Below are 59,947 nucleotides of genomic sequence, written 5' to 3' on the forward strand. Positions count from 1 at the left end.
CAAAAACACACAAAAAGTCGAGAATAAATACTGACCAAGTCGATCGAACTTAAACTCAACATTTAACACCCACATTGGTCGTACGCATTCAAATAAAGGTTGTTGAGACAAAGTTGAGAGTATTGCATCACAAACGTCCTAACTTCTGTAAAGTTACTCCCCATCGAGAAAAGAGACCTCAAACCCCAGCGGGGCCGGTCCACGCTTGTGATATAGCTTGCACAATCAAGGTCAGCCGCCGTTAGCACAGTGGCTTGCCCCTATGGGGTGTGTGCAACTCAGGTCTAAACTGTGTTTTCGCTTTCCTGAACTCTGTAGTCGTACTGACTTGCACATGTGATGCTCATTAAAATTTGCAGTTTTTCTCCAATCAAAGCAAAAGTGCTGCTCTGCTGTGGCATAGCAGAAACAGCAAGCCTTTGTAGCAATGTGTTACATGTTTTTTTTTTTTTTTTTTTTTTTGGGGCTGAGACTCTGAAGATGTTGAATAACAAGCAGTGGAGTCGCAAGCTCCAGCCAGTCTATGTGAGAGCTAGCCAGCGGGACAGCTTCTGGCTGCAGGTGCCGTTGACAGTCCGGTCCATCATAGTCGCCTTGCCACCCTGACAGAGATGCATTTATTGACACTCACTTTGGATGACAGTAATGACAGTGACACAGATTTCTGCTGTAAGGGTATGGATGTTCCTGCATGTGCAGCGGATTCACGTCGTGGTTATTTTCACCTCGTGGCAGTGGTGCAAACTCAGCTGCAAAAGTCATCATGGATGATAACGTTAATTTAGTTCTGTTCCATTGAAAAGAAGGTTCACCTCACTATATTTACGATATCATCTCAATAAGAATGAAAGCATGAATGGGATGACTTGGCATTAATGCATGAAAAAAATGATGTTGAGGTTATCAATCTAAGATACAGGAATGCACACCATTTTTCTATAGGATAAGCTTTGCTTCCATGATGTGGTGCAATTTAGTTCAACTGTACAGCAGAATTTTTGTCTTTGCTTGCCAGACAAGATATATTTATATATATTATTTTATGCAATTTCATTTCCACATTTATGGAAGTGAAGCAGAACACCCTTTGGGAAAGCCTATAAATTTCCCCCCAAAATGCAACTTAGACTCCTTAGCGACTTATATGATTTTTTGTTGTTGTAATTTTTCGCAACACAACCGGCTGGGGAGGATGGACACCGCTAACTGAGTCTCAGGTCTTCCTCAAGTTATTATCATTTATCTATTTAGAGGAAGTTTTTTCTTCACTCTGCCGGAGAAGTGTTTGTTCATGTAGGGTTCGGTTAGGTGTTTTTGTGTGAGGAGTGTGGATTTGGACCTACTACATCGGGGAAGGGCAATGAGATAATGTTTATATTGTTAATGGGCAGGTAATTTCAAAGCAGATTCTCTAGGTTGGTATCGTACAACTTTTGAAAGTGAACCTCGGGGAGACAACATTCATTGCATTGCACTTAATCAACTTTCTCAGTGCCTAGCAGAAGAACAATTAACTGCCCCCTCTTTTCACTGCACATTAAATGACATATTTATCTGATGTGTTTAAAGTCTACTTCTACAGGGGAAAAGAGAAATCCATTAGAGTGGGTTTAAAATAACATCTGATAACTTGTTTCAAAAAAGCAACAAACATCTGCCCATTTTCAAGCACTTATCCTGTTCAAGGTTGTGAGGGACAATGCTGCACATTTGGTAAGAGGCAGGCTACACCCTGGAATACTCACTAGTCGGTTTGAAACTCAAAGATAAGAGACAACAACAACAACAACAACAGACTACAGTGTTTCCTTTCATCTGTCTGAAGCAAGATATCTCTGTGAACCAAAGCTAATTTGGTTAGCTTGACAGTTTAGCTCACCAATTGCTAGTCAAATACTTCATGTTGTTTCTGCATTTCATCGAGAAGCCAATAAAGAGATAGATTAGAAACTATGAAGACTATAACCTTGAAACGAACTGACATTTAAAACAGCGATCGCTATTTAAGCATAGACGTCGATACATTGTGAAAAAGAAAAAGAAGAGTCAATTTGTGGCATTTAGTGAAGTACTTTTATGGTCGTGAGCGTGTCCGACATATTTGAAGAGGCAGCTAAACTAATTCACGCCAACCACACTCAACTTCTAAAAGTGACAATTTACAGAGTGCATAAAGTTAATGCCTTTCATTCACTCATTTACACACACTAATTAGACTTGATAACAGATTGGCACCAGAAACAACATATGTTGTTTTTAAATCTAGTGATCATGCATATTTAGTCCCACATTCGGTATATTTCAGTATTTATCACAACATTAATAATGTGCCACTCATTTAAAACTTGGTATGAAAAATAGCATGCATTCTTCCACATCATTTACGAGTAGACATTCATTCTGTTAGTAAAGTTGTTTTTGATTGCATTTTTTAAAGATGTAAATGTTCATTACATTTTTAGACACTGTATAATGTCCTTTTTGTAGTATGATCAGTGAAGACAAATGTTATGGGTCCATTTTGTGACTGAGCAAGATTTTATGATTTGACTTGCTTGAACCGAGTAATGACTTGACTTGCTTAAAATTTGATGGTGACTCGAGTTGACTTTCTTGATTCCCCCCCCCCCCCCCCCCCCCCCACAGTGACTTGGGACTTGCTTGAGACTTAAAGGTCGCGACTTGAGACTTGTTTATGACTTGCACATACTCACACCTCTGCAGTGCACCCTTAAAATCCTGCAACTTTTCCTCGCCGATTGCTAAATAGGATCTTTTATCTGTGCCCGTTTGTGCCCATTGTTTTAACTCTATCTACAAAGTACCACGCAGGTGATTAAAATGCTGATTATCTACTATACGTCTCAGAAGAGTTGAATAAACTATTAAACGGGCCCTGACTGTTGTTGCTGAAATCGGCTTACGCATTAAGATGTGCCAGGCCTGTTGCCCGGTCATTTGGGACTACTGAGTGGCCTCAGAGCGGTGGGAGTGTCCCAGCCCAGATGGCCTTCCAATACAGTCAAGATACTCAATGCTTGTCTATTCACTCTCACGAACCAGATGGAGAGTATTGTAGATCTAAGAAAGAGGTGGCTACGGGGATGTCTCAAATTTCCAAAATGTCTAATTACTACAATTCTTTGTTGTAATTTTTTCAGCTTTCCTTTTCACGTTTTTCTGATACGAAAAAGAACCCACCTAGCATGTACTGCAAGACCCCTTGAGAAATGCTACAAAATCAGGCGGTTTCTCAAAAGATAGAAAAAGAAGAGAAAGGAGAGGGGGAAAAAACATGAAAGCGATGCAAATGAAACTGTCTGGGTGCGGAGCATTAACCAGCGTTTGTCGGAGAGCTGCCTCTATTTTTAGTGTTTGCATGCGTGCGCATGAGAGTGTCAGTCTTTTCCCTCGTGAGGTGTGTGATGACTTCCTTAAGTCCAGGCTTTCATGTTCAAGTGAGACAGTCTGAGTGTCGAGATATGTCGGCAGAAATATTGTGTCTAATTGAAACGCTTCACAAATGAAGCTGTCATACAGAAACTTCAAACAGAATACACAACAGCAGTTGAAAGACAAATTCTAGGACAGCGGTGTAGAGGACATTTTTTTTTAACAGTATAAGTGATTACAGTTTGGTTTCACAGTTGTACGGGCAAAAATAGCAGCAATACAATTGCCGATCCGATTACCATTGCCAATCTTGTTCAGTCAAGGCTTTCTACTGGACGTTCTCAGTATTTTGAGATTAACCACGAAACCGAGGCCAATGCCATAGTAATCTGATGGGCCTTGAGAAGACCTGATTTGTTTTCTGACAGCAATGTTTCATTTTCTCCTGGCGCTAGCAGCATGCAAAATGTAGCCATTGCGACATTCAGAGCAGAGAGGGTGGAAAACTGTTCCTTGTTTTGTGTGCAATAAGCGGACACTAGTCTTGAATGAAAGCGGTATTGCTGACGTTTTTAAAGAATTACGGTACAGAATTAATGCAATGAAAACAAATTTTATTACTACACATTATTTGTATGCTACAGGCATGAACACCAGTTTGTACAATTCAACCATGCTATTAACAAACAAACAAATATTCATATGCTACTCCTCGTAACATGCGGTTATCTATTTCAATGTGATATAAATACACAGACCAGCAACAAAATATGGGGAACATGCGCAATACAATTATGCGCAAAAGCTGTATTAAATATTGGGCCTTGACAAAGATAATATTGATCACATTTGACTGAGTTACTACATTGTATGAACTATACTGTATATTCTACATATATGTTGCAGCAAGAAACCATAGTTTCTTCAATTGCATTTTATACAGTACATGTTACACTGAACGCTCGACCCAATGCCTTCAAATAAATATTAGTTCCATGTATAATTCCTCCCACTAAATACAGTAGCTGCCAACACATAATTGGAAAAAAGCCGTGCATACCCATGTTTTTGAAAACGGCAGTGGCATTGGGATGGAAAAAAAATGTGAGCGTGTGTGTGTGTGTGTCTTCCTGAAAACCTTGATCATGAAGTCTAATCTTTTGTGGGTGTGCTTGTGTGTTTGCGCGCACGCCTGCACGCTGGTCAGGACAGCTTTTGTTTGGACAAGGAGAGATGAGCCCTGAGAACAGCGGGCCACTGAGTGCCTGCCAGAGCGAGATATGCTTTGGATAACATATGGCAGTGGGAACTGTGATACAACACAAACATATCACACAGTGATGGCATTACATGGAATGAAATAACTGCGTGTGTTTGTATATTCTATTTTGTGTACTGTACAGTGGGTGCTGCGGGCACTAAATAGATATTCCATTGTGTAGAAAACTACTGAGTTCCGCATGATACGCAGCGCTATGATTTTTAGCTTTACAAATTGAGGCTTGATTACAGTTATGCCCACTGGTTATACATGAATGTATGGATAATACGAGAAAAAACGGATGCTTTATACAACTAAATCAGATAATCCATAATTGTAACACGTTATTGTTCATTCATGAGCTGTATAGTGCTTCAAATCAAACAGGATGACATTTGCCTTTGGAAAGTATTCGCATTCAGTCATGAGTTTTAAAATGCACATTTTGATGCTCAGCAACAACTCAACAAGTGGTAATTGATTCATCACGTTGTAGTCACATCAAAATGTTGCCTTCACGGCAATACAAGTTTAAGCAAGCGAGGGTTTAGCATTAGCCGCAACATACTCTCATACTCACCCGCAGGCCAGCGATTTGACACTGAACTGTTATTCCTTCACTATGTGTTTTGGTTGGCTAAGCATTGAAATTTGAACGGAAAACAGTGGGGTTTTTTTTGGTTTTGGGTCAGTATGATGGGAGAGGACTTGAAAAGCTTCCAGCTTTTTCCTACCCCTTTTGAACATACAGTATTATTTTGGCTGACGATCGGTTAATTTAGCTTTTGTTTGCACATACCATTTACAAGTCAACTTTCAATTTGTTTTTCTTTTTTTTTGTCCATGTCTGTTTTTAACATGTTCAATAAAGTATGGGTAATAAACGTGTCTCCAATACAATTATTTAAATGAAAAAATAAATAAATAAAGGAATTAAAATTTATTGAGCTAGTGAACTGATCAAAGAGGCTACTAGCTGGAGTGTTTTAGTCGTGATATTTATCGGTGAAAAATATCGGCACAGCAGACTTTTTTTCACCCCTGCGAGGAGCTTTTCCGCTTTAAACATGTCGTTGACAGCTTGGATTTATTTTATTTTTTTCAAGCGCGAGCTTCCACTATTACAGTAACTTCAGTCATCGTGATTGGTGCCTTGGTGAGTGACATATATTGCCACCCTCTTAAAAATAATGGCCTAAGTCATTTTTTAGTTTTTCAGAAAACACGAAAAAACTGAACCACATTTTGTTATTTTATATTAGTAATTTAATTTCAGGCATAGAATTTATTCATCTGTTTAACTAACAGACAATTTTAGCAGAGGTGATGTTCAAGCCACAAAAAATACTTTTTGTCAAAAGATGACTTACTGTAGGTCATTATTTTAAGAGGCTGGTAATATTTAATTGATTATTTGTTGTTCATTTGCTTGTACGCCAGTCGTCAAAATACAAGTATGTCTACGTTACAGGGACTCGCCCTCGTCTGTGGCTCAAGTGATTTTGGGCTCCGCTGATCTGCAGAACTGAACACCCTTTTTATTGATGGACCTCCAAATATGCATTCATAAGCACAGTATTCTGATTAAATTACTTTTATATGAATTATTTCGCACATAATGAAATACTGGATACACGCTCTCCTTCAAAGTGTAGGATGTTAAGTGGTGCACACTTCTCACTGGCGATGCTGGCCAACGGGAATTCCGGGAGTTTCCCAACTGGCCGGTCCATCACCTATCTGCCTCATCGAATTATTTTTTGCTTCAGTGGATATTTTACCATCCTTCCTCTGCATTCAGACTTGAGTGGTGTTCTGGCAAACACACTGACATGGAGAGCCCCACTCACCTTAACTAGCAACAGAGGAGAATACCTCCAGTGCGCAGCCTGGATCACTCGGAGTTCACTGCTGCAAGTGCAATTTTTAATTGACACTTTCGGCTTCAGAGCAGTTTGTATTTTGACACTTTGCTAGCTGCAGGAGCCTAGATTGCATGAAAATAGTGTATTCCAGGATCGCTCATAAACGAAAAGCGGACAGTGAAAATGGGCTAAAGCACCTTCAAAGAGCCCTACTTTCGTAGACCGGTGCCCGTGCGCTCGGCGTAAAAACAGGCACATCTTCATTTTCGTGTCGGGGCAAATCTAGTTACCATGTTTGGGGATTTGGCAGACGACGTTGCACCTCTGACCGCCCCCAACCATGCGGCACAACTATGGTGTGGTAGTGGTGGTGGATTTGGCTGTCACACACGGACACATGATTGGGGGAGGAAGGTGGTCTCCAAGTGGTCATCCACAGCAGCCAACTTTAAATCATCTGAAAGTGGCAATTTTCTTGCAGCTCTTTTTACTGTAAATTGACTTTGCGTTGCGCGCAACGATCTCCTGAATGGACTCCAGCGAATCCTTCTGCTGTGTAAACCACGTGGCTTTCCCTGCACTGAATTTAAAGGGAATGAGCTGGGAGCCACTTCCATTGGCCAGGAGTCGGCTGCATTCCCTCCCACAATGGTGCAAACGCCCTTTACTGTCGGCGCTAGTCTAACAAAATACCAAAACAAAGACATTCCACCCATGCGCACAGTTGGACTGTACTTTGAGCTAGACCTGCGCTTGGCACTTGTGAAGCCTCTGAATAATAAAAGGTTCCCTCTTTCTTGTGGTTCTTTTTGTTTATATTCCAAATGCAAAATGCTCTTAACCCCCTTTTCATATAATGTTGGATTCATGTCAGGGGTCATGTTTTGTTTAATTCAACTACTCATTTTTATATATGTCAAAATGGAAATTACTTTTTATTTTAATTTGCACTGTTGTGTTTTTGAGAGAAAAGGATATTTTGTTTGGAATATTACAATATTAATGCATGTGGCCTGACCAACCTCAATAAACGGACTTTTGAGTCATTGTAAAAAATATTTATGGCCCTAACCCTAACCCATTTTTTATTTGAACAACACTGCTGTAGGTCCACGGCATCATAGCCAGTGGAGACGCGAGGGAGGTCTGACAAAGCGCAAGACTAATGCTGCATTTGACGAAGATGGGAAGTAAGACTTAACCAACTTCCAACCAGGAAAAGCGCACTATAATGCCCCTTTGAACTGGGAGGTCAAAGTTGTGAAGTCTGAAAAAAAAAAGACCCCCGACTTCACCAACCGGCTTCCATCTGACGTCACTCGACAATGGCAACCTCCATGGAGACAGATTGTGAATGACAAAACCTAATTTACAAGATTATAAACATATATTTATCTTTCTTTCTTTATTATTACAATATATGAGTTATTTGAAATAACTTCAAGTAACACAACGTGAATTGTACTGACTAGGGCTTAACGATTAATTGTTTTTGCAATATAATGCCAATTTCAGAACATGTGGTTTTGTAATCACAAAGGCTGCGGTTTAAATGGTCGTTACTTTATTGACAGCGGAGGGGAGAGGGTGATTCACAGAACGCAAAGCTAATGCTGCCGCGTTAGCTTTCAGCTTTCTAACATGCTTGATCCTTTTCAACTGCTTCCGACCAAGACCCATTCTGTCCAGCCAGCAACGCTTTTGCATTTAACAATAAAGAACTCGTCATCATAACTGTGTTTCCACTCTGCATTTGGGCCATCCTCACAACCCGCAACCTAACATAAACATTGGCACTTACTTTATAGGTCTGTATGTAAAAATTATGTCAGCACTAAAAGTCAGCCCCAGCAAAAAAATCTGTAGTAATTTAGTTTTTTTTGGAATGACTACACAACTAATTGGAACACCTGTTTTGGGGATGTGTTTTTTAAATTTATTTATTTATTTATTTATTTTTATCTATGCCTGTCAACGTCATAGAGGGAAGGAGGCAAGCATTGTAATATTGTCTCCCAGCTTGGTTGGTCACATTCCGTTGTCACCTAGTGTCTGGAACTGTGATCTATCGACACCAAAATTCACATGCATATTCCTACTCTTGTCCACATCAACCTGTAAAAATATTAAAGTAATCTGCACAATATTTTATATTTTATGACGTTAAATGTGAGCTCGTATGAGTAAAAAAGACTAGCACTGCCACAAAATCGAAAATATTGAGTTGATCGTTAGCTCCCGCTAGCGCCCGTGGCTAACACAGATTTTTAAGGGATGTTTGAGAGTCATTAGTTATTTACTGATTCCTCTAAAACAAATTTATTATAAAACTGAAAATGCACGCTAATATAATTTTCCTGATTAAAAAAAGAAATACGTAAATTTATCTTGTTGGGGTAAAATGGACCGATCAGGCCGGATGATCCATTTAAAAGGCATGTCTCCTCAGTTGGGAAAAAAAACACAGGCAGTGCTAGTTCAAGGCAAACAACCAACTAAAATGTTCGAACTTACAAAGCTAAAGTCTAGCACACCTAACAATGTCACTCAGTAAAATGCAGAGGAGCCTTGGTGGAAGAAAGACAGACAGTTTGCATTTGTGTTTGATTGGAATATGTGATACACATCCGTTAAGTTTGGGTATTATTAGCTATGTCCACGTGCATAATCATGCTACTTTGTAACGACCAGAGGTGGACATTCTTTCAGTATTAGCGGAAGGTGTCAGTCCATCATTGACAGACGCCCATTTTGATGACGAATGACAAATGATGGAAAACTTTTTTAAAAAATGATGGACTAAGCTGTGACGGAAGTAGGATTTCATCCGTCTGTGAAATCGTCACTAACTGGGTGAAGTATCGACAAACCTCTTAGTCCATCAGTGACGGACACCGCTTTTGCTGACAATTGACAGAAACAGGCCCCGCCTGTCTCGTGTGGTTGTTTGTGGGGCTGAATACAACAGGGTTGCTTCAACTGACCATATATGGAAACGCTTTGCACTTGCTGTACAGTAGGTGGCGGTATGCACCAAAGACTTGACCTTGTAAATAAACTTAAAATATCAGCGCACAAGTATATACCGTACAAGCATATGACAGCGACCCAATTGGGGGAGTATTTGCATAGCAACTGTACCTAACAGTAGATATTCAGCTACGACAAGAAACTAACATTGTTTTCATTTTCATTTCATGAGTGCACTTTGCACTCGCAATCTTGATTGCGCAAGCCAACAGCTGTGGAAAATTATCTACTGACTGGGTGCAGACTTGCGTCTGACATTCGGGAAAAATAGGCGCGTAATTAATTTTGTGTAATTCTACGAGGACAAACGTGCAGAATATTGGGAGGAGTAGATGCAGCTAGATTAATTTAACATGCGCCAGGTGATTTAGCAAACCTGAGATGAATTCCAGTGTGTCTTTAGATATTTTCTTTTTAATTCAGAGCCACATTTATCAACATTATCGTGTAGTTTAATACATTTATTTTGATTCCAAGTTACCATCAACTCAAACAATTTACTTTGCATGGTAAATATTTTTATGTAATTATATTTTCAGAAATGGAGACAGTCATGTCCAGCATGATCTCTTTGGTGATGGTCGCAACTCTGACTCTGCATGCTGAGATGGAGTGTAACTGCAAGTGACTGGTGATGTTCTTGAGGGATGGCACGAGCCATCTTGTAGCGACTACTACTATATTACTATAAAAGAAAAAAATGTTGTCATTTCTGTCAACTGAAAATGACATCACAGTTGCTCATGGCTCAGGTAACGACCATCACTTTAGTGCCTTTTGATCACCCATTAACACACCAATTAGATTTGGATAACAGACGGTCACCTGAAACAAAGTATGTAATTTTTAAATCTGATGATTATACGCATTTACACCCTCATTCACCATATTTCAGTATTTATTACCACATTAATAGTGTGCCACTCATATAAACGTTAGTGTGAAAAAAAAATAACATGCATTCTTCTAAATAATTTAAGTGTAGGTATTCATTTTAGTTCATTGTTTTTCATTTCATTTTGAGAGATATAAATGTTCATTACTTTTTAGACATAATGTACTTTTTTGTAGTAGGATCAGTGATTTTTTTTTTGTAAACACTCCAACATATGTTTTACTGAGCAAGATTTTATGACTTGACTTGTGACTTGCTTGAACCAAGTAATGATTTGACTTGACTTGCTTGAAATTTGGTGGCGACTTGATTTGACTTTTTTGTCACAGTAACTTGGGACTTGCTTGAGACTTGATGGTTACGACTTGAGACTTACTTGTGACTTACTCCCACCTCTGCTGACAGGCATATAGCTTTTCTACTACTATGGCTTTGCTCTTCTACTCATGCTCTCTATTAGTTGCAATTTTATATCACATTTATATATTCACATGATTTTTTTATGTCTAAGTCTGTGACGTTTTCCAAAATGTAATTTAAAACATCAGACAACCAGAAACATTACTGTAGTTTTCCTGATGTGTAGCCTACTTTGTAAATTGTTAAAAAATAACAACAACTAAATACTATAAATGTCTTCCTCATGCTTGTCTTTTCTCCAGAGTTCTACATGCAAAGTGAGTTTCTTTATTTGTCCTGTTATTAGGTTTTACTGCCTCATATGTCATCTTGACAGCTTCATTACTGAATCTGGGGAAAATCTGAGGATTTGTGCTAGTTATACATCAGTTTGAATACTTCTCAGAATGCGTGTCCCTTTTACTCTCTTTTCAGTTTTTTTTCCCTTTAAGCGTTTTTGTTTTTGGCTCTTCCTTTTCAATGTCTCCCTTCTTTGCTGCTATTGTCACTTGCACCTCGGTCATATAGGTACGGGCTTCATTATTCTTCACTCTCTCTTTTCTTTCTCCCTCGTTTTCTCCACATTTTTCGACCACCAACTTTCAGCCTCGCCGCCTCCATCTTACTTTCGTCTCCATAGAGGGGGGGGAAAAAAAACAACAACACTTTTCTGTCTACTGGTTTGTCTCCAGCCTCTCCAAACCTTCCTGATTTGGTATTGGCTGAATGGAGTGTCTGGTATATTGGTATTGGCTGGCCTCAGCAGGTGAGGTAGAGCTTTTTGACTGAATCAATGCCCTATAGTGATGGGGGTGTTGGCGTTTGGAGGAGGGTAGGAGGTGCGCCAGACACACAGCATAGCAGCCGTCAGCATTGGCAGCCTTCCATGAAGCAGAGCATAGGGATGGCATGACCTTCAGACACTCGGGACTAGACACACACATGCACACACACGCACACACTTGCAAATCATATGAAATGAAATGTCTGCAGGCCACGCCCAAACTTCACCCCACCGCCACTGCAGAGGTAGACTCAGAGCATGGCAAAAAGACATGGCATCACCTTGAGAAGGGCATGAAAAAACTGCAGCTATGCAAACACTGACAAGACTACAAAGGCGGCCATTTGCTCTGAATGAATTCTGAAGTTACATGAACAGAATGACAGTACGCAGTCTTTAAGAATATGATTTCTATACTTAACTGAATAAAAAAAAAAAATCTCTATTTTGTGCATTTCGTAAACATTATAAAAAAAATGTTTTTCATGGATGCATATATAACACAGTGGTTTTCTTTAGATCATGTTTATGGGTTGATGGAATCTGACAGGTTTTAACTAACTTTAAATGTTGTTATTCACAAAAATCATATTGCTGTAGTGTAGCCCAACAATGCTTCAGTCCAAGGCAAGATTCTTATATGGCGCCCCTGACACGGCCTCCCCACCCCCGGTCTGCGATTGGGCTTTGCTTTGCATTTGAATCAATATGTCAACTCTCTTTTGCATTTTAAGACTTAATAGAAACATATTTATATTCAAGGTGATTTTTTTGGCTTCTATACCCGTTTTGGCGCCCCCTGGAGTCCCTGGCTACCATCTTAGCATCTGCCAATAGCCGGCCAGACTTCAGTCCCACATGAAAATGATTACTTGAACTGTTTGTGTGTTTGTATATACAACCGTGTTTAATTAAGGTAGTTGTCAGCAATGTTACAATGACTGAATAGAGTGTCTAATAACCATTATCATAAAAACACTATTATAAACGGTCGAAGGTGCAAGTGTCATGTGACCACCACATACGCCACACTTGATCAACTAATTATACTTGTACAGCATGCGGCGAAAGATACAGTACCTCACTACCATTCCTAATAACAAGTAAAATACTATTTTAAAAAAAATCACAGAAAATAATAAAACTGGAACAAAACAAATTGCACAAAAAGGTAAAGTTGCGGTAAACACCTTGCACTGTACTCAGTCCAATTCTCCTCAGCTAGCTCCACCCACGTCAAAACACCTCCCTGAGCCTTGACCGCGCATCGTCCTCCTGCCACTTCACTCCTCTCCCCTCCCCTCTCGTCAGCCCTATGCAGACCCCGCAGGCCCCCCACGTAGTGAACCTATTAACAGGCCCCGCTTCACTGTAATGATGCCTCTGCTTTTGCCTGTGCACCTGCTGTGTTGAATAGAGAGCATAAAACCGGGAACCTCAATATCCGTACCATTGTTTCACGTACTTCTGAGGGATAGACGGAAGGCTTTATATAATGCGTTGGCTGCTTTCCATGACGGCACCTTCATCTTGAAATAGAAGATACTAATAATAGAATAAAAGGGCACAATCAAAAGCACTACCTGTATGAGGATAATAATGCTCAATTTGGAATAACACTTTTAAGAAGGGTGTTCATTTAACAATATTTACAATTTTATATGTAGTTGGAGTTTTTAATAGTTGGTTGGCTTCTGTTGCTACATGAGAGGGGCAGAATACCAGGCATTTCTGTAATTAGGTCCAATTTCCAACCACAGTCAAAAGCACACTGTTAAAATATTTCTCTGACAGTTAACCATATATAAAATACACCAGTGATTCCCAACCAGTGCCATGGCGCCATTTGGTGCCTTGAGACATCATCAGGGGTGCAGTAGGATATTGTCTAATTTCATTTAATTTGTCAGAAAATGTGTATTTTTAAGTTTCAAATATATCTGTGTTCATGTCACAATATGTATATTAAGTTTGTTTTTTGACTTTAGTTTCATGTTTTTCCGGGCGTTCCTTTGTCTATCTCTCATTAGGATATTGAGTCCACTTGTGCTTGTCATCCTGGTCCCTGGTGTTAGCCAATCAGCTCCCCCCCCCCCCCCCCCGTATCCTCTGTGTCTTGTCCAGGTGTTCCTCGTTGTATCGTCAACTTGTCTGTATTTAGTTCCCCGCTTTCTTTCAGTTTTTGTCAGGTCGTTGTTATTTGTTTGTTGAACATAGTAGCTTTGTGTTGAATTAAACAAGGCCAGATTTTACACGGAGTATGTCATTTTGTGACTAAATTGAGAGAAGAGATAATTATTTTTGTGACATATTTGTCTGATGCACCATGAGATTTTTCTTATGTAAAATGGGTGCAGCACAGGAAAGGCACAATTCCCACATTTCCCATGTGCGTGTGTGTGTGTGTGTATATATATATATATATATATATATATATATATATATATATATGTATATGTGTATACTTATACACACAAACTAAAGGCCAAAGGTTTGGACACACCTTCTCATTCAATGTGTTTTCTTTATTTTCATGACTGTTTACATTCTAGATTCTCACTGAAGGGCCTTCAAAAAGGGCCTTAACAAAAAAAAAATAATAATAACTGAAAACATGTTTCAAACACAAGATGGTTTGGGGTAAGCTGGACCACAAGAGTGAAGGCAAAGGTGCCAACAAGTGCTAACCACCCCTGGGAACTCCTTCAAGACTGATGGAAAACCATTTCAGGTGACTACCTCTTGAAGCTGAATGAATCGAGAGAATGCCAAGAGTGTGTAAAGCAGTAATCAGAGCTAAGGGTCCCTATTTTGAAGAAACTAGAATATAAAACATGTTTCCAGTCATTGCACCTTTTTTTTGTTAAGTACACAACTCCACGTGTTCATTCATAGTTTTGATGCCTTCAGTCAGAATCTACAATGTGAATAGTCATGAAAATAAAGAAAACGCATTGAATGAGAAGTGTGTCCAAACTTTTGGCCTGTACTAAGAAATAACTGATGGAATCATGTGGTTACCGATTCGTGAGAAGTTTGTGAATTCCAATAAAAACAAACATAAGACATGTTGTATAAGCGTTTGTACAAATGGGTCCACGTGTCAGCAGGCAGCTGCTGCTAGGTCCTTCAGTCAGTCACAGTATTTTTTAGGCTTTGGTGATGACCACAAAATGCTGGCAGCTGCAGCACAGGGGCACAAAAAGGGAGACAGCGAGGGTGCAGAAGCCTGAATGTGTTGCTCCTCTCTTTTACTCATGAGGGAAGACATACGGTCCATGCCGTGTCACACATTGCTACCACAACCACGCAAGTCTTCATCGCAAGCCCAACATAATTGTGCTCTAAATTGAATTGTTTTTTTATTGGAATACATTGGAAGCCTATTATCCCAACCTCATACTGGCCATGTACTGTCTGCTTCTGAAAAAAAAAAAAAAGTGTATCGGGTGGAGCTGTGCAGTCAGTAGTAAGACATCAATGTGGAAATACCCTTTAAACTCCTTGCTGCTGTTAGACCCATGGGCATGAGTACAGAAAACACACTATGGAACTTAAATGGTGCATTTGTCACGTTCAAAAACAAAGATGAAATACTGTCACGAGTACTCAAAAGTACTTACTTAGTTATTTCCAAGCATCCAATTACGTTGGCTCCTGCCTTGATCTGATTGCTCCTCTACATAATGACCAATGGGCATACAGTATTTACAATTCCCTTTTGCAGAAATGGCAAATCCAAGTGTGGCACATAGTGGACAGAATTATAGCCAGAGAACCACGAAATGTTTGACATTTTCTGTCAATCCACCGTCTATTCTTGTGTTTTTGTAAAGAAACATGTTCTATCCAGTCGCTATGCTACAGAGTAGGCACAACGTCTTAAACTGAGTTTCAGCTGATAAATCTATGCTTCCAACTTTGTGGTAACATACTGCAGATGTTTTTTTTTCTGTTCCAACATTATCGTGCCCCAGCGCACAAACCTAGGTCCAAGGCATTGTTGAGATGAATTAGAACCGATATTGTGATCCAGGTCTTTGTCCATTATCAGTATGTACAGGCCTTGAAGTGACATGACATAGAAGGCTCCTGTGCCCCGGACACCTAACACCCATGCCGTCTGAGCGCTGAAATGATCAAACATGTTTGATACTCGGCGCCAATTGCGCAACGGCATCCACGCTCAAAAAATACCCCCACGCACGAGGTATGGATGGTTCTTTAGTCAGTCAATCAAACTTTATTTGTACAGCAATTTCCGTACATCACCATGCAACTTAATGTGCTTCACATTAAGAATGCCCAACCTCAGTCCACCCCCCGCACAAACCACCCCACCACCCACAAGGACCCCAGCGTGGGTGGGTTTTCGTCCATCAGCTTAGTCCAGGATTTATTTATTTTTTCAGCAAAACGGCCGTCCATCATTGACTGACCGACCTTCTGTCAGTACTGACGGGAATGCCCACCTCAGCAAAATCTCATTACACCATCTGCGCCACAACTTAGACCTGGTTTCACCTGCTCTTATGTCTAGTCTACTTTCTGTCACAAAATTGTCAGCTGCGGCATTAGCATGTAATAGAAATGCCCGAACGTTATACTACGCCGGAACGCCGCGCGAGTTGCAGAGGGGCCTGCCAATTTCCCAAACAGGGTTAACTAGACTTGCCCTACACGAAAATGAAGATGCACAGTTTTGCGCCAAGCACATGTGTGCTATCTATAAAAATAAAGCCTAGAGTCTGGCGCTGTGTCAGACTTCCCTCACGCTTTTTTCTTTAATGCCAAGCAGACGTGGCCTGTTTAGAAAAATATGGCCAGAAATGTACCAACATTGTGATGATTGATGATTAAGTGTTATAGCAAAGAGTCAGCATCCCCTACTCCCTTTTTTCATTCTATATTTGCAATTCTCACTGTGAGAATGAACTATTCATTTTGGAGGCCAAAGCATTACAATATTAGAGTTCCTGATTACTGTGATTGTTTGAATCAAAATATAACAGGAAGTTGCATGGCAGATGGACAAGAGTGTATTAATGTAATGACTCTAAAGCTTGTTGATTTGTTGGCAATAGTGTGAGCATCCATCCATCCATTATCTATACCGCTTATCCTCACAAGGACCGCGGGCGTGCTCGAGCCAATCCCAGCTGTCTTCGGGCAGTAGGCGGGGGACACCCCGACTTGGTTGCCAGCCAATCGCTGGGCACACAGAGGCAAACAAACAACCGCACTCACAATCACACCTAGGGGCAATTTAGAATGTCCACTTAACCTACCATGCATGTTTTTGGAATGTGGGAGGAAACCGGAGTACCCGGAGAAAACCCACGCAGGCACGGGGACAACATGCAAACTCCATACAGGGAGGCCGGAGCTGGGATCGAACCCATGTCCTCTGAACTGTGAGGCGGAGTGAGGCGAATTACTACTATCACCATAAACTTTATGTTTATGTTTCAAGTGGGGTTAAATTAAAGTCAAATATAAAGTCAATAATGTTACTTAAAACAACTGCACACAGTTGCTCGGAGCGCATTTTGGGCTGAGGATGACATCAATGTCGGATATATGCAACCTGGCGGTTCAGACTGCGGTCGCATTGCAAAAAAAAAATCTGATAGATATCCAATATAGGACCACATATGAAAATGGCTCAAAACTTTGAATCACTAAGAAGACATGATGCACGTTTTTGAGACAAATAACATGCACTTCAATCGGACAGTTATTTACTTGCCCAAGCCACGCAGAGCCGCAAGATAAGGATGAAAGAGCCGCATGCGGCTCCGGAGCCGCGAGTTGCCGACCCCTGGTTTATGAGGACACAGAGAGGAGAAGTGAGAGAGAGCGAGAGATGGGTTCATCCCATTCTCTCTCTGCACCTCCTCTCTATCTATAGCCTTTTCTCCTCCTGCCGCTGGGGACACTTTATCTTCGTCTCTTACTCTCTTACTTTTTAATTTTTTTTTTTTTTTTACAGAGTCTACTTTTAAATCCAGTTATTACCCAAGCTCATCCATGCATTCCTGCTCCTGCGATATTACAGCCTTCACATAGAAGTGGACAATAATGTTTTGCTGCATTTCAGAAATTCACTAATAACAGGAATGTGTCACGACTCACTGCTAACTTATCTTATATGTTTCTTAATATATTTCTTAATTCACCTCTTAAGACCACCCATTCACAGGCATGCACCGTTAGAGCTACAAAAAGTCGCACTCAAAAGGCATGCAAAAGTTGACTTTATGAAGGTATTATTGTATATTCGTATTTGACAACGTGTGTTAAAATTGTGTGAGTTGTCGTTTTATAGGCCTATATGCGATATCGCCCATTACGTTGATGTAAAGGGTTGCACGCACTAGGTGCGTATACCTACGGTCTCATTATTATTAGTGGACATAGTTCAATTAAGAAAGACAAAACAGTCTTCTGCAAAAAGGAAAAAAAAATCTACTGGCGAAAACAGGCTTCTGCAATTAATGAACGGGCTTGAATGGGCTTCTTCCAAAGTAGACCCTAATTTTATTTATTTATTTATTTATTTATTTATTTTACTGGTGGGAAGGGGCTTCCATACGATTTAGATACTTTTTGCTTCAGTAAAAAAAAAACAAAAAAAAAAACATAAGCATAGAAATGTTATGTGTGCAATTTTAGATGCTGCGAAAATATAGTGTACGCACATTAAACTGATGTTTCCAAAATAGTACACAACATAAAATGTGTAAATCTGCACATACAGTACAAGTACATTCATGAAATGTGTATAGGTGTGCATACTGTATGTGAATGTGTGCGTGTCTACCTCACTTTGCTTGCTGAGAGAGGATGGGGTAATCTGCACCGGTTTCCATGGCACCAGACAGACCTTGCCTGGCGAACGCACGTAGCTTCCTCGCTGCTCTATTTCCCCGGAGCCCTCCACTCTGGAGTGTGTGTGCATGTGTGTGAGTCTATGAATAGTCCGAGATATTCATGTACGATACACATGAATTGTGATGCACAAAGCTACTGGGGAAAAACTGGAAATGCAGACTAAATATTTACTGAGAGCGCATATGAACTAAGGGGGGAACAAAGCACATATGTGTCAATGCAAATATATTTAATTACCTCTGTTGATTGCACATACGAATATGTTATATTTAAATTCAGGAAGAAATTGCATGGACTAATCAAAGCCTTTCACGTCTGCTAAGTATAAATCTTATTTTAGTTCCCCGCTAACTGTTCACTTTTAATTCGATTCTGTTTCTATTTGTACATATACAGTATATATATATATATATATATATATATATATATATATATATATAGAGAGAGAGAGAGAGAGAGAGAGAGAGAGAGAGAGAGAGAGAGAGAGATATTTAAGAAATGTAATTTGCACAACTGCAACAATAAAACACACTAAAAAACAAAACAAAATAGATGACACCTCACAGCAACCAGTATAATAAAATCCAAACCGTCCCCAAATTTATATGCATTTCGTGTTTGGTTTGTACACACCAGGTTTCAGTTCATTTAATAAATGATGTTTAATTTCTCTGCAAAAATTGGTTCCCAGACCTGATGCAATTACATTTCTTCATCTCAAAAGGCAATCACTGTGTTTAGAGCCACTTTCCTCGCAGCATTCACTGCCAGCTCATATCCATCCATCTATCTCCAGTCTCCAGCCTAGCTGAATAATTTAGCAGGCTATATTTCGAGCCATCTGCTTCCCTCTCTTACTCTCGCTACCTCATTCCTCTTCCCTCTACGGCACGTTCTCTTTGCTCTCGTTGTCTCTCTTAGGTCTGTAATGTTTCACAAACAAAATTCAAATTGCAAAATAGGCAAAAATGTGTATTTTATCACGGCATTTTTTACTCCCACTATCATCATTGGTGCCTGTTGCTGAGTGGAGTAATATGTAGAAAAACAATGCAGTAAAACTCCCTAAGGGTATACAAGTAGTAGTGCAACAAGGTTCGATTTGCATGACTGTTGAACTACCTGAGTCTTGGAAGACTGCTGAGTGAGGTAGATCTTGTAACAATCTAGCAAGAACCTAACAGGAGAGCTGCAGTATATTAAAAGATAAATACAGTATACAATATGCAACCTGCAATTTGTTTCCGACCAGTGCAGTGTGTACCCCGCCTGTCTGAAAGCGGTATAGAAATTGGATTGATTGATGGACGGATGCGTGGATTGGTCCAGTGCCCTTTTGCACCCCTGTAAACTGGAAACATAGTAACAAACTAATACTATTCCTCTCCATCAATGTCATTTAAGATGAGCATTAGATTCTTCCCCCCTCTGTAAAAGTTGAATTGTTTACACAGATGTCAGCGTAAATAATGAGAATCCAGAATGGTGCGTTTTCAGAAACTGCAATCAACATTTGCACCACTACCAGCAGAGGGCGACAGAGCTCCCTTTTCTTCATCTTGAGTTAACTAAATGTTGCAATGAAATCAACTCCACCTTTACAGTGAACGTGAGTACATTCAGCTAGAATCTTTGATGTGTCCGTTTTTTTACACAGAATCTACGAGCACAGGCCTCATCTCTGTGATCACTGAAAAGCGCTAGGGTCACTTTAATAGTGTGCGATCACAAACAATAGTAATTACGTGGATCAATTGATGTTGAAACAGTAAATAAATGCTGCTGAGTTGCACAAAAAGAAACAATAATAAGAGTAAAGTGATTTTACATAGGAAAGGTTATTCTGGAAAAACATGCGGGTTTATGGTAATTCCAAAAGGGCAATTTGAGTGAAAGAGTTAATGCTCAGATGATAGCTAGATCCTGCTGTTCAGATTGTCAGGCAAGCTGACCTGCTGCCTGACATAAAAATAATCTGCTGATCTGCATTCTGCGATGCAGCAGTCCTTGTGTAGCTTTTAGGACACCAGCATGTATTACAGATACACAAACGCACCTCAGATATCTTTTTTTACCCTCGGCTGATGCTAAGCATGGCCCACAATGACTGGTTTCATATATTTATAATCTCAGTCAGAAGGCAAACCCAGTGAACCGAAGCACAATTTAAACATGGCAACCAGACTGTAAGTAGGACAAGTCTTCTTGACACCTTTGTCATCGAACTGCCGATCAGCCGGACGCACTTGTAGCCGTCGTTCCCCTCACAACTCTTTGAGATATTGCAACCTCTACCTGTATCCTGTTTCTTGGAACTGCAGAACGCTGTGGGTGGACTGGTGGGGGTCAACTCACCGTAAGGTATTGTAAATTGTGGAAGGTGAGGGGGAAGAGGTGGCCTGGATAAGGTGTTGCGCACACTGGCTTTGGAGTAAGGTGTGTATTTGCAGGCTTTTGCAGATTCACGCTGCACTCATTGTGCGTATTTTGCTAAAATCAGCTGGGACAGGGATCACTATGACTGACTGGACACAACAAGATGGAGTTAAAAAAAAGGCTTATGGGCACTGGGCAGAGACTGTTTGAGGTTACAGTCACTGAAAAAGGGGGAAGAGGAGCCAAGGCAGAGAGAGAAGGTGGTGAAAGGAGGAAGAAGAGAGGGAGAGTGGATGAAGGGGGTCTGGAGGGGGGGGGGCATGGGGTGGGAGGCGCTCGGGGGCTGTTGCTTGCTAACTGCTGATGCCGGAGCACAGCGCGGCCAGGCTGAACCGAGTGAACTGCAATAGAGGTCAGGGAGTCCAACATTCCTCTGGAACACTGTGTTTACACTGTGTAGCAGAGGGGAGGGTGCTGGGGAGAGTGGGGGGTTGCGAGGGGGACGACGAACAGGGAAGGAAATCATTTCCCACTTACACTGTGCAAGGTAATGTGACACGGGATATGGAGGATGCAGAGTATGTTTACATCTACAGGTATATTCGATGTATATACACACACACACACACACACACAATCATTTTTTTTACTTTTATCAAAGTCGAAAGGAGTCTGAGATTGTGTAATTCAAGATGAAAGAAGAAAATGCGAGTAGGTCAAATTGTACCTTTCTAGTTTTGGAAAATGTATGTAACACTGTATGAGTGCCATATTTTAGTTGCCATTTTTGTAACAGGATTTATATCATGTATTTATTTGTTTTCATCTACCTAAGCATATGATAAAATATTTGTATGTGCCTCTTGAGGGCAAATGAAAATGTGCCGATCAAACAAAAACTTGGCACACAGTTGTGTACTCATCAAACAATACATTAGTTAAAAAAAACAATAGGCTAATTTAAGGAAATTTGTGCTGCTGATGACTAAACTGGGAATTGATGAATGAATTAATTGTCACTTGTCATAAATGCTTTTACCATGAATCTAGTGTGTTAAAATTACACACACGCACGGACACACTCACACACATAGAGTGAAATGCGCACTACTGTATGTCCCACTGTTTGAAACAGCAATACAGTCATGTACAATACATCCAATGAAGACAATTACTTTCCCCATCTGCTGGTACAAACAAGAAACTACAGTATGTCGGCAGCTCACACAATCACCTCTTATACATAAGGCTACTATCGTCCAATTTACAGTTTAAAGCTTTATTGGCTATATAATCAAATTCTGTCGTGAAAAACATTACCCGGTGAGTTGAATAACCCATAAAATAATATTTCTCCTTTAGGATATATGTGAATTTAGACAGCAAAAATGTTTATGGGCGATGAAAATATCTGCATTTAAAAACTCATTATGTGACACCTAATCATTCTCAATAAATATTTCTCTTACAAAAGAGTAGAGTAGCATTCACTGTCTGTGTCAGAGAAGATACACAACAACACTGTGGAAACTATGCATCATGCAGACAATGTTTTCTCGTGATTTTCTTTTTACCTTTGCAGAAGCTATGTCAGTTTTAGATGCTTAAGAAAATGAAGAATTATTAACAGTGTCATTGCTTTAGCAATATTATATTTGACCGTCACACTTGGATTTTAGGCAAGCATACATTATATTGTGAAACACTAAACTGTTAAATGCAAGTGCTGCTTCCCAATGTTGCTGTTTTAACTAACTAAAATAAGATGCAGACAATCCACTATACAGTATGAATATACTGTATTCATGTATAGGTGCCACATACTGCATACTGCTACCATACATACACACAGATATTATTATTAGATTATCTTTGTATACTGCCACTGTATCCCACTGTCTGGCAGTATTCTATTCGATTCTACATTACATTTCTGCAAATGTATAGAAGACAAAAATTTAAACATGAGATTGCAAATATGGTATGTACCAACATAACAAACGAACTTAGTGAAAAGAATGCTGAACAATTGTAATTCAAAAACAAGTACCATAAAGCTTCATGAGTGATATGTGCTGTTTTTTTTTTTTTTTTTTTTTTTTAGATTTCTTATCACTTTTCCAATTTAAAATTGAGCGCGAAAGTAAAAAGATTGACAAGGAAAATACTGACAGATAGTCAAGGCAGGTGAGGTGTAAGCACTCAAACAAACCTTTTGGACAATTTCTTTTAAAGCCTGAATCACATTCAGTCACTTCTCATCCACCTCACATCCACCTTTGTGCAGCATCAAGCCTTGTTCTGTCTCCATGACAGGCAGCATTCTTTTGTCTGGTCCGGCCATATTGAAGCCCAGCCCAGACAAAAGACAAGAGGAATAAGGACAGATAAAGTGACAGAAAGAGATTCCAGGAAGTGACCAAGAGACAAAAGAACAGACAAGATAGATAAAAACTACAATTGCCTTCAGTTCGATTGTCTGGGATCTATTTTCGTGACCATCGTAAATCTGGCGCGAGGCACAGTGTAAATCTGCGCCGGGGCAGGCTAGACTTTGTTTGGTATTTCCGCAGATGCACGCAATTTGAAACGAGCGTTTTGTGCCGTTTTAGGTGTGATCACAGCCGACTTGATTCACTGCCAATAGAAGAAGCACACAGTCCTTGATATGACTGAAGGAAAAACTGATTTACTGGAGTCCATACTGGAGGACGAAGTTTGCAAAGTACGTTTGTCAGTCCCTCCAAGATTTCGCGAAGCTGCGATCGCAACTATTAATGAAAAATCAAGAAAATCCCGCAAAATTGCACTTTCCCGCAACTTGTACTTGTGCATGTATTCTTTAAATATGCAGTTAATGATAAAAAAAAAAACTTGTGGTAGAGTATCAAGGGGTCCAAGAATACCGGAGAAATAGGAGAAAGGAGAAATACCATGTGAAAATGGCAGAAAAATCACTTATCAAAATGTTCCCCCTGGTATGAGGTTGGCCATGGAGGTTGCCACAGAGAGACAAGGGGTGGTCTTGTCTACCCTGTTGCTACGCCCCTGTCTAAAATATTGAAGTATTAGTGGCAAAGTTCAAATGCTTCGAGGGTTGTATATTTTGGAGTTTGACCACAATTTTGGGGGAAAAAATATATGCTACAAGGGGCAGCATGGCCATCTAGTGCCTCACAGTCCTTCTCAGTTCTTAGGTTCATGTTTTGAACCACAGCTTGGACCTTCTTGTGTTGAGTTTGCATCTTCTCCCTGTGCTTGTTAGAGTATAGTCCATTTTCCATTGTGAGTGTGAATGGTTGTTTGTCTATATGTCCCCTGCGTTTGACTAACAATCAATCCAAGGTGTACCCACATCTCTTCCTACGTCAGCCGGGATAGGCTCCAGCTCGCCCGCAACTCTAATGAAGACAAGCAGTATATAAAATAGACGGATATGCTGCAATGTTCAAACAATTTTGAAGTACTGTACAAACAAAACAAAAATAATGGCTGGCCATTTTCTGGTAAAATGTGTCTCTATGGTTGCACAAAACGTCATATGTCCAACCTCCATCATTCATAGCATTACAGAAGACCTCAGCAATAATCAACTTGAATAGTATCAGTGACGGCAAAGTGGAAAAGTGGAATGACCAATGAGCAAGTAATTGAACTTTTTTCTCCATAGCAAAGTGGCGCACTTGTCTCTATCCTGACTGAAAAGTCAATAAGTCAACAATATAAGAATTAGAGGGGAAAAAAATGGTTGTTCATTGGAAAATGAGCTACATTCATTTATTATGTTGGAGAAAACTATCTTGAGCACAAGAAGTCAAAGTTAATTGTGAGTACACAATTTTGATAGGGTTCATTTTATTTTATGCTAACATGACAGATTACCTTGATTGAACATGATTACCTTTAGGCATATGCTCTCATACAATTTCATATGTTGTCAATCTTAAGGTTACACAATGTATCGTAAAAATTTCATCCTGGAACACTGCAACAGATTAATCGACTCTCAGAAGAAATTTGAAATGTCCACTGTGTTAGAAATGAGAACCATAATTTCTTTGTGAATAATCACTTGTAACTTTTGAACATGATGGCGCTTGTATGAAATCCTAGTATTAAGCATGCCTTTACCCGCAAACGAGAACATGTCTAATCTACAGACCGTAAATCCTGATCCAAAACAGCAGAAAAGCAACAACTTCTAGTGTATGAATCCAGTGTTAAATGAAGAGTGCACATGGCCCTCCACCCCAGGCTCAGTGTCAGACCTCCATCAAGGCCAGGCCAGTCCTTGTGCACAGCCCAGACCAAGACCAGACTCACAGGGGATTGCAGATGAATTCAATTTCACCTTTGGCCTCTGTGGCGGCAGCTTGAGCCGTGGCCAAACAAAGAGCCGAGCTTCACATTGAACGTGAGAACCCCCTCATCTCCTGACCTCTATTACCATATGAATGGGCCTGAAAATGGAACTGGAAGCAAAGGATGACAGACAGGAATGGGAGAAATGCGGCAACAATGACAATTTTTTCGATCACTCATTTACTTTAATGCCCACCTGGGATTATAATGACTACGTTTACATGCAGTCAATACGCAGAGCAGCACTTGACCTTTTTTTGCCTGTCCGTCCTCCGTCCGCGACCCGGGTATCCTTCTGTCCTCTTCCCTCCGTCCTTATTCATAAAATGTAGAACCAATCACGGCTCAGCTTCAGAAAACAGGTCAGCCGTGATTGCTCGTTGCCTGAGCCCTGAGCAGTTCGAACCGAGTTGTAATTGGCAGTTGGTCAGCCAGTCAGTCCGTCAGTAAAGTCCATCAGTTGGTACATCAGAAGTCCCTCGGTCCGTCATTAGGGTCATCAGCCCGTCCTTCTACCCCACCCCCCCCAAAAAAAATACCACAGGACCAAGTGAATGCCATGTCATATTAATGGCACAGTAGATGAACAAAAACGAATCAAGTGTGTTTTTACTAAATTTGCTGCAATGTGTAAACTTTCATTTAGAAATAACATTGCTCTCACTACCAAAACAGACCTCAGCAAGGGTCAGCTCAGCACACGGCATACAGCCCACTTGAGCACCTGATCTCACGTACCTTATCTGATGTCACCCGAGAGAACTTTGCATCACTGCTGACGTCTGTACAATGAGTAAACAAAACGCACTCATGGCAGCTGATACTTAGTATGGACGCTGTCCGGTGCAGTGGCTCCATCATCTCGCTTCAGATCAGTGCTTCCCCAATTTTGCTCTGATGCCCTCCTACACTGTCAAGTGCCATCTCCAAAACACCCACTCCATCGATTCAAACGCGAGAGAATAATCCAGAGCAGTCATTAAAAGAAAGCACAGAGCTGGCGGTGAGAGAGATACAGTACACAACTATGTAAATCAGTGAAATCATTATTTTAAAATGATTTTTTTTATTTTTTTTTTCCCTACCATTTTATTTGATGTCTGCATTGAAACAGGAGAAGCTTTCCAATTTCCTTGTACAATTTTTTTATATGATGACAGTAAAGGCATTCTATTCTATTCTATATCCGTACATTGCAATGAAAATGTCATGTGAGGATCGGGATTTGGACCCATACGCAGATATGACACGGAGGTTGAAGTGTACAAAGTCTTTATCAACAAAAATACAAAGTAACAACAGAGATCAGGACTGGAAGAGAGTTTGCATCCTCATTCAAAGAAGTTTTGACGTACTGACAATGTGTCAGTGTGTCAGTCAAACTTTTAAACGGCAAGACTTCAAGCCTATATGGCATCATAGAGGACAAAGAATAAAAGGACCGTAACATCTGCAGAGCAACTGACACAACACGTAAACAACCAGTCATAACAGAAAATCCTCTTTAGCTTAACCCCCTAGTGCAGGGGTGGGCAATTCCGGCCCTCGAGGGTCAGAATTGCCCACCCCTGCCCTAGAGCTCACTTTAAATCGTTGTATCCAAAACCTTGAGTGCCAGAGTCAGTGGTGATGTTTCTCACATCTCAATCACTTTTGCCCTTGGTGTAAAAAAAAAAAAAAAAACTCACTTGAGGCTTTGTGTGGCTCCTCCAGAAGAAATACAAAGACATCCTCTCCATCATCCAGCAAACCATAAGCTTTCCTTTATATCCTCTGCTCATTAAACTCTGTAACTCTGCAGCGAAAAAAGTGATTGGTTTCTGCTGGAGGAATAAAAGCCCCTTGAGGTTGCCGTTTTTGAATGTGTGCCATGTTGAACAGTCTGGAACTGGGGATCCAAGACAACAGAGAGGGAAATAAAAGTCTATAGACAGAGCTCCAGGCCAGCAGACCCACTCTGTGTGTATGATAATGTACCGTGGTTGTAGTTTCATTGTAATGAGACGATAGAGTCATGATGATGACCCGTCAGGACCACAGAGAGAGGCAGGCTGTGGCAAAGGGACAAAATCTGAAAGAGAGGTCAGAGGGAAATCATGGGACTAAACTTGATATCTCCATTCAGAAGCTGCACTGGGAACCTGGTCACACTGAATGCAGTCCAATCATTTCAATAAGACCACGATGTTGGGAAGGAAAGACCACAGAAAGGGGACCTAAGGAAAAAAAAAAAATAGGGGGGGCTGACATTCAGTCTGGCGGGAAGAGGGAGGTAACAAGTTCACGGCCCTTTCAGAAAACATGGCTGCCTGCTGCGTGATGGATCATGGAGCCTAGGATTGGCCCTCACTGGTGGGAATAATGCATGGGAAACATCTTTCTACAAGAAAGAGAGGAGTAAACCTGGTGCTTAAATAAATGATCTCCTATCGGTTCGGTTGTCTCCAGCTCCAACATAGACGTGCACAATCAAACAAAAGCCTCTGACAACTCCAAAAATAAGTTCCTTTAATTTTTTTGAAGACACAACAGTAATGTAATCACACAAAGCTCTACAATGATGCTAATAGTGGATGTTTTCTTGTTTGTTTTTAAGAAAAATATGAGAGCTCATAGAAATGACACCTGGCAAACTCATAAGTGGCATGATGAATGAATGATGATGATGAATTGAAGTTTAAAAGCCCGTCCATCAATTTTTCATACCAACCACCTGGAGCCTATCCCAGCAAACGTAGGGCAGACGGCTCACTAGTCAATCACAGAGTTGACGCATAGCAACAGGCAGAGCTGGGCATAGCGCCTACGTGACGGACAGGTCGGCCTATCCACCTATGACGAACGCCCATTTTGTAGGCGATAAACGATAGGCGGGAAACTTTTTTTAAAAAATAGTCAATTTTTTACAAACAAAATGATTGAACATTTTGGTTGTCATAATACGTCAAGCACATTTCCATACATTTGTCATTAAACGTTTTCCCAGGCCAATCTTGACTTATAACAAAGAGAAATGTGTGAAGCATTTGATCAGCCAATGTTCAACAAGCTTTCTGAATGAAATAGGTCATAGCAAGTGAAGATAATTGTTGTGATGTAGATGAGCATTTGTGGCCCAAAGGAAGTTGGAAGACTGCGCTGTAATTCCTTCAGTGTTGCATGCCCAATTTTCCCCAAGGACATTGACCCATGTTCACATTTCTACTATTGATTAGTTTTTTCTTCGTGCTAGCCAGTGCTGTCTTTTCCTTTCTGTGTCATAATGAAATGGTTTGTCAACAAAATTACAGTGCAAACAGCAAAAGTGAATTGCGAATCTCTTGCAATCAATCTTCTACCTACACGAAGGAGTAGCTTTCAATTTAGAATACTGAATTTCTGAGGTGGGAAATTCAGGTCCAGAAAGTAAAAACCCTGCCACAGTTTGGCTTTAGCCACAGGTGCTTCTACTCAACCGGCAGGTAAACGAGCTCAGTTGATTAGAAACACCTGTGGCTAAAGCCAAACTGTGGCAGGGTTTTGACTTTCTGGACCTGAATTTCACATCTATGCTGAATTTGTCATCCAAACGTTAGCGACATTTTACATCAGAACATGCCTCCATAGTGCACTGTTATATTGACATGATTAAGAAATTTGACTTGTCTTATCCGTATAGTCAGTGACTCAAAGACTTGTCGTTCTGATGGCACTGACACGTTCAGTGACGCAAATATTTACCTTTGAAAGATGTACTAAGAATTTTGAGAAAGAAAATGGCTTTTGCAGGGGAACAATGTTGTTTTGCTATTTGTATGAATTGTTTTGAGAAATGCTCTTACTATTTTGCAAATTTCAATTCTGATCGGAGAAATGTACCAAAGCGACTGAGAAAAAAAATCTACCCGTTTTTACCCTTGCAAAGGTCACATGACCAAACCCAGAAAACAGGTGAGGCGTTACCTGAGACCTGAGCAACTGTGATGTCATTGTCAGTCGACCGCAGGTAACAAAATGGCTGCCCTTTGAGATGGATTAAAACGGGTGGATTTTGCTGCTTAATTCATATTCCACACACACAATATTAATCAGAATGCTGCGTTTAGACCAGTGGGGGCGGTGCATAGAACATATTATTGTAAAGAAAATTTCCGCGTTGATGCCCCCTTTAAAAGAAGAAATGGACTTGTTAGAGAAAGAGATATAGGAATCATGGGCATTGATCTGGGGTGAAATATGGGAAGACTTTCTGAGGGCCCCAAGCTGTGAAATCAGTTCATGAAGTAATTCCATTTATTACATCCACTCAAAAGATGTGATTGTTTGAACAATCCCCAATACTCACCATTGGATGTATTTTAATGCTCTACACTGACTACACTGTACATCAAAACAAATTTTGTCTTCCACTACACTCAAATACAATCATGAAACAGTTGCACGAGTCCATCTATTATGTCCTGTGCTGTTGTTTTCTCCCACAGATGAATTAAACCGAGACCGTCTGAGCTGGCTCACATTACGTACTACAAAATGTTTAGCTCACAAATCAGTATCACACTTCAGTCTGATGCTCTTTGAATTTTTTCAGTGCGCATGTGCACCGGCACACCGCTTACAAACAGCCCTGACCACAAGATCCGTTTCCAACCAAAAAATGTCTTGCTTTGTGTTACCACAATTTACCACTGCCTATATTTAAGAAGTACTTGGGCTCTATTTTCATGCCCGGTGCAAGTGTAGCCCAGCGTGCTGTAAAACTGTGTGAAGGCTGGCTGAACTAAGTTATGGTATTTTCACAGATGCACGCACCTTGACACAGTCAAAATGGGCGTTTTGCGCTGTTGTGGGCGTGAACACAGCCGACTTAATTCCTTGCCGGTCAAAGTAGTGATAGCTGGGCTGCCGCTTTAAAAGGACCAGGACGGGCAGGGTCGCAGGACGATAATTTTTATGAATAAGGATGGACGGAGGACGGACTGCCAAAAAAGGGTCGAGTGCCCAGCTCTGATTGAAAGACACATTTTGGGGGAAAGGAGTCACAGTCTCACAGCTAGTTTCAGTGCATGCTGAACACTGCTGTGGTTACTCCATATGCACAAGTACTAAATCTGCATGAAAGAACAACAATACCACTTGGGCAAACGAGATGGTCGCTACATCAAATTTAATCCACTCAATGAACTCTTCTGCCATAAGTACATAATCACAATAATAACACAAAACCCCGGCCTTTTGTATAAAGTGCTAACCCCTGAAGGAGGAATCTATCTGTCATTAGTGCTTGGCCTTGGCAGAGGTTTACAACAAAGTGCTTTTATATTTTCCTGCTTTGACTGTTTGTTTCCCTTTAGATGGTGTGGCCCACTTCCGAATCCAAGGAATAATAAACCTGCCAACAATGAGTGCCCAGAAGGCCAATGGTGTCACCTTGATGGCAGTGGCAAAGAATGCTGGGAAAGCTACTGAGACCAAACTTGACTGAATGGATGGATCGCTCTGACAGAGGCCTAGGGCTGTGCAATTAATCGAAATTAGATTACAATTACGGTTATTACACTCTACGGTTACAAAATCGGCATAATCGTAAAAAACGATTATTAATGTGCATTTATATCCAACGCACTAGGTTTGCTTACACAAGGAAATCAGACTTGAATTTATACATTTGTACCTTTTATTTTCTAACTAATTTGATCAAAAAGGTCCAAAAGGAACTTACATAAATAGAGTTCCAAAGAAATGTTTTTGTCTTTCACCTTTAAACATGTGCTTGTGTTGAACCAAAAAATAAATGATCGTGTGAATAATCGTGATTTCAATTATTACCCAAATTATCGTGATTCATATTTTTCTCATAATCGAGCGGCCCTACAGAGGACTAACAAAATTTGGGTGAGCTGGCAACGGTCAACACCGAGACCTCAATAAAGTGTACCAGTGCGATGGAATCCCTAGCTAATCTATGCAAAATTAATACAGGCATTAATATCGTAAATTCACAATGACTAATGGCTGGCAACCAATTCAGGGTGTCCCCCGCCTACTGCCCAAAGACAGCTGGGTTAGGCTCCAGTACGCCCGCGACCCTTGTGAGGAGAAGCGGTTGGGATAATGAATGAACAATGACTAAACCAAATAATATTAATGGATTCAGGAGATTTAGGATTAGGAGTGTGGTGTCTTTAACTCAAACTGCATTATTAATGAACCACATTTAATACTATTAACTTCATAGTCAAAAGTTTTCTGAAATTGAAATATATTTTGAGGTAGCACATCAAGTAATCGCATCCAAAGAACAAATACAACTAAACAGACTACACTACATAATCGTAACAGAACACAGACAACACCACCGAAACTGAAAAGGCAAAATGTCATCCTGCATTATAACCTGCACTGTAATCCCCCACGTAATCACTTAGCGAGTGACTTTTTTCCTTCATCACATCCACGTGGTTCAAATGTGTTTTAACATGCTACGGACTGGGAGCAGACAGAATAGAGTCTGTTATTTTATCTGTTGCATAACATTCAGCGGGTATTTGCACTACTGGCAGAAAAGGAGTTCAGAAGGATCACAAGCGGGAAATGGATATGAGTGGTTGTTTGTTATTTCCTGGGAACTGACCTGGACAGCGGAGCAAAGACGGCGCCGGTAAGACCCTCATCTTGCTTCACTTCTCGGATATCAAACTCCGCGTCCCTCCTGACAGCCTCTTGAAGTTGCTCTGAGGTGGCAAAAGGAGGGATTGAGGGAGAGGGGAAAAGTGCTAGAGGTAAAGTCGCTCCTCATTCTTTTTTTTTTTTTTTTTTTCCCTGCTGTTTTCCACTAGGTAAGTTACACATGCTCTTGCTCAGCCATAGCACAGAACTCTCCACACACACTACTGGATAAAATTAAAATAACAGGGAGAGAGCGAGGGAGGGATTGAGGGAGGGAAGGTAGAGAGTGAGGGAAAGGAGAGAGAGTGAGGGGCAACAAAAGTATACGCAGCCTCCCTTCAAATTTAGAGGCTGGATTCCTGGCTGCAAGGCGAGCTCTACTGGGCATGCTCACAACTGAGAGACGCGCTGTGAACACTCACTTCCTTTCACGTTCTTGCCTTCCTCCCTTGCATGATCATGGCTCTGTCTGTCTCTACCTTGTCTCTGTCCTTGGCACCTGGGACCCAATGAAGAATACGCAGGCCAGTTCTTCCAAACTTAAAAAAAAAAAAAAAAAGAAAAATTGTCATGTTAAAACACCACAAAAAAGACTGTGATGTAATATTTCACCCAAATGTCAAAGCAACCACATTAGATCCATTTGAATGATAAATGTACTGCTTCAGTTTTGGGCGACTTGACAAAATGTTCACCATGAAGTCTGTTTGCCTGAGTTCATGATTGCACCCTTGAGATCCTACCGAGTCTGACCAGCTACGGAGTAACTCAGTGGCCCGGTGTCAGTACCAGTCCGTAGCTTGCTGACTGATCGATTCAGAGAGCTCGATCAGATATCTGAAAGAAGTTATATTGTGAAATCCGAGTGAATCTCCTTGTGCCTCTGTGCAAATGTCAAACCACTCATATTGTGAAATCCGGGTGAATCTCCTTGTGCCTCTGTGCAAATGTCAAACCATTCATCTTGGTCACATGTTATGGTAGGGAAAAAGAAGCAAGCCGACAAGCCCGAAAAATGAAAAAGAAAAACATGTCTTTGGAGTGTCTTTAGAAAAGGGGTCACCAAGTCCGGTCCTCAAGGGGCAAGTTTTCTGCATGATTTCCATCTCTCCCCGCTACAACACACCTGATTGAAACGATCAGCTCATCAGCAAGCTTTGCAGAAGCCTAATAACGATACAGAGCATTTGAAACAGGTGTGTTGCAGCGGGGAGAGATGGAAAACATGCAGGATAGGTGCCCTTGAGGACCGGACTTGGTTACCCCTGCTCTAGAAAGAGGAAATGGCCGGATGATCGGAGACAGAAGAACTTGGCCCTACAACTTCAAAGAAAAAGAAACTTAAGACACCATATCAGCAGTCCTACTTAAAGTACAGGTTTGTCACCAAATTCTCATGCACCAAACCCACTCAACCTATTTTTCCCCCCCAGTCAGCGTAAGAAATTTGTCATACAATCACAACATATTATAATGATGTATGAGGTAATGAGGCCTCCCAAACCTCCTTGCGCATATGGAGAACAAGCATCTTGCATTAAAACAGAAGACTGAATTAGTCGAAGGCATAATATCCAAAGATTGCCCGAAAAAAAAGCAGCAAATTCCTTGCTTCCGTTTCCAAGATACTATTTTTATGAAGTAGGACTTTCTCCAATCACAGCTACCAAAAAGAAAATTACGGAGGAGAGTGGACATATGTAACACACTTGGAGGTTCGTTATCTTTGATTAAAGCAAGATGGGACCGGGTCATTGAATAGAAACAAGCGCAGGGATTGTAACTAATTACAACAACTAGACTCGGCGTAATGGTAAGTTGCACTTTTATTTGTTTTTATGCCAGTCCATCAAGATGTACCGGTAGCTTTATCTTTAACTGGTCCACGGCACAAAAAATGTTGGGGACTGCCGGCATTTATTACATGCTATATGATGTTTATATAGCCTGCGGTGCTATAGCTGTTGGTGCTATATTAAGTGCTGACCCAGATTATTATCAGCAAATCATGAAGGCACTATGTATCTAAACCAAGGAACTAAATGAGGACAGCGAGTTGATGGAGCAACAGAGACAGAATGCTCCTTCTGCATCTGAATTTGCCTCGCATATTTAAACCATCTTGACCAATACACGTAATGGATTTATTGAGAAACGCTTAATCGAAAGCTGATTGAATAAATATTTGGTGTGCAAAAACATAGGTAGCTGCCTATACTTCGTATACTATACTTCCCTGGGTCCCTCTACTGAAACAACAATGTAATCCAGTTAGACATCCTGACGTGAGGCGAATCCATCCGGACTGTCTGAAGGGTGGCGATAAAGGCCAGCTGGAGGAAGTCCAGACGGCTGCAGACATGACCCAATGAGGTCAGAGGTTGTATGAAGCAATAGGTCAACAATAGCAGAAGTCACTGTCACGGCTGGACACGGCAGAACTGCTTGTGTCCAGCTTGTAGCGGTTGATGGAGTGTTGGCGAATGGGGGGAGGCGAGCAAATACAGAAAGTTTGAAAAAAAAGGGAGGAGAAGGAAATCAATCTTGAAGGACTCACAGTCAAACTTTACAACTATACTTCATTGTTGAGTTAATTTTACGAGAGCAAATTTGGGAGGGGGGGATTTTTTTTCCAGTACAGGTTGATTTGGAAAGATAGACGACTTTTGCCATTTTTCAAAAAGGGTCAGGTAGAGATGTTGTTTTCTAGCCCAGAGAAGACAATTACATACAAGGTTCTGGTCTGATGTTTTGCATCAATAGAACATGATGGAGGAGATTTCTTTGGCAGTGTCTGAAACATGTGAGTCGACGGTTGGAACCTATACTAGCCGGCTCCTCCTAGTTCAATACTGACTCATTAGCCCTCTCACCCGGGGTCTCTCTCTGAGGACCTGTGACCTCAACCATTGTCTAGAGCTGCCCGATCCTGACAAGAGTCCCTGTGCTCAACAAAGCCTTGTCATTAACTCCAGATTGGATGCCTCATGGTCACAGTTTGCCTGTTCGGGTTTAAATTAAGTGGGTCAGATAAACACAACACAACGATCATCAACTTTAACCCCCCTGCGCACCACCAACCCACCCCGTTACCATCTCAAGAGGGCAGAGAGTGACAAGCTGTTTACAGCCAATGAAGTTAATCCACCTGCTCCTGCAAATACAGACATCCAAGAGGTACTGTTGTACACAAAAGAGGGGTTAAAATACATTTGTTTTCTAAGTGAGTAAATAAATTGACAATGGAGAACCATAATGAACAATACTAAATGCACTGAAAATGATGTCATTAATAAAACTTGCTTGATAAAATCAGATTAGCAAAGGTAAAAGTAGAGACTGATCTAAATATACTGACGGTCTGCCATGGGGTAATTGGGTTGTAATGTTTGTAAAAATAGTAGATAAAAACAAAAAAAGAATCAAAATCATGATCATTGCTAAGCTTGAGTGCAACACAAACAAGAACTAGCCTCACTATGCGGATGCGACCGTGTGATTGACCTGTGAAAACTCCAGGCTGGAGTCTGCTTGACGCTGCAAGCAAAGCGGTGTAGAAAATGGATGGAAGAATAGATGGATGCCAGTGCAATTATTACCTGTGAATGAAACATTTAGAATCACTGGCTAGTTAATTTCGAAAGTATTTGTATTGAAACCATTAAGTGATGTAGAGGACTATAAATCAAGTCAATCAGTATAAAGACAAAAGTGTCAGCAATTTCTAATGTGTAGGCTGGATACAAATAAATTCATCAACTCAAATCAACAATTCAATTCCATTATCTTGATTCCAGGCATATTGATGAAATTAATGGCTCAAGGGAAATCAGAAATGTTTTCTTTCATCACAGTAGTTTAGTGATCACAATTTTCTTTGGTCTTATAACTTAAAATTATTTACTTTAAAAACATCTTTATTTGTTTATTTGGTCGGGACAGTGCATGTTTATGAACAATACATTGGACTCATGCAAGTAAACATACCAGACCGGATTGTAGCCAGAGGCTAACAGATCAGGAAACAGATGAGACAGTATAAAAAAACACTGTGAAAAACTGCCGGGGCCTGAATCGAATTCCTGGCCACAATGATTTGTTGCAGCCTATGTAGCACGACCAAGACAGAAGACAGACAACATCAACAGACTATTTGAAAATGTTTAGAACAGGGGTGCCCAAGTTCGATGCGCAAGAGTCCTTATCCAGCCTGTTTAAGGTGTATCCCTATTCCAACACACCTTGCTGATGCAAAAGCCCGATAACGATCCTGATTATTTGAATCAGGTGTGTTGCCGTAGGGATACGTCTAAAACAGGCTGTATAGGGAATCTAGAGGATCAGACTTGGGCATCCCTGGTGTGAAAGATGCCTACTATCTTGCAGTGTACAGAGATCAGTAGCCATGTAGTACACTAGCACCACCATTTGACTTTAAAGCTAACTGCAGCAGACAGCCTCCCTAACCATAAAATCACTCCTTTCAGCAGTCGGGATGATTGTCCCACAACAGCAATTATGTATGGACATAGCTCAAAAATACAGAACACAGCCTGTGAAATATTTGTAATTTATATTCTGTTGTTGTTGAATGTGAACTGTACCCGTCACAGTCTGCTGTATTTTTTTTCCATGATCAAGGATCAAGTCCCCTTTGTTATATATAAACGCGATCAATATAAAACTGAAGTTTCACTTTGTTTCGACTCGTCCCATTGCTATTGCAGAGGGAATGTGACAGATGCGGTTAACAAATTAGGACAAATGTAAGAGCGACTTAAGGCTAGCCAATTGCGTCGAACCTTACTGAGGAGTCGGCAACTGTTCTAATCAAAGTTGTCTCACGACACCTGCAGCACAATTAAGCACTCACTTAAACGGCGGCGTGAGCAGCCTACCTCATCGATTTGGATACAGCCACAAGTCCACGTAGGGCGGTTCCTTTTACTGGTGAGTAAAATTCACTCCCGCCCACCCCCGCCGAAGAAAAAGTTTGGCTTGTGATTTATGAGGCTAGTGCTGCCCACTAGTTGGGAGTTAAAAAGGGAAAATGTCGCCACTTCGTGCAGTTATCAGATACAGTCGATCGCGTCTTGTCGAGTGAAGGTACATAAGCACAGTCCGAACTCAATGTATCAATTGATGTTTCCGTATTTGGAATTTAAGGTTCATTTTAGAAGCTTCAAACATCGCTCGCAAACTACCGGTAATTTCTCAGACCGTGCACTTCCTGTAGCTCATTTTACACATATATGAGTCATATGCGTTAAATGTAGAACAATCATTCATTTTGAGTTATAGAAATTGATTGTATTCATCATCGCGATGCATCTGTTCACTGTGTCTAATCTAGTTAAAATGAACTCAAATTAATGCCTATTTTAAGCTTCATGACGCCCGCCTGTGGCCAACAATGGTATCCCACTACTTGTGGAATACAGCAATTGAAGCCAATTTGGTGAAGTCCTCCTTGTACCCAAAGCAGAAATGGCCTCGTGTGTACATAATCCGTGTTGAGAGCTTGGAAATGTTGTCCTTGTGTGTCTAAGTAAACATTGATCCCTGAACTTTCATCTTTCTCATAATCATCCTTGACTATTGTAATAATCCTGCAAAGAGGTCATCAGATTTGATAAGATTTCAGTGATTTCTTAAACATTTGGCAGCTAGCATTTTGCCACACGCCAGTTTGCAGTATTGCTCTTTTGATCCGTTGGCCTGAGGTGCAAAAATTGCAATGTGAACCGGTAAAGTCAAATTCACTTTCATAGCGTAAAATCTCATTGAGCAAAATGACTGTTAATGTCAAAACTGTTGTTCAAGGTGAAGTTTACCATGGTTGAACTCTTTGGAATGGATGAGCAAGTGTTTGCCCTGAGTGTTGCAATTATGATCTGAGCAAACAAACAGTTTTTGACCTGTGATCTTAGGTTGCCAAATTGGCCTTATTTGGCTGTGCTGTCATCAATTATTACAGAGCGCTACTCTAAAACTAATATTCCTGTACCAAACGGGTATGATTGAAGAGTCACTCTGGTATTTTAAATTGGGCATCCATGCAATACGGAAAATGATACAAACTGATTATATTAGTGGTTTCAGGCATCATGCAATGGTCCTGAATTTGGTTTTAACCTCCACACAGTGTTCAACTGTATCACCAGTGTTTGACAACTTTATCAGTTACAAAGTTTTATTAAAACTTGTTGGTTTTTTTTTTTTTTTTTTTCTTTTTTTTACCAGTAAGTCTGAGGTAGAGCTATTTGCACAGCAAACACAAACATCCCCCTCTGAGTAAAGGGCAACATTGCAGCTGTTGTTCATTGCTTAAGAGTGTATGTAATGAATATAGTTTGTGCTCCAACAACATTTCGTCCAGTAAAAGGAAGGTTATGATGCACTTTCTCCACCGGTATCATGAGTAAGTGTCAACAGTATATAGATGATCAGTGTTTGGGGGTTAGAATGTGCCAAGGTTGGCGCCCTGTAATCGACATGCTTTGATATCAAAGTGCATCCACCACCAAGACAGTTCCAGAAGATACTGAAATAACAAGCTGCATGTCTTGGGTCACAAGTAGATTCCCTTAAATCGCAATGCTACCATATCACGCTTGTACAGTACATTGTGTCATTGTTGTTCATTACATGTCTCTTCTGGTGTACTGTTTGTAGTGCAGTGATATGCCAAAATCCTTGCTAGACTACCACAGTTTTTGTCCAGGGATCACCGTTTGAGGTCAAGCTCGCTCTCGAGTTTCAGTTGAACCTAGAGGTAGCACCCGCTGTAGGGGGATTTCCCACTCTTGTTTTTATTTAATTTTTTTGAATTGCCCCCCACCCTCATGCATTTCAATGGCCCTCAATCATACATGGACTTTTTTTTTTTTTTTTTTCTCTCGATAGGCCATTCCTATCCCCCATGTATAATGGGGGCTCACTCTACAGAGTACTTAGTCAATCACAGGGCACAGACGACTATTCACATTTTTAGAAGCATGTGATGGGGGAAATGGTACCCGTAAAATATAAATTACTGTATATGCTAGCGCTGACTGTATGGCAGACGTCTGTACTGAAACAAGTCAAACAAAAGTTCTGCAACAGATACTATATATTAAAACAATTGTTGCCTGGTTCCAATATTATACACCTCAGCAATTATTCAAGTGTAAGGGTACTGAAATAAGACACATCTAACTTAAGCATTTATGAATAAATTACAAAAGTGACTTTTTTTTTTTTGGACTGATTGTGGGTAATCAGTCAATTATTTGTAGCTTTTTGAGGTACATGTTATCCCTCCACCCCCCCCCCCCCATTGTGTGGGTGGAGGGGGAGGCTGCAATACGCTTGCGCGTAATGTGTGGGTGGATGTTCGTTATCAGTAGCTATTTAGCAGATGCAGACGTTGAGGAGCTTCCTAGTCAATCATGGGTGCTGTTAGGACTCAGTCATGGAGCTGGACATGGTGTGTCTTCTTGAGCTGGATGTTCATGGCTTGGGCAGAGGCAGGACCGTAAGTTTATATCCTTATGACGCAAAGTATAATTCAGTGTGCATTTTACAAAAAATGAGATGCTGTCCATGTTTCTCTGACTGTAGAAGTTACCTGGTTGGAATTCCTGCAGTTCTGGAAGGTGGAACTGAAACGCAATTCTGTGCGAGTCTGCTGCACCCCAACGAGACTCTCACCATGACGGTCTTCTTGAACTCTAAAGAGGAGAACAATACCCTATTCAAAGAGACATCCAGCGAAGACTTTCATAAGTGCCTCAAGTTTCAGGTCAGCTTTAAAAGAAATGCATTTGATTAGTTTAGGCATCTCCACAACTTTATTTTCTAAATTTGTCTGGTTCATATACTGAACTGTATACATATTGTGCTTAATGCCTTCAATAGATCATCAGCCATTGAAACATAACATCAAACTGCCAATCTAAATTACTTTTTGTTTGTTTTTTGTAAAATCGTTACTTTTAAAATAAATAAATAAATAAAAAACAGTTTTGGTATGTTTAAAATAAATAAATAAAAAATATATTATACATTGGTGCATTTACCATTACAGAACCAGATGTATTTTTAACCAATGCTGTTAATTTATATGCTGTTAGCAAAATGGAAGAGAATTGATCTTTGACATGCGTTCATTGTCCTGACTTTATATATATGGATGTATATAGATATAGCGATCTATACATATCAAATGGAGTATTCACACTGAGTGAATTTGTTCATGCAGGATGAAATATTTGTCAAATGTATTTCCTCTAATCTGTCATCCAGGTTCCTGTTCCAAAAGACAATGATGAGGTGCAGAATATGGTTGTGGAGGTACAAGGTGCAACATTTCACTCGAGAGAGGTCAGGAAAGTCATGATCAAAGCGTACAAACCGTTGACTTTCATCCAGACTGATAAACCCATCTACCTCCCAGGACAAACAGGTAACTGAGCAGATCATTCATTATGTCTGGAGTAAAGTGTTTTTCTTTTTCTTTTTTTGTTTCGTCCCCCTCTCCTGTTTTCTACTGATCAATTCCCTCACAAAATTGATTTCGGTGTTTATAGCATCAATAATTCCATATTAAACAATGAAAGTCTATGAAATGATTAGATCAAGTAAAATGCATGGTCACAGACACCCACAATGGCTCACTGAACATCCTCAAATTATTTAATATTGTAGAATGAGTATTTATAGTAATTAAAAGAAAAAAAAAAAGTTCCACTGAGAACTGTTTTCATTCCTAAAGTAGTAAAGTCCCTTTTGTCTTAATGTTGTGATGTGATTTCCCCCCCCCCCCTCAATGTTATGCTTTTTGGGGTCTGTTAGTTAACCGAAATGTAAATGTTCATCCTCACTATTGACAAATGAGTTGAGTTGATGAAGCACTTCCTGTTAATATTGTGTGACCTTTCTTGAAACAAGATTGTGTGAAGTTATTTACATAAAACAGTTATTCAATATTTTTTCCACTTGTAAGTGTAAATTTTTTTAAGCAAGCAAAACATGTTCTCCTTGACATAAGTTACTTTGCATTTGTCATAAATTAATTTTATGTAGAGTATGCGGCAGTACTGGTAAATATTGACTTTAGTAGTTTTTTTTTGTTTGTTTTTTGTGCCTGTAGCGATGACGATAGGGAAAAAAAAAATATATATATATTTCTGTATCAAGGTTAATATCTCTCCATGCTCTTTTCTCAGTGCACTTCAGAGTTGTTTCGCTGGACACAAAGTTCAGACCTGCTGTTCAAATGGTGAGTGTTTGACCCAATTTTCCTGTCACCTACAGATCACACATTTGTCTAATAAAGATGTTAAACTAGCCAGTGTAGGTAAGATGGAAACAGATTTTATAAAGTGGCCAATAATGGGTGTTCTCAGTAGGGATAGACCGATAATCATCCGGGCCAATTATTGGCATCGATATTTGGCATTTTGGTATCTGCCCTTTTTATAACAAAGATGTATGTAAAACAATTTATGATATAAAAGAAAAAAATTAACAATATGAAAATCTGAAAAATTGTTCAATAAACATACACTTAAAGATGTTTCAATAAAGTTAAATGTATTTTTTTTTTCCAGATTTTTGACGCCAATATTTACCTTTTTTGCTAAAAATGAATACCGGCTCCAAATACTGGTTATCTGCCTCCTTGACTGATAATAATCGGTATCCCTCCTGGGGAAAAAAAAAAAAATTCTTCAGAGAGAAGAAAAAAGTTCTCATTGACCTGGCCTTTGAATCAGTGGACTCCCCATGACCATAACGAGCCACTTTTTAAATTGTGTCAACCTGCCTACTCATTTGATGATATTTGACAACCTTTCACCATGTTACTTATGTTCATAACTTTTGAAAGTGACTTTTGTAGATTACATGTGTAAATATGCCTTAACTTTAATAATTTTTAATGATAGAAGTGATTACTTTGACAATTTTTTTTTTAAACATGGCCTACTTCAAAACATAGACAAGAGATAATAATAAATACAGGTAAGAATAATTTATGGCATAAGTGGATTTTGTCACGCTTTAAAAAAGGTTTCATGGGTTCTCATTGTTCATGTACTGTATTCATATGAAAACTGAAGGCTATATAGATTTTTGTCTTGGCAACACATGCTGTATTTAATTTGATACAAAGATGGAACTTAAAGCTTTTTTTTTTTTTTTTTTTTTTGCAGTTCAACATCATTGAAGTCCAGGTAAGGTGGAAAATACAGCATTGTCACTGTTGCCGGAACCATTTAATCACAAGCCACTGAAATGAATTTAGAGCAGTGTGGCACTTAGTGGGCTAAATGAAATTATTTGATGGTTTAATTTTCTGCCTTAAATGGGCTAAAGATCCAACAGTTTGTATACATTGACATGCCCATGTCCTCTTTAAGAAACATTGTATCATTCTTAATGTTCATACAAGTGGAATAAGGTATTAGCCATTAGTAAGATGAGCAATAAGATGTAGGCACACTGAAGCCCTTCTAGCATTAATTATATTCGAAAATGTCTTTGTAAATTCTTTTCTCAGCCCGCGTATGTATTGATTTAGCCCTGAGAGAGAAATCCTGGAGCTGTTGCAGTCTTAAGTGTTCACTACAGCAACTTCACAAAATTCTACCAAACAATTGTGGCGAAAACGAAAGTCCCATTCCAATAATGATGCAAACGCATCCGTGGCTTTATCACGTCAACTTTTGGTTAATGAATTGGAGATAAGTAAACTTGTGGATTGTACTGAACTTATCTACATGCTATTTAAATAAAGTATACATGTAGAAACAAAGCCTACCAACCAAAATGTAGCAGAGGGTGTTTCCACCAAATTTTATTTTATTTAAAAATTCATTTCTGCTACATTTTGAATTATTACTTTTTAGCCCTACTGAAAATTGCAATTGAATTGTGGGGTCTTAGGTGGAAAAGATCGGTAACAATTCAGAAGTAGAAATTATATGTTTTACTCTGTAAATGTGTTATCTCCCACCGCCTCCTCTTTCATGTTACAGAATCCTAGCAACACCCGTATTGGACAGTGGCTGAACCAAACATCCGACAATGCAATATTGCAGCTGTCTTACTCCTTGAACTCTGAGGCACGGCAAGGTGTCTACCACGTCATTGTGTCAGTTGACGAAGAGAGAATATACCACAGCTTCAAGGTGGAGAAATATGGTATGGAAAATGTCCTTCCTCTGCCACCCCCCCTAAAAGTCCCTCATTGTCCTTGGATTCATGTGGACTGAAATACTCTACCACCACCTGTCTCTAGTTTTGCCCAAATTTGAAGTAAAAATAAATGGACCAGCTGAGGTGGTTATTGCAGAGGATGACATCACCATTGAAGTATGTTCAAAGTAAGTACTGTTAGTAGCATGACATTGGATTTCAACATTTGTTGAATGACTGCCTGCTTTCGAAGCACTCACTAAATGGGTTGATACTTTGAAATTGATAGGTACACGTATGGACAGCCTGTGCCTGGCAGTGCCAAACTTAAGGTGTGTCGTCCGCTCTACTCGTATATTTATAACACTGACGACGCCGATGAAGTCCCTATCCTAACTCCGCCTTGCTATGAGGATACAAAACAGGTAAATTTTAGCAACAACTAAAAATGCAAGCCTTGCTTTTACCCATTTTAGAATTCATTTTCAGGCAATTATGTTGGACCTTCACTTAATGGCTACAAATGTACTTCAAAATTCATGTTTGTCATTCCTGTTTATTTGCTCCTCTTTTTTTCCATGTAATTATGGTGTTCAACGATAACAGTTAACATGGAGTGAATAAAAATCAAAACTTCTGAATATGATTAGAATTTATAACGGTCACATTTTTGAACAGGTATCCTAAATGTGTTTTTATATTATATTTGTTTTTTATATAAGAGAAATTATCTGGCCTACAAGTGGAGCACAGAGTGCACTAACTCTACAAAAGTAGCCTTACCTGAGTGTTTCAGTAAGCGAGGAGGATCTGCGACAAAATTAACAAATGATTTCAGTCCACCTTTTTTTTTTTTTTTTTTTTTTTTGTTTTTTTTTTTTTTTTAAATCTTTAATGAGTTTTTAATTGGATGAAAACACTCATGGACAAGACTGTAAAATGATACATTTTGTATTCTACTCTCTGTCTAGACAAATAATATGGGCTGCGCCACCTTTGCTCCAAAATTGTCCACTTTTACAAAAATTGACCAAAAGGCAGTACAAGATGTTCTGGAAGTCGAAGTTGAGATGGAAGAAGAGGGGACAGGCAAGTTTTTACCTTTTTTGAATATTTACTTTGGCAATTTGTACAGAAAGTTTAAATAAAAAATGATGTATTGAGATTCATGGTAGAATAAAGATTTCTGTAATATTGGACAGGTATTACACATCTGCAGCACAAAAGAATACAAATTTCATATGTAATTGGAAAGCTGTCATTTGAAGATACGCCTAAGATTTATGAGGATGCATCAGAAGTGGAGGGAAAAGTAAGCGCAAAACACATTGGAAATTGAAACCTGTGTTGATGACCATAATCTGAGAGTGCTTTGTGCTTCCCACAGGTTAAAGCGGTTCACTACAACAATACTCCCATTGATGGCATGAAAGTGTACCTGCTGGAGGGTGACAGGTGGTCGGCAGAACTCCGACAGAACCTCACCACTGACCATAATGGCTTTGCTAGATTCTCAATAAGCACTGTTTCCCATAAAGACGACATTCAACTTTACGTAAGTAACAAGAGGCATGGAAATGTGGCAGTGTTCCCGTGAATATAAAAGCACATCTATAACTATATAAAGTATGCATTAAAAAAAAAAAAATGGCACATTTAGGGCTCTACATGAACTTTGCTTTCCAAGAAATCTTTTCATGTTTTACTCAATCACTGAAACTGGCCATTTAAGTTTTTCTGTAGCTATTAACTTATGTAAACCAAAGGTGTCGAACGCCAGTCCTCGAGGGGCGCTGTCCTGCCTGTTTTCCATCTCTCCCTGCTGCAACACACGTGTTTCAAATGATCAGCTCATCAGCAAGTTCTGCAGGGGCCTGATCCCGATCATTTGAATCAGGTGTGTTGCAGGAGGAAACCTAAGACATGCAGGAGAGTGGCCCCCGAGGAAAAAAATAAAAATTACAGTGTACAATGTACACTGTCTTTATTTGAAAGTAAATCACGTGTGATGGTCAGAATTTTAAGTCAGCTCCTTTTTTGTCTGTGCCGAGTGCCCACAATAATATTGTATTTGGATATGGAGACAGCTGGCAAACATTTTTCACATTAATACTAGAGGTGTCAAAATTTTTGATCATTTAGAGCAGCTGTTTAACTTCAAATAGTTCACCCTTTCAACAGTAAATATTCTGATTGCTGTAGTCCTGCATGAAAGCAGACTTATTTAATCAAAACGACATTGGCAAACGTCTGCTTTGACTTTATTTTAGATGGGGCAGGGGGTGCACATCTATAAGAACAGAGATGAATTGGGGCTTTGATATCTTGGCAGTACTTGGGTAGCACGCTTGCCCTTTGTCAGTTGGACTACATTCTTGCATACCTTACTTGCTGCTACTGTTGACTAAACAGGAATGAACCACACACAAGATAATAGCGTCACAAATGCTATCTTTCAACCAGTATGTTATGTTTTTATTTAAATCAGGTTAGTGCCACACCAAACCTGGATAATGGTTATAGAACACCATACTATGAGAATGGAGAGCATACAATTTCTCCAGTTCAACAACCTTCTCTTGAGACGAAGACTGTCAGCTACCTGGTGGTGAAGGATAAGGGCGCATCAATTCCTTGCAACAAAGATGAAGACTTCACAATCCAGTATGCTGTAGTCGGAGAGTTTCAGGGGTTTGCCGATCTTATGTATCTGGTGAGTGGAGTTCTTGTATTTAAAGACATGCAATTGCCTGTTTGTTTTTGTGTCCTGTGATGAATGTCAGGGTGTATCTCAACCGTCATGAGTGTTCCATAGCGCCAGTTATCGGAGAGCATGTAGTGATAGACTTGCTGTACTCTTTGATGAAACCTTGCTCAAATTAGGCTTCAAAAGACTTTTACAGCATCATACTGCTTGTCCCTGTATCATCTGCTTCAACACCCGTCCCCCCGTTCTTCAGTAAATCCATACCTTAACTTGGTTAGCTTGCAAGCTAAACTGCAGCTTGCTAACTAGTCTCTCTCAAACCTTATACAATTTAGGAATGGAAGCGCTTGTTTTTGAACGCCTACTATGTTACTGTAGACATGATGGTACTTGGAGAGTCAATTATTTTTATTTTTTCCCCACCACCCAAAAGTTGGTACTTGGTCAAAAGTATAACCACCTCTTGATATTGTTTTGTTGGAAAATGTAACCAGATTTGCAGTGATGTTTTGTTTTATTTTATTTTTTTCTCAATTACAGCGTCGTTGTAACTGAGGCTTTTATAGTGTACGTGCATGTCACACATACTGAGTTCATTTAACATACCAGTACTTGTCTTTCAGGTACATGTATTGGCATATGTGCAAATTTGTTCCTACTTTCAATGGTATTTGCCACAGTAAAAGGACAATGCTAAAATCTGCATATACTGTAAATGAGAGGAAACGTGCTATATAGTTGATGAATGTTTGGGCTGGACAGGCACAGCAACAATCACCCCAACACAATACATTAAAAAAAAAATAAAATTAAATTAAAAATATTTATGTTACCTGGTAATGGCAATAGAACGTGTGACTTCCCAAAGTTATGGAACATTAGTCAATTTTGTCTTTATCCTCTTAAATAATCCAGGTCCTTGCCAGAGGAGCTATTATTTTCCAAGGAGCAAAACAGATTGCAGTTGAGGATAAATCAGGTGAGCTATGTCATTGCACTTGAGTTCAGAGACTCTCGTAAATTGTAAGCAGAATGGCATATCTTTAATTTGATTTGCCAAATCAAATAACTATTTTTTTTTTTTTTTTTAAATGTTCAAATTTTGATTTAGGCAACTACTAGTCTAAATGCTCCTAACTAAATTTCTCCGTTAGTGACTGAGGGCGAAGTGACTTTCCAGTTGAAGGTTTCTGCTGAGATGGCACCAGATGTCCAGGTAGTTGCATATGCTGTGCTTCCCAGTGCAGCAGTGATTGCCCACAGTGCACACTTCACCACTGAGAAATGCTTCAGTAACAAAGTAAGTGGTAAAGAATTATTTGGTTGGATGCAGGCATGCAGTCCAGATGGTAAATGGTGTGTTTTGGTGTGCATCAGATCTCTGTGGAGTTTTGTCCATCTTCAGCTGTCCCAGCTGAAGAAACTATTTTGCAATTGACAACCCAGCCAAACTCTCTCTGTGGAGTGAGCATTGTTGACCAAAGTGTCCTCGTCAAGGAGCCTGGAAAGACCTTAAATGCTGACCGGGTAACTACAGTTGTTTTCTATGTATTAAAAAATAATAATAATCCAGTTTAATCACCTTGATCCTCAAAGATCCAATCCTTTCACACAGCCTATTTTCTGCTTCCCTATATAAGTGACATGACTCATCGCAGTAGTCTGAATCCAGTGTGCCCCATGGCTGAGTAAAAACCACAGTAACGGAAATATGCAGTCTTTGCTTTGTTTAGAAAGTTCTGGTTTTAAGATTTACTTGTACAGAATCTGCCTTTTGGTTTGATTAGCCAATAAAGGGTATGACAGACAATGTTGTCAAAGCGCTAGCTGTTTTCCAAACGTTTCAATGTTTTTAAACAATCCTGTCAATCAATTTAACACGCTGTGGGACATTTGTCTGACCCCTCCACAAACCAGGTGTTTATAAAAAAAAAAAAAATGCTTTGCAGGAGGATTGAATTTGCATACTGGCGAAGGTGAACCCTTGGCTCAGGACCGATGCAGGGAGAGTGCAATTCAAACTGACTCGTTTGAGCTCTTGCTTCGGAAATGTTGAAGACACGATAGCTATGCATTAGGGCTTGATCCTTTTTTTTTTTTTTAAAAGATTGACACTACATATTGTGGTCAATTACTCATACACTCCCTGGGAATCTGAAATTTGATGACAGCACGTCTGCATCTTCCCTTTTAGCATTTATATGCCCTTATTTCTGTTTTCTCTTGCGGTTGAAATAAAAGCACTTCTCTTGGCATTCCCTGCATTTGTAAAGAGCTAAAATAGGGGTTGGCACTTTAATTTCATAGACTTTGAACGATCTTGTTTTTCCTCCCCCACCAGATATTTGGGTTGTTGCCTGTCACAAAAGCAACCTATATTCCATACAAAGTTGAGGATCCAGTGGAATGTTTACGTGTCAGACCTAAAAGATCAATTCTGCCCTACCCTGGGCGTGACATCAATGACCCTTATACCGTTTTCCAGGTAATTTTCCCACAATTCTACACTAACAAAATGATCTTCCTTCATTTTTTAAGTTACTCTTTTTTTTGTTTTGTTTTCCCTAGAATAACGGGCTGAAGTTGGCAACAAATTTGTTTATCAGAGTGCCATCTTGCCTGAAGTATATGGGAAGAGAATACCATCACAGTCCCTACAGTGCGTGATACAGATTTCCCCCCTGACACACGCACGCACACACACACACACACACACACACACACGCACACCCTTTCCAGCAAAAAATCTGTTCTTTAACGATGCAATTATTTATTTCCAGGTATTGCTCTAAGATATGAAACTGGAGATGTGATGGCAGCTCCTTCTGTTGTTGGTATGGGTATGGGAGGTGGTTTGGGTGGTGTCACCCCAATTCAGACAATCCGCAACTTCTTTCCAGAGACTTGGTTGTGGGACCTTGTGGAAGTCGGGTAAGCCTTTGTCACCACAAATTATGACAATTGAACTTGCAACGTATTCTATATTTCTGATAATGTAGATTTAAATATGTATTTGAAACCAGCATTTTATGTACTGTGTGCCACTGATGGGAAGCTACATTTATGGATGTTAAAACAGACTTATGGAATTCACTAGAAAGTGCTTTATTTTTGAGGGCTTGAAAATTACATTGGTTTTAATCAGGTGCAGTTGATGTGAATGTTCAAATTGTCAGTGAGTAAATCCAGATCTTGGTGGGGAAGTAAGGTTCGAAGGGCTAACTGATCATTTTGTTATATTCAACTTACACTTATCTTATTTGTTTGCTTTTTGCCCGCTCAGTTATGCTGAACCTTGCTTTTTCCGTGCGGCACATTTTGTGTACAAATGCACATCTTTTCATCAATCAATCACATTTTATTTATATAGCACTTTTCATACATAAAAATGCAACTCAAAGTGCTTTAAAACATTCAAAGCAAAACATAGAATTATCTTCAATCAAAAGAAATTATTTAAAAGTTGTTGAAAGCCAAACTAAAAAGGTGTGTCTTGAGCTTCCTCTTAAAAATATCAACAGTCTCTGCAGACCTGACGTCCTCTGGCAGGCTATTCCAAAGGCGAGGACCAAAACTGCTGAATGCAGCCTCGCCATGCATTTTGGTCCTCACCCTTGGAATAAATAAAAGGCCGGCGCCAGAGGACCTCAGGTTCCGCGAGGGCTGGTATGATAAAAGCAAATCAGATAAATAAGATGGCCCAAGACAAATTTATAAACGAAGCAAAAGTACTTTAAAATCGATCCTGAAACACACAGGGAGCCAATGCAGCAATTTCAAAACTGGCGTAATGTGCTCCTGCCCTCTGGTTCTCGTCAGCACCCGAGCGGCTGAATTGTGCAGTAGTTGCAGTGGTGAAATGCTCTTTTTCGGAAGGCCAGAGAGCAGGGCATTACAGTAATCTAAACGACAGGAAATAAAAGCATGCATCAGCACTTCCGTGTTAGCCTGAGAGAGAAACGGGCGGACTCTGGCGATATTCTTAAGGTGATAAAAACCAATCTTGGTTACATTTTTAATATGAGGAATAAAACTGGGCTCAGAGTCAAAAAATGATGCCAAGGTTCTTCACACAATGTGAGGGATTAAAAATGTGTAATTTTGGTAAAAGCTTCTCTCTCTGACCTTCGGGACCGATAACTAAAACCTCAGTCTTGTCCTGATTGAGCTGTAGGAAATTATCTGCCATCCATGACTTGATATCTAAAATGCAATTTAAAAGGGTATCAATGGGTCCTGTGTCATCAGGAGACACGGCAATATACATCTTTTAGTTGTTTGCTCTAAATTAGCCCGCAGTATGGCACCCAACAAAGTGGTCGGGAACCACTGTTTGATGCTGCAGCGGATTCAATTTGCATTTTAGAAACAATGTTTGGTTTGCAAACAACCGCTGAAAGAATGGAGGTTCACTTTACACTGGTTATTCAGATTCAAGATGACTCTTTAATATTATGTACCTAGTAGTTTTGCAGACGTAAAGTAAATCGCAGACAAATGTGACAATTTTCACCAGACGTCAGCTGTTCTTCATATTTCCTGCCTGAAAGTGAAAACATTTAGCACAGAGTATCAAGTTTTCTTTTGGATTTTGTTTTCCTCTTAAGGTTTCGGATTTCATTTTGTAATTGTACTTTGTGAGCACAAATCTTTGTGTTGGCTTTAAATCCCACAATGTAATTTAGAGTTGGTGTTTTGTTTTTTCTTTTGGTTAATTTTCAGAAATTCTGGCACGAAGGATGTGTCCCTAACTGCCCCAGACACCATCACCACATGGGAAACGGAGACTTTCTGCCTGTCCTCTCAGGGTTTTGGCTTGGCTCCTCGTCAAAAGTTAACGGTCTTCCAGCCTTTCTTCCTTGAGCTCACTCTGCCGTACTCCATCAAACGTGGGGAGCACTTTGAGCTGAAAGCCACCACCTTCAACTTCCTGTCCAAATGCATCATGGTAACGACAAACTTTACCCAAGAGCTGTTTTGGTCGCATTGCACCTGGCGACGGTAGTAAATCCTTAAGATGAGAACGAGTGTATTTGGTGTGCCCAAATGCTAAAGAAAATGCTAATCTTACTTTTTGTTTATTTTAGCCATCCATTGACATATGCATAGATTTGGGGGTTTTTTTCTCGCTTAAGGAATGTCAGCTTGTGTGGGTGGCAACTGTCTTGCAGCGATGTCGCCTGTTGCTTTTGGGAGAAAGTGTTCCCAGGCGTCTCACTCAATAAGAGACAAAGATCCATTTGTGAGGCAACAAGATCAGACCCCCTTAACAGTGCCTCAAATACTGTCCATGATACAGAAGCGTCATTATTTTAATGATTTAATACAGTAGATGTTTCACATTAACAGTTGTTCCCATTTAATCTTCAACCGTTTAATATTTGTGGCGATAGGTCAGTGTGACTCCAACTCCCTCCGTGGATTATATCCTCACCCCCCTTTCCGGTGACCAGTACAATACCTGTCTATGCGGCAATGAGCGCAAGACCTTCCGATGGACTATGAGCCCCACAACATTAGGTGAGGACTTTGCATCGACAGAGAATCTCTACTTTTAGATTTGAGTTTGATGCGCCAATTTTCATATTTGGTTGTTCTTTTTAGGGGTTGTCAATGTGACTGTGACCGCTGAAGCTGTGCAATCCCATGCTTCTTGTGACAATGAGATTGTGACTGTGCCAGAAAGAGGCCGCATCGACGTGGTCACACGGCCTCTCATTGTGAAGGTCAGTCAATTTCCCTTTTTTTTTTTTTCTTTCTTTTTTTTTTTTTTTAGATAAGATTGGCTACTTTTCTTCCAAACCTCAGATAGTAGAAAATGGATATCTTTGTGGTTTCCTTCAAAGGCTGAGGGATCAGAAGTGACAAAGACCCACAACTTGCTACTCTGCCCTCAAGGTTGGTTGCATTTTATTGCAGACTATGGTCATTTATATCATTAGATTAGAAAATTGGTGACCTGTGAACAGTATATTTGATGGAGGTTTTCAGGCATTGTTCTCACCGTTCCAGTTTTGAAGGGGAGAGGATATTTTAAGATGTACCTTATTAGTCTGTAGCGGTTATTCGGTGTGCTGTGGCACACTGGTGTGCCGTGCGAGATCATCAGGTGTGCCACGTTAAATTATCAAATGTCAATTATTTTGACAAAAAATATTTCTAATTTAAAAAAAAAAAAAAAAAAAAAAGTTTTGTTAATGTGTTTGTCAACCACGTACAGTAACAGGCAAAACAAAGTGTTCTTCCACTAGACGACAGAAGGTACATAATAACCCTGCATAACCACTTTTTGTGAATCGTTTTTCCAATGTGAAATAGTTGCCTTGGCTCAAAGGTTGAGAAACACTGGTCTATAGGACAGGTATGCGCATATCGATGTTATGGCAACACGTGATGTATTTTGGGGAGTGCTAATGTGTTTTTTTTATTTTGAGGGGTGAATTGCAGTTTTTGTATCTTCATAGCTAATATGACCTTGATGTACTGAAGTCCATAAATCAAGCTAACATTTTACTTCTGGTGTATCTTTCTGAGCTGAATTATCGATCTGTACAACAGGAAGCAGTCTGAAGGAGGAAACGGAATTGAAGCTCCCTGAAAATGCAATTGAAGGCTCAGCACGTGGTGTAATATCTGTCCTAGGTAAACCTTGTTTTTAATTAACCGATTTGTTCTTAATTACTATTGTTATACCTCAGTGTACATTCGCATCATGCGTGCAGTATATAATACAATCCCAGCCTTGCATAGAAATCAAATGTTTGCAAATGGGTTCGGTGGCAGAACATTTACTAATCATTTGGAAATACAGTATTCAATATTGGACACATAGTAACATTAATGATCTCAACAGTATGCTAAATAAGTGACTGAGTCCATGTTTTTATGCAGGTGACATTTTGGGCCGGGCTTTGAAGAACATTGATGGCCTGTTGAGGATGCCATACGGCTGTGGAGAGCAGAACATGGCACTGTTTGCCCCAAATATTTACATACAGCAGTACCTTAAAGACACACAGCAACTGACTCCTGCCATCGAGCAAAAGTCTCTCAATTTCCTGACCAGTGGTGAGTTGCTGGTAGACTTTTGTATGAACCTGACTTTCTTTCTATGCACGTGCCTATTTATTGACCTTTGCTCATAATCCCTGGGGGTGGGCATAAACCAATCAAATTTGGTTGATTTTTGTGGAATTGAGGTTAAACTGTGGATCAGGCATGTGCAGACACCTTTTGGAGGGGGATGTCCTTAAAGTTAAGTGGTGCACATGGAACAAGAGTTTGAAAAACTATTTCCTATGTAACTCATGTATATAGCTGAAAGTGTTTTTCCCGACCTGAATGCCGCTGGCTTCTTACACAGCAGATATTTATGGAGCCACAGATAAAACAGGGCTACAAATACTGTAAGTGTGGCCATAATATGCATGTAAAATCCTCATTTGTGGCCATCTAGTTGCTTTGGTTCCGTCTGGAAGAAGTTCGGTAAGCATATTGCTCACCTAGAAACTGTAAGGTGGCTCTAGAGTCTAGCTAGCTAGCTAGTCTAGCGCCTCAATTTAGAGGCACAAATTACATCAGTAATACCAATGTGACAAGTGCCCCCACCAAAAAAGAATTTTGGATAATCTGATTATCTCATTTTTCTCCCTTCCTTCTCCACAATTGACAAATTTTGTCATGTCTTTTTTTTTTCTTGCCTCTGAAACAATTGTATTTGTAACCGTTCGCAAAGACAAAAAATGTTTTATTGAAAACTGCACAGTTGCCATTTCAAGAAAATTAAGACCTGCCTACAAGCATAATGAATTTAGGAAAATAATTTTAGCAACAATTTCATGGCAGAAACCGTGTACAGTGAGACAACTTCAAGCAATCAAAATTTTGACTCAAGATGATGAGCTTTATGCCCCCCAACTTGAAGTAACTGAGGTCAAAGTACTTCTTTCACCATATTTAATTTTAAATTGTCTCAAACTATAACTTAATCTGTGATATTTTGCACTCATAAATCTTGGCATGTGTGCACTGTGACACTGCTTAAATGAAATGACCTTATAAAGCGCAGCGAGTTTTGGACGAACAAACAAACATGTTTTTGTTCCTCAGGATACCAGAGACAACTTAACTACAAACATTCTAGTGGTGGGTATAGCACTTTTGGGACTGGCATGGAGAATACCTGGTGAGAACATGAACAATACTCTATTGTCCATTATATTATAATTGCATGATAATAATGTATACTTGCATGGATTTAAATGTTCTTCCTTTTAATGTTAAACTGTAGTGCATTTTATGGAAAATTTAAGTGCAACATCCACTTTTTTTTTCTTTTTTTTTTTTTTTCCCTCCTATCCATCTCAGGTTGACTGCTTTTGTGATGAGGTCTTTTGCCAAAGCCAAGTCTTTTATTTACATTGACCCGTCCAATATCGAGGAAGCTGAGACTTGGCTAGAAAGCAAGCAAAAAGAAAATGGTTGTTTCCAAATGTCAGGAAAACTTTTTAATAACAGAATGAAGGTACATTGTTTTGTTTGTTTGTTTGTTTTGTTTTGGTATTTTTCCTGTCAGTATTGGAGCTCTGAATATTGTATATGAAGTACGGTAGTGATGTTTCATCTCTCCAGGGTGGTGTTTCTGATGAAGTGACTCACAGTGCTTACATCACTGCTGCATTCTTGGAGATGGGTAAATCAGTTAATGTGAGTAGGTGTCAAACTGTCGCAAATTACATTGCTTCACGTTTTAGGCAAAAATCCCAATTCCAAAATAATCCATCCATTTAAATTGAGACAAGATTTGGAGAGAGAGAATTGTCGCTTGCTCCTCTCCATACAACTGGCACCCAAAAAGTATACCTAGTGTTTGCGGAAATGCAATGACCTGTACCACTTGCAATTCCACCTATTGCATTTCAAACTTTGCCAAATGAATAAGTGACTAATTTGACAGTCTGTGGACTTGTAATGCTAAAGCACAAATTGTTTTTGTTTTCTCATGATCTGTCAGAAAAAGAGGTCAATTCAATTGCATGGAAAAGCTACTTTTTTGTGTTCTTCAGGATCAATTTTTAAAATCTGTTCAAACCAAATTCAAGACCAATGGATCATTTAATAGACAAGATTATCATTGACACCCTCTTCCCCAAATCTCTTACAGCACGCCACGGTGACCCAGAGCCTGTCCTGCTTGAAGGAGTCTGTCAATGACCACAGCAACACTTACACAACAGCTCTGCTGGCCTATGTCTTTACCTTGGCTGGAGATGAGGAGACCCGCTCTCAGCTTCTGCAGCACTTGGATAGCATTAAAATACAAAAAGGTGTTTTATCTTAACTACAGTACTCTTACTCTATGAACTCCGTCGATCTTTTTATGTAGTTTGGTAGAAATTATATGGCAACTTGCACAATTGATTTGCTCAAACACCCACCGCAATCCTTTCTAGGATGCAGGTCAACATGATTTGAGGTTTTCCATACAGGACATAATGCGTGCATTTAAGATGTTCCAGTGGGAAATTCTTACTGTCATAAAATCAATAACTATAATGATCAGTAACATTTTAATTACATAAAAAGTGAATTGTAAATTGTACTCATCCCAACTTTGAGTGCTGTAAAAATTAACTGGTTTGACGTGTCCCCACCCACCGCTCCCTTTTTTCTTTCTTTTTTTTAGATGGCTTCATTCACTGGTCCCAAAAGTCAACAGAGACGTCACAGTCTCTGTCGGTGGAGATCTCCTCCTATGTCCTCCTGGCCAAACTTGGCACCTCTCCCACTGCTGAAGACCTGGGTTATGCCTCCAGCATCGTCAGATGGCTGACAAGCCAGCAGAACTATTATGGAGGCTACGCTTCTACTCAGGTACCCACGTAAACAACCTGAAGGAAATTGAGTTATCTGGAGCAAACGTGTGACTTGTCACAGTACGCATGCTGTTGTCTCCACTGAGTGTGTGCAACATAACTGTCGATTTATGGGCTTTGGATATACTGTATACTCATTGTGGCTGTAATGCAAACCAGAAAAATATGATGGTAGCGTGAATACAATATAAATGTTTAAGAGCAAGTATTTACAGATTATTTCTAATGACCAATGGGTAATTTTTGTAACAGTGTTGACTAACTAACAGGGGCTGGATTTATATTTTTTTATGTGTAAATTGGTGACCTGAATGTCAGCTAATAATAAATTACAATGGCCTTTTCGTTACTTGTCAATCAAACTTCATGATTTGTAATCTGTGATGACATTTATCTTCTGTGTACATGTGTTGTAGGACACAGTGGCAGCCCTTCAGGCTCTGTCTCATTACTCCACTCTGGTATTCAGTCCAGCGGGTTCCAGCACAGTGACTGTATCATTTCCCAGTGGCCAGACGACATTTGAAGTCAACCAGAATAACAAACTGCTCTACCAGGAAGAGGTGCTAAAGGATTTCACAGGAAAGTACAGTGTGGAGGTGAAGGGGTCTGCATGCGCTTCAGTGCAGGTCAGTGAACACTTGAGTTCTTTATGGTACTCTTGGTTACTGGCGTTACTAATATATCGCAGTTGCTCAGGTAACAACCAATCATGGCTGAGCTTCAGAAAACAGGTGAGCCGTGATTGGTCGTTACCTGAGCCCTGAGTAGTTGTGATGTCATTTTCAGTAGACAGAAGTTCAATTCAATTCAATTACTGGGCCTGCATAGAACATATTCTTAGGGGGGGAAAAAAAAAAGTTTGGGTTGACCTTTCCTTTGAGTCCGGGAGCGCATAACCGCGTTTCTACCACGAGAGTCGGGAGTGCTGTTGCGTCTTTCTACCCTTAAAGCCTGGACAGCGTATGTCTGTGTTTTTTTTCCCCCTTTTTTTTTTTTTTTTTTTTTTTTTAAATCAAATTCTCTTTCTCTTAACCGATGAAATGAATCAGAATATACACGTGACAATGTTGTGATCCCGCGGAGGATGTTCTGGAATTCTTACGAGTCGTAATGGCAGACGCGGTCTATCACGGGAGCGCCGAAATTAGTAACAGCAGTGACATAGACAACGAGATTGTGGACTTTGAACCTGTCAAAGGGATATAAGTTTGTAGACAATGAAAATATTGACGTCTTTGTAACAGAAAAGAGGATGGTAATTCCCACTCTTTTTTTTTTTTTTTTTTTTTTTTTTTTTTTATATAAAGTAGTGCTTCTCTTGCATTGACACTTTATTTTTACATTTTCGATTGAAACAGTAAAGATTTATAAACTCAGGCTTGTGTGAAAGTTACATGTATGAGGTCTCAAAACCTTTTGGAATTATGTTTCTATCTGCTACAGGGGCTGAGATATTTTGTAGGTGTTGAATTTCTGGGGAAACGTCAGGTTTTCAAGGGTAACTCCAAAGACGACCATAGGTTTTGGGGAGATGTTGAGCCAGAGGCTTTAATGGGTTAATTGCATACAGTTTCAAGATGTCGCCCTGAATAACAAGCTCACTTTAATTTTTTTGCTCTGGAAATGAAAACCAGTTTTATTTTCCAATGTGAAAATAACTAATTGCTTCTTGAGTGCCCCTTTTTCATCACCAAAGTCAATACACCACCCGTCTTGGTGTCATCTCAGTTGCAGAACTGGTAACAAATTGGCCATTATAGCTGGTGTGGACAAAGAATGTACTATATTTTAAAGTGGCAATATTATGCATTGCTATCGGACGGATTAAGCCTCTCCTGTCTTGAGTTTTCAAATTGAGATTACATTCAACTGTATTGCCATGACACTGTGTATTGATGCACACGTTTTTTATTAATAGTTGTGTACAGTAGTCAGACCGCTGTGTTTAGCATTAGTCTGGCCATCATGTTAAATATAAATCTAAAATAATAGTGTGACTTTCCTGGATCAATATGAATTTACCTAGATGTACCTCTTCAGGGTGGCCAGGAAGCAAAGTCAAATGCAGTACTTTGGTTTAAAATAAAAGAAAAAAAAACATTTAAGTGACATTTTTCCCCTTTTTTTTTTTGTATACTTGTCTGCTAGATGACTCTTCTCTACAACATTCCTACACCCACTGAGCTCACTACTCTCAGTGTCACAGTGCAGACTGTGGCTAACTGCACCAGCCCATCTGGCAGACCTAAACTCAACCTGAAGCTGAAATCTCAGTAAGAAGTCACTTCCATGTAACCAATGACAGGACTGTGTGGTCAATAGAGGTAGCAATGGCAGTATAACTTGCCATACAAAATCACGATTGGACAGTTGGGAATAATATTGGGGACAATAAAGATCAACCAAGAGAACTGCATTAATCCTACAAATATCCCAAAATGATTTAATCCAAAAGTATTTTTTCAAATCACAAATTTGAAATGTGTTGGAGCAAAAAACGCTTGACTCCAGTTCAACAGGGCTAAGGTCCACTTTATCAATTTGCCTGCATAATGCTGTCATTTTTTTAAAAAAATTATGGTTTTACTACAGATACAGTGGGAAGGAAAGTGGTACAAACATGGTCATCCTGGAAATCAATCTGCTGTCCGGGTTTCAAGTAGACCCGAAGTCTTTCCAGAGAGTGAGTAACTAATTAGTAGGGGAGCACTTTAGCAATGGCATTGTTTTGTCTCAATGACACTCCCGTGTCTCCACTTCACAGCTCAGAGGTGCTCTGCTGGTTGATCGTGTGGAACAGAAGGAAGATCGTGTGCTTGTGTATTTGGAGTCTGTGAGTAATGAGGGCTGAGCATGATTTGTTTTTTTTTTTTTTTTTTTGAGATTTCATTTTGCCATTTTTAATCTAACAGCTTCCAAATGATATACCAATATTCCACAACTTGGAGCTGATTCAGGAAATCCCAGTGCAGGACCTGAAACCAGCCGTGGTCAAAATCTACGACTATTACCAGACAAGTAAATCACCCACTCTCGACCTGGCTTACAGCTGGACTGTTGAACATGTTGTTTGACTGCGTCGATGCTGTTTTTCAACCACTTCTTCCTGTTTTTGTTTCTTAGGTGATCAGTCTGAGACAAATTACAACTTCGATTGTAAGACAGGTAATGGAAATCTCATTTCTTACTAAATCAACTTATTTAAACTTGTTACCTGCAAATCATTTTCTCAAAGGGGAATTCAACCCCAAATATTTCATCACAATATCTCGTATCCACCCCGACTAGTCCAAACACTGCATTCTGATTAATATTGGCTTTTTAAAAGTGTAAATGGCCTAAAATTAATTTAGTAAATGATCAAAATGAATGTGCAAATGTTGGTAACAAAATGGTGATAATCTGATTGCTGTTTTCTCTTTGCAGCTTGAAGCACAACTGTGTTGCCTTCATCACTATTAAATGAGCCTTTTGATACAGATTGTATAACTCCATGTCTGCTTGTTTGATAAAATAACACATTGGTTAAAAACTATGAAAACCACAGTGTCCATACTTCATCTTCAAATTTGAAATAAAGCTATCAAAATGTGAAACTGGTTGTGTTTTTTTGTTTTAGGCACAAGTCCCTTAGTGCTAAATTGCAGTGGTTGGAAATCAAAACAATGGCTGGAGGATAGTGTATACAATTAATACCCTTCTACTGTAGATGTGGTTGGTTCACTTTCAATATGAGGCAGGATTAACGTAACCTGCAATTGATTACACAAAGACTCAGTGTAACTTGATTGGTTACCAGAGATGAGTGACTCGAGTCATATGACTTGACTCGAGTCAGACTCGAGTTGCTTATTTTAAGACTTGTGACTTGCTTGCAAAAAACACGGGAAAGACTTGACTTGACTTGGTATCCAAGTTACTTGATTTAGACTTGGACCTCATGATTTGACAAGTCATCCTGTTTATAGTTTTAAATTTGCATTTGAACACAGGCTTTTTAGGAAGGAAAGCAAGAAAACAGAGGGTATTTTTTTTTTTCATGTACGCCAACCTGGCATCCCGGTCAGCGTCACTTGTTAGTGTGATGTGGCAAACACCAACAGTGTTAGAGCAACTCCGAGGATGACTAATTTGAATTAATGGATTACTGTATTTTGTACATGATGTTGTCAAAAATAGGATGGAAAAATGCATGGTTTGCACCTCACGGGATGAAGACACGTCAACGACAGTCTAACTTCATTTGTCATTACAAAACCCACAGAGAGGTG

At 39.8% G+C, this 59,947-nt stretch overlaps 1 protein-coding gene and 1 long non-coding RNA gene across 4 annotated transcripts; one reads left to right on the forward strand and one right to left on the reverse strand.

Moving 5' to 3' along the window:
- Positions 1-26,514: 26,514 nt before the first annotated feature.
- LOC147144704 (uncharacterized) lies at positions 26,515-37,285 on the reverse strand. The gene is made up of 5 exons (XR_015087529.1): positions 36,806-37,285; positions 32,330-32,446; positions 31,873-31,972; positions 27,237-27,330; positions 26,515-27,147 (listed from the first exon to the last, which is right to left on the reverse strand). It is a non-coding gene; the product is annotated as an uncharacterized LOC147144704 (long non-coding RNA).
- Positions 36,702-59,272, forward strand: LOC147144705 (alpha-2-macroglobulin-like). Of its 3 annotated transcripts, none has more exons than XM_086036336.1 (37): positions 36,702-36,857; positions 39,310-39,426; positions 39,513-39,693; positions 40,197-40,356; positions 41,120-41,172; positions 42,107-42,127; positions 42,932-43,097; positions 43,195-43,279; positions 43,381-43,516; positions 44,063-44,180; positions 44,294-44,403; positions 44,479-44,646; positions 45,580-45,804; positions 46,714-46,777; positions 46,953-47,098; positions 47,176-47,325; positions 48,140-48,283; positions 48,367-48,457; positions 48,579-48,729; positions 50,521-50,746; positions 51,192-51,318; positions 51,403-51,524; positions 51,645-51,696; positions 52,357-52,440; positions 52,690-52,866; positions 53,908-53,983; positions 54,166-54,322; positions 54,430-54,504; positions 54,962-55,124; positions 55,484-55,671; positions 56,090-56,302; positions 57,825-57,949; positions 58,269-58,359; positions 58,441-58,509; positions 58,589-58,694; positions 58,800-58,841; positions 59,103-59,272. In XM_086036336.1, the coding sequence occupies exons 2-37, from the start codon at positions 39,341-39,343 to the stop codon at positions 59,105-59,107; spliced, it is 4,353 nt and encodes a 1,450-aa protein (XP_085892462.1). In that variant the 5' UTR covers positions 36,702-36,857; positions 39,310-39,340; the 3' UTR covers positions 59,108-59,272. The 3 variants fall into 3 exon arrangements, with proteins under 3 accessions (XP_085892462.1, XP_085892461.1, XP_085892463.1); XM_086036335.1 differs by having other exon boundaries at positions 36,708-36,857; positions 39,307-39,426; XM_086036337.1 differs by having other exon boundaries at positions 36,734-36,857; positions 39,296-39,426.
- The last annotated feature ends 675 nt before the right edge of the window (positions 59,273-59,947 follow it).

Source organism: Filicampus tigris, chromosome 7, assembly GCF_054856515.1.
Source record: "Filicampus tigris isolate MCC_2025a chromosome 7, RoL_Ftig_1.0, whole genome shotgun sequence".
NCBI classification, from domain to species: Eukaryota; Metazoa; Chordata; class Actinopteri; order Syngnathiformes; family Syngnathidae; genus Filicampus; species Filicampus tigris.

Bases quoted from the DNA above. Each gene is read 5' to 3' on its own strand.
- LOC147144705 (XM_086036336.1), top strand. From the start codon at position 39,341: ATGGGTGCTGTTAGGACTCAGTCATGGAGCTGGACATGGTGTGTCTTC. The intron at 43,517-44,062 runs GTAAATTTTAGC...CTCTCTGTCTAG, and splicing joins GCTATGAGGATACAAAACAG to ACAAATAATATGGGCTGCGC. The intron at 48,458-48,578 runs GTGCGTGATACA...ATTTATTTCCAG, and splicing joins ATACCATCACAGTCCCTACA to GTATTGCTCTAAGATATGAA.